The sequence below is a fragment of the Eschscholzia californica genome, unplaced genomic scaffold (genome assembly GCF_041429995.1).
Source record: "Eschscholzia californica isolate CP2 unplaced genomic scaffold, dmEscCali1.0.p SCAF_6, whole genome shotgun sequence".
Taxonomy (NCBI): domain Eukaryota; kingdom Viridiplantae; phylum Streptophyta; class Magnoliopsida; order Ranunculales; family Papaveraceae; genus Eschscholzia; species Eschscholzia californica.
This window is the reverse complement of record NW_028238483.1, coordinates 8,168,988-8,241,076: the sequence shown is the minus strand read 5'-3', so window position 1 is coordinate 8,241,076 and position 72,089 is coordinate 8,168,988. Positions and strand designations below refer to the sequence as shown.

The window sequence follows — 72,089 nt, the reverse complement described above, 5'->3', positions numbered from 1 at the left end:
ATAATTTATGGCTAAATTACATGGGATAAATCTTGATGGCAAACTCCTTCCACCGAAACTCGATCCCATAACTTCATTGGCTTAAGAGGGGTGTCCAACCGCTACACCAAAGAATGGTGGACTTGGCTGCTCCTATTGACTCAAGTATTTGTAAAAATTCAAGGTTCTAACTTTTAAGTGAGAGAGGGAGGTGTACTGGTAGTTGAAGTAGGGATAGAGGTAACAATTATGTAGTGGGTACAGAGAGGGTTGAGACTTGATAGTTGAGAGGTTGGGATAGTGAAAAGAATGTATAGGAAGGAATATGGTTAACTATTTTTCTCATATAAAAGAAGTCGTTCTCTTCTCCACGATATTTTGAGTACCTCATTGGTGGAGGTTCTATTTGAGAGAAAAAGAGAAGAAGATGAAGGTAAAAAGTTAAAAGGGAGAAGTATAAGGGACTGAAACTGAAATAAAGAAGGAAGAAGACAAAAGGGTAAAGTCGGAAAGTTTAAATATGATTTTGCAGTCACACTTTAAGGGGCCACGCGGGAATCCTGTCACACTTTTCAGGGCCAAACTAGAAATAACCCATATTTTTTTGCTGAGAAATCTGACATTACTAATTGATTAATACTCCTACATTAAAGGCTTGCATCATACAAATTCTTCACAAGCGGGGACAGGAAAATGGTCCGGAAACCTGCGACTTGGCCCTGACTGTCCAGACCGCGAAGGTCCGAGGATCGGAAAAGCCTAACTCGGGCTATCCCGACCCGTAGTTATAAGGTATAGCGGTCGGGACTCAGGTAGAAGGCCTTACCCGAGTCCCGACCCATTAAACCTGTCTAATAAGGACCCGCTACATTCCACGCCCGATCGACCCTCCATTTTAGTCCGCCCATTCGTACCCGAATAGGACCGCCCTAAAGTCTGCCCGATAACCCGGGAGATAATATTAAGATCTAATGGTTGAGGTATCATGTCTCTTCAAGAGAGACCTTAAGCGTTGGATCAGAAGGGGCGTCAAATTAAAACCCTAAGACGCCCCTTCATCCACTATATATACTCCCTCTTCAGACTTCCCAAATCTTTACGCCTTTCAGTCATCATCAGATTTCTCAAACCTTCTCAACTAGTCTAGTTCTCTCTCCATTTTCTCATCTATACCAGAATTCTAAACTCGCATATCTCTGATCACTTTGGTCTTCGAAAATGGTTAGTAACCAAAACCCTAACTCTTTTTCTAGTCTTCTCTATGATTCTCTAATAGTCGGATCTATTTGATCAAACAAATCTCAACCGCAGGATGTGTTTGATCAAATAGATCTATAGTCTGCTACAGAGATGTTCAACTCTGAGATTTAATGTATAACATCTCTATCAAACAGATCAATAGTCTGTTTCTCAAATAATATCAGCATGATGTATTTTTTTTAAATCTGAGACCTTAAACATTTTTGAAACAAATCAGAATAACTTGGCAACTGTTTGATCAAATAGATCTCAACTCGGATTACTTAGAACTCTTTATGGATGATTTGTTCTTCATCTTTGAAGGACTGGATCGATGAAGTACCATAGCCATGGACTACTCTATTATCTAATAGAAAAAACCGGTCATGTGGACTTACGATTAAGGACACTTCTCTAATGTTTGTGCTTTGTAACCTGGACTGTTTTATGTGGTTCATTGAATGTTGTCTGTTGTTTCGTTTATGCTTTGTGCTCTATTTCTTATATGATGTTGGTGTTTTGGAAATCTAAGTAATTAACTGAAACTTTCTCAATAACTGATTGTTAGAGTATGAGATGGTGGTGTATTCAAGGTGTTAACTTCTAAAGATTACAAAAGCTAAGTATGGTGGTATTGATAGAAGTGGTGGGTGCTGATAGAAGAATTCTGTTAAACAAATAGTTATGAACTAATAGTTTGTTAAGAAGTAGTTAAAGTTTGTTAATTTCTGTTTTAGTTTTCTCTTTCATAGGTTAAGAGATTATAAATACTCAAACACTTGTATCTTTTAAACCTAATGAGAAATTCTCTTTTCTTCATCTTTCATGGTATCAGAGCGGAAATCAAATTAGCTTTCTTCTTCATCTCTCTTCTCTCTCTACTGTAATTTTCTCTCTCTAAAACTCAATCATGGCTTCATCTTCTTCAACAACTCTTATTCCATCAAATTCAAGTTCATCGATCTCTCATCTATCAAATTATGTATCTGAAAAACTAGATAGCACGAATTATTTGATTTGGAAAGATCAATTTGTTTCGATTTTGATAGGAGCCGATCTATTTGGCTATGTTGATGGTTCTATTACTGCTCCATCTCCAACTATAGTTGAAGGAGGAAGAGAGATACCTAATCCTGAGTTTTTCTTATGGCGAAAGACTGATAGTTATGTCAAATCTTGTCTTAAATCTACTTTCAGTCGATCTATATCTGCTGATGTTCTTGGATTAAACACTGCTCATGAGATTTGGAATTTTCTTTCTTCATCCTTTGTTGAAGAGTATGAATCTAGGATTACAACTCTAAGATATCAAATTCAACATGTTAGAGTAGGAGATTCATCTATTACTGAATACCTTCGTCGAATCAAGTCTTTATCTGATGCCTTAATAGCAGTCAATGAGAAGATTTCAGATAAGGAATTATGCAGAATTACTCTCCAAGGTCTTGGCAAAGAGTATAATCAATTTGTCATTATTATGCACAATAAGGATTCAACACAATCCTTTGCTGATCTTCGAACAAGACTTCTCCATCATGAACAGTGGCTTTCTATTCAAGAAGGAGATGATATCAATTCTTCTTTTTATGCCAAGAAGGAACCAATTAGGTTTTCTAATCAACAAGCAAAACCACCTAATCGATCTCCTTCAATCAACAGAGGTAATTTTCCATCATCTCAAATCTCATATTCTAATAAACAGTCTTTTATCAATAATTCTACACCTAAATCTTATCAGCCTGGTTTTAAAGCAGCTGAATTTGATTTTTCAACCATTCCTTGTGGTATATGTCGAAAATGGGGTCATTCTGCCTCAAAATGTAGGTTTAGATACCTTCCAAATGATGATCTACCAAATAGCCATAACCAATACTATCAATCCAACAATAACCATAATCAATATCCAAAATATAGCAATAATTTTCATAATAGCAATAATCATAATAGCAATCATAATCATAATAGCAATAATTTTCATAATAGTAATGAGTTTCAAAATCAGTTTAAGAAACCTATAGCCTATAACAATTCTTACAATCAAACAAAACACAACTTTGCTGGTCTTCACATTTTTGAGGAAGGTGAGTGTTCAGATCAGAATCATTACAAAATTGATCTCAACCCCTTCTCAAATTCAGAAGAGGATATATATGAAGCTAATTTTGGTAGTATGGATCGACCTCCCTCACAAAGGAGATACGCTGGGGGACCATTATTCTTCAACTTCAAAGTAAGTTTTCCCTTTTTTTATGAGAAAGAATAATGTTTTATCCAGACAACAAGAAACTCATTACCTCTGGATCGGAAGCAAGATACTTCTTTGGTTAACAGGTCAGACTCGAAAAATCAGATGTCTCTCGAATCATTACACCAGTGGGGAGCCACCATATCTAACAATAGAAAGAACCTACAAAGAGAAGTTCACAAGTCAGTGTGAAACCAAGGAACATGGAAAACAAAAAGAATCACAAAAGAGGCAGAGTAATACTCACTTACCTGATCCCCCAGATTTGACAGTTTACGTTGAACGATATGCCTTTTCCGTCTGAAAGAGGTGGCCTTCTGAAGGAGTTCCCTTCGACCAAGATGAAAATGCCCTCATTTGTCGAATAGGATTACGATGACTTTATCTGGAAGATCATCTAGTCCAGTCGAATTAGAGATTGTGATGTTTAGCTAGAAGCCAACTACAATCGTCGGATCACTTCGGTGATTCGCGATTAATATCAATCGTATACTACAACAGGTTACACAAAAGAGTGGTGAATTGATCGAAGAGCATTAACTAGAGGAAACTAGGCAAATAGATGGATTAGATCCAGTTTGATAAGCCCAAAAGGTTCAGAAAAGGTCTGGAGAAAGATAGGAAAAACAGGGCCGAAAGAAGGCCCAGACAAGAAAGAGGATGGGCCAGCCATGTTATGGCCGACCATATGAAGTGGGCGGCCAGACCCATCACGGTAAAGAGGCTGCCCTGGCCGCCCACATTAAGGATTCCAGATGGGACAGAAATTCCATCTAGAGTCCTGCTCAAAAAAGGTTTCTGAGACTTATCTTTTCTGAAGATCGTATTTGAATCCTAATTGGAATAATATTCTTACTCTAGGGTTCTCTATATAAGGACTCATATTAGAATAGAAAAGGTGTGAATTTTCTAAAGAGAAAATTTATCTCTACAACATCAAGTAGAAAGAGATTGTAGAGAAAAACTCTCAACCTATCTATCTAGCTAGTCAAGAAAGAAGAGTTCTTCTTCTCAACCTTCAATAAGGTCCTAGTTGACGTTAAAGAATGGAGATCAAGTCAACCTACTTGGGTGTCTCAAGTAGAGGAGCTACAATTTGGAACTCTTATCTTCCGGAAAGTCGTTGGGGTTTAGTTTGTGGGATAGCGATTAAGGTAATCTTCTTTCTAATTCTAGTTCATCTTTAGTTATTGCATGTGATCTTAGAAACTAGTGTTAGCCGTATTAGACGTCTGAGATTCCTCTTAGAACACAAAGTGACACATAACCTATCAGTGGCATCAGAGTATCTTGCACAAGGTAACTTTGGCTAGACGAATTAAATTCGGACTTGTTCAGTTAGTGATGCAGGGAGATTTTCAGAAGATTTTCTGAAAATCTTAGATATCATCAAATAAGTTAATTTAGTAGTTTCCTATTTTTTTTGTAGAGGATTGTTAGTTTTAGCAGCTTTATGTTTTTAGGTAACCTTCCAGGTTTTAGATTCTAGTATTTTATTTATTTAGAAGTTGTTATTAGAATTTGATTAGGTTTAGGAAATTAGTATTTTATTTATTAGAAAGTGCTATTTGAGTTTGACTAAGATTAGGAAACCCTAGGCCTATATAAAGGGGGATCTAGGAGTTGTTCTATTCATTCAATCAATAAAATTCAGTATTTTAGTATTACTTGTTCTTTATTTTGGTTCTATAGTCTTTAGACGAACATCTAAGACTCTTTTCTAGGTTTTAAAGATTTAGACGGAGATCTAATTGTTTTCGGAATTTTCCGCTGCGTCAGTTAGATAGATAAGTACAAATAGACTTTCGGACATCAATTTGATTAGTTTGAATAAGATGATTAATCAAATAAGATGGCCTAGGACTGGATAGAGCCCGATCGCTTCTGGGCCATAGGACAACGTTCCAACCTAGGGATGGGTTGCGTCTTAGCTCCACGGGCCATAACATGTTCAGGCCCATACCAAGACACACTAAGCATGGGCCAGAACATGCTGTCGCGAGACCAAGTAATGGGTCTAGGCCGAGAGTGTCTCAGACCATTCCGAGTACGAACACGGATAACGAACTGAGATTTTCGGGTGTCGACTCGATTGGGAGTTTTTCCTAAACTTGATTTTAGAAATCATTAAGGATAAAACAGAAATGCGCCATTAGTCCAAGTTTTACGAAAATAGACTTAGGGCCCGTTTGGCTTATAAATGTCAATATTTTCTCCCGAATATCTATTTAGAGTATAACAAACCTAGATTCGACCTTTAGAGAAAGAATTTTAGATATCGTGCATGCTTTATTATATTATGAATGTCATATTATTGTAAATGTATGAATGTGAACGCGGAAACTAGTATGGCCATAGGCCAACAACCCTTGGTTGGAGTTGTAAGAGGTATAATCTTCCACCTTAGAGGTCAAGGGTTCGAGGCACATGTTGAACAATTAAAAAAACTAGTACGGCCATATAAGTTTTTATATTCTTGTTTTTAAGCACAAATGTGTGCCCTATGTAATTAATTAATTTTAATTTCAAGTTTTGTACGATCTGCGTATTGTTGATTCTAGTAATTAGAGTGTAGGGTCTATAGAGTCCATTGAAGAACTAAAGGATGAGATCATTGTTCGAGTGAGAGAAATCAATGGTGGTCCGAGGATGGAGATCCAAGCGAACTAAGGTGAAAGAAGAAGTTTCCTAAGAAGATTATACCTCTTAGGTTAGGGGCCATACTAGGATTCTTATGTGCTTGATTTATTTTCTCGCGCGTATTTACGTATTTATTTACGGTTTATGTCATGGATGATTATGGTAGAGTTCACCTGTTGCACCATCGTTCATTGATGGTGGGTCTGCCTCCGCTGGGAGCCATCTTTTACCTTGCGCAATAGGGTAGACCTATGGCAGAGGTTTGCATGTCTAAATAGTTATTCTCAACGAGTAAGCAAAAGAGTTTTGGTATTGAGGCAAAGGATGAGTGCACACATTAAAGTGTGATCATCAACCAAGAGTCATATCGTATGACCAGTAAAGAGTTTACTCACCCAAGACGACGGGGTTAAGGGAAAGGCCCTAGTCTGCTTGACTTCGAAGAAATGAGGTATTGGAATCATATAATTCAATCAGGGACGATTTTCTTGAATAATGTGGCAAAATTGGAATTTTGCTATAGTAACAAGTTTTAAAATTACTTTGCATTTCTTTCATGTAGTTTAATTATGACAAAAGAATGAGGCCTCGACCGACGTTCAATCCTTGAGAAGGAAAATTGAAGTTGAACAACTTTGTTCATTGGTAAAGAAATCTGAGAAAGGGTGTGGAGTGGTAGTAGATGTAGTAGACACTCCAATCTCGATATTAACAGATGCCTCGTCTAAAGAGGATTGTGAGCGTGGAAGAATAATCAAAGAAAGGTCTAATCCAACAACAAGCCTTATGCTAACATCCATGGAACCAAAATTTCAAGATTTTTTCATGGATATAGATGCCTATACTATCATTCGACGCCTAAGGAGCACATTCCGAAGGGAAGTATGAATGGAAAAATTAAGTACCACTAAGGCTATGCTAGAAAGTCGCTTAAAAGTAGGACAACCTGTCCGTCCTCATGTTTTGAAAATGACTGACCTCATAGAAAGCATGAGATGGATGAGAACTCCTATAGAGATTTGGATGAAAACCGACATTATTCTGCATTTTCTTTATGATGGTTTTGGAGGTGTCAGAACAAATCTTTTAAGAAAGATTTGAAATGTAACCATGGATGAATTGCTCTCAACCTTTGAGGAAGCTGAGAAGAATATCAAATTATCTGAAACTTAGAATGGGATTCTTAGTACATAATATGGTAAGGATTCAAAAAAGGGATGCATCCGGAAAAGAGGACGATCTGGCAAAGGAAGAGGCAAACGAGTTGCCAAAACCAAGTCTAGAGGTGTTCTTCCCAATCGCAAGTGTTTCCTGTGACGACAAAGACCATTGGAAGAGAAACTACTTAAAATTGCAAGAAGACAAGAAGAACGGAATTGAGAGTTCTAGTTAAGGTATAAAAATTAAGAGTTAATTCAATTAAATACATTCCCTTTAGGGTATCTGATACTTGATGCTCATAACATTTTGAATGACATGAGCAAATGGTAGCTGAGTATTATACTAAAGAAGAGATGAACCTGTCGAAAGCATACGTAGCAAGCATTGCTGAGATGACTCAAGAAGGATCGTAGTCTACTTAAGGCGCTATTTTAATAATTCTAGTTAAGCACATCATCTCTGTAATTGTTAGATTATGGAAAATTTTGATAAAGTATCTTAGTTCAATATTTTATGATGTTCTGATTATGCCCGAGTTAACTTGCAAAACAACATTAATGCCGAATGATTCAACTTAGTTATTCTAATCTGGCCACAAAATTAGAATTAACATGAAAAGTATTCAGAAATCCGAGAGGATAACACTAAAAGTTGTTTGATTTCGGATCAGTCAAACACTTGTAAATCATGTTTCAACTAACAATATGACAAGATCATCTTAGGTCAACTAATCATCAAATCTTATGTTTGACATAACAAAATGATCAACTAGACTACAATAAACTGAAAGATATTTGATACAGGAATCAAAAACCTGAATCAAGTATTGAATTAACTTGACTAAAGATCATTTAATAAGATCATAATCTAAGTCAAGATAGAAATGGCCATCTAACAACCTGTAAAACAGCATCTCCACATCGAGACATCGTACATTGTTAGACAAAGAACGACATAGACGAGACATAACACTGTCGTCCAAAACAAATGTGTCTAATAGTTCGTATACCCACTAAACCAAAATCCGCTACAGCAAAAGAGAAGCATATAATATGGTTCTTAGAAAAGTTCTAAGGTAGTATTTTATTTATGCCTGATAATGCAAAACTGTTTCTAGGAAATGAACAAACATTTCAGACAATAGTTTCTTTATGATCAATCAAAAGAAACAAATGGGGTGCGCCACAAACTATTAGAACACAATATGATTGTCGCTCTTGATGGTGTCTTCCTAGAAAATTGTTCTTTCAAGACAAGTGGGAGGAATATTTTGAATTTGATTCGAACTGAGCAAGAAATTGATAATCGTATACCAGTGGCAGTTAATGCGGCTTGAGTCTCCTAAAAGATACAAAAGGCAAACAAAAGAGTTTGGAACACAAGTTCTCTTCCGCACTATACAAATTAGATTCGCAAAAGAGAACTCTCAAAAGTTAAGAAAATCTTACCATAAATTTTTTAAAAGCTAAGGGAATCACACCATAAAATTCTTACAAGTTAGGAAGGTTCCAGAAATTGTTCAAAACCCCATGTGAGTCTTAGAGGACCCACACAAAAGCTATAACGGAACCAGATTATGAAATAAAATAGTTTATTTCGTCGTCTAGATTTCGATTTAGTGTTTAAACGACAGTCCAAAATAATGGAATGTTTCGAGTAGGATTATTTGATACGTGATCTAATAAATAAAACCCTGCTAAGTGAACGTGGAACCATTTCATTATGCTCTCCCTAATCTAGGTAATTAAAATGGACAATAATGACTTACAAAGACTAGCTTGAGAGATTGACTGATAGCGTCGTTTTGTGGGTTATAGGAATAATGAGAATTCAAGTCAACTTCACGGGTGGATAGTATGGTACACTGAAAACCCACAAATGAGAGTACTTCAAAAGTTGAACGTCAGAACACTCATTAGAAAATTGGAGAGATTCCTCAAAACATGAGTACTCCACTCATCTTATGTAAGGAATGACGAACTCTGGTCCCGGTAAATGCCGCACCGTAAAAGGACTTATAAATGCGGAAATCGGGTGAGGCATGATAGACATGAAGCTAAGTGAGAGTACAAGAATGGATTATGTCCTCCTAAGTAAATTAGGATTAGTATCTAAATGCCACTTGAAGAGTAACGACTGAAATGTATGGTCGTACTCAAATGGATTAAAATTTAATCATTTTTTTTACAGTTGTTCTCTAGATCAAGTAAGTCTGAATGATATGATGTATCAGATGAGATGCGAAGTGACATGGGAATCGAGCATTGAACTTGTTCTAAGTACAAGTGGGAGACTGAAGGATATGTCTTTTCGGTCTGAAGGAGATGCCCTTCTGAAGGAGTTTCTTTCGACCAAGATGACAACGCAATCAATTTGTCGAATATGATTACGATGAATTTATCCTGAAGATCATCTAGTCCAGTCGAATTAGGGATCGTAATGCTTAGCTAGAAGGCGACTACGATCGTCGGATCACTTCGGTGATTCGTGGCTAATATCGACCAGATATTACAACGGGTTACACCAAAGAGTAGTGACTTGATTGGAGAGAATTGACTAGAGGGAACTAGGGAACTAGGAAAATTGGTGGATTAGATCCAATTTGATAAGCCCAAAAGGTTCGGAAAAGATTTGGACAAAGATAAGAAGAACCGAGCCCGAAAGAAGGCCCAGACCAAAAAGAGAATGGGCCAGCCATGTTACGAGAAACCCATATGAAGTGGGTAGGCAGGCCTAGACTACTAAAGGGGCTGCCTTGGCCGACCACATTGACAGAAATCCCATCTAGAGTCCTGCTCAGAAAAGGTTTCTAAGATTTATCTTTTCTGGAGATCTTATTTGAATCCTAACTGGAATACGATTTCGACTCTAGGGTTCTCTATATAAGGACTCATATTAGAACAAAAAAGGTGTGGAATTTTCTCAAGAGAAAATCTATCTCTACAACATCAAGGAAGAAGAGTTCTTCTTATCAACCTTCAATAAGGTCCCAACTAACATTAAAGAAGGGAGATAAAGTCAACCTACTTGGGTGTCTCAAGTAAAGGAGCTACAATTTGGAGCTCTTATCTTCTGAAAAGGCGTTGGAATTTAGTTTGTGGGAAAGCGATTACGGAAATCTTCATAGAAACTAGTGTTAAACGTATTAGACATATGAAATTCTGCTTAAAACACTAGGTGACACTGTAACCCTACATACGTTTGCTTGGAAGAGGATTAAAATTGACATTATCCCATGATTGGTGACCCATGCCTTTACGACTTCAGAAAGCTCTATGTCAGAATCATCCATGTCGAAAATACTCTTCACAACTGAAGAAAGAAGACAATAAGTCAGCAGGAAGACCCAGGTGCATGTCGTGATTAAGAAGAAGAACAAAAAAGTATTTGCTTTTAAGATTCTTATTTAAAGAGGGAACAACTATCTTGAAGTTCCTACTCAGAAGCCGACAATGAGAAGAGTTTGGCTTCGACCAAGCGATGGAAAAAATGTTGCATTGGTGAAGGTCGACATCCTCCTTTGTAATGAAACTTTACAAAAGCAGAAAATGAAGATAATCAAGTTCGACAATCTCTGGGTCATGAGTCTGACAAGCCAACTTTTGCTCAGCATCATCCAATCCTCTAAAGTTCACTGAACCCTCGCGAGCCTCTAGATGATTGTTGACATCACATTGATAAGCATGAAATTAATCTTCGGTCATTTTCCCCAAGAAAAACCCTAAAGGAAAGTCTTGCACTGGATTGGCAGAATTAACTGGAGAAGCTAACTCCGGCTAAGAAGAAATAACAATCGGTGTCAGCCTTCCTTTGCCAGACGAACCACTTGCAAAGAGGGGATTTAGAAGACCAGTTCAAGAATGACCTGGTAGAGATTTCCTGTCTTTATAATCTCTTTCAATTGAGATTCAGATAAGTCGTTATCCCGGGCCATGGTTGAGTTTCAATATATCAGTCGAAATACCTGGACATACACAAGCTTAAAACCTCCTTTAGAAGACGCCGACGAGGAACAAGAACTTGGATAAAAAGATAAAGTTTTTCTAGAAAGAGAAGATTTGAAGAAAATAAGGGCGGAAGAAGGTTGAAAGAATATCCTTTTTAAAGCCTGATCGAACAGTTACCAAATGTGGAACGACAAGAACGAAAAAGTCGAGTTGCCCCATTAGTTCAACAAAATGACATTTCGGTACCCAGGTGCGAATCAATGTCCAATCTACAATCATTGCATGCATGTGCCGAATCAAACGATGGAGCACAAATGTACCAGCTTGAAAGCATCAGAATCCTAGATGCGTGGACCTTCTACTCCGACCACAAAGCTCACTAAAGGTACTTGAAGAAGAATAGGCGAAGCTGCAAAAAGCAACTTAGTTCAAGATTCCCTTCACCTTAAAAGGAACAATAATTTATTTAATTTTATATTAGCATGTGTAACTACCTTAGCAGGAAGACGAACGATAGTTCTTCTACTCCTTAGCCTCTCTTTTCTCGGCTAAGGATTGAGAGGATTTGTGCCGAACCAAATCTTGGCCAACTTTGACAAAGTCAAAATGTCAACAGATTGACGGAGCCGACCCTCACTGAAGCCATCAGAAAGGGTGGTCCCAATGAAACTTTGCCACTTGAGTCCTTGTACGGGAGGTCGACATGACGTCCCTAGGCACCCTAAGTCATGCGCTTCCTGTAGGGATTTGTGTGTATCTTATACACTATCTAGTGTTCTAACGGAATCTCAAACATCATATGTTAACACTAGATTGGCCGGAATCATATGCAACTAATCAATGAACTAGAAGAGGGATAAATACCTTAACGCGTTTTTCCCTCGAACCATTCCAATAGCGTGTGAAGATCGAGAGCTCCAAGTGTAGCTCCTCTACTTGAGACACCGAGTGAATAGACTTGATCTCCCTTCCTTTCAGACTGCTAGGACTTACTAGAAGGTTGAGAAAAACTCTTCTTCTTGACTAGATTGATAGAACGGGAGTTTTTTCTCTATATTCCTCTCTCTCCCCTAGTTGTATATTGAGAGAGAGAGCTGTATATTTTTCTTTCAGAGAAAAATCCACACCTTTTCTGTTCTCTACTGACCTTATATATAAAGAAACCCTAATTAGAATCTCATTCAGATTAGGTCTTTCTATTTTCAGGTCACAGTAAAGATAATTACCAAAATACCCTTTTGGGGTATTTTGGCTAATCCCTTAAGTGTGGCCGGCCAGGGCAGCCCACTATGGGCTTTCTATGGCCGGCCCACTTACCTTGGTCGGCCATCACATGGCCGGCCTAATAAGCCTTCCTCCGGGCACCCCTTTCAGGCCCGGTTCTTTCTATCTTGTTCCGAATCTCCATTCGAACCTTTTCGGCCTTTCTAGTTGGATCCAATCCATCTTTAGCCTGTTCCCGTCTAGTCAAGTCTCTTCGATCAAGTTACCACTCTTATGTGTAACCCGTTGTAGGATCCGGTCTATGTTAGCTGCGAATCAACGACTTGATCCGACGATCGTAGTTGGCTTCTAGCAAAGCATTACGACCCTTAATTGGACCGGACTGGATGATGTTCACCGTATGGTCATCGTTATCCTAACTGAAAAATTGATCGCATTGCCACCTTGGTCGAAGGACACTCCTTCGGAAAGACATCTCCTTCAGACCGAACGAATATATCCTTCACTTCCCAGAGGCAACCAGAGAGGGAGGTGAATCTGAGCTAACTCTAGTTAGAGCTCGGTTTGCAAAAGTTAGCTCATCACCTTGAGCCATACTCTGCCACAAGGCAAAAGGGATTGTCGATTCGAGTTGACTTCGTGACTTGAGCCTTACTCTGGTTGGAGATACAAAACACGGAGATCAACTAAAGTTGGTTCAGTCTTCTTTAACTTAGATATTCTTGAAGAAAATAACAATGATGTGAAAGGATAGACTAAGCTAAATATCCACTTTTCACTCACAAATCATTATCTGTTAGAGATTTTTTCAGTGTTAGAAGATAAATTCATCAGATATTATCCTGCAAACAACAATACTCACGTGACTACCATCGGAACCGGTGTCTTACCACCACCACCACCATCTCAGTCGTGCTCTGCTACGCTCATCCAAAATTATATAAGCATATAAGGTTTGCCCAAAAATGGGTCAAAGGTCATCTTCTACATTATACACTTTGAATCATTCCTTTAACCACAAAATACACACTGACCTTTGACCCATTTTTGCAAGTGATGAATCTGGTAAACACTAACTTCATTTTCCAAGGAATCAAAATACAATTTATTTGGTCACCTGAGTCCAGGATGTCACCATGTTTTCGCATGAAGATCTTGCAGCAGAAATCATACGAATCAAAGAAGAAAAGATAACAAGATGTAGATGTTATCCTTCTGATGTAATTACCCTTCTGAAATAATAAGAAGAAATGGATCAGATGAAGAAGTAGAAAGAGATTGTAGCCCCAAGACCCTGTTTGCCACACCAGCTACCTCATCTATTCCGTTCATAGCCAACGATAAGGATCTCGAACCCATAAAAAGGCTTCACCAGAAGGAAGAGGAGACTGGTAAGACAAAAAACAAGAAACAAAACAGAGGGAGATGGAAAGGCTCCAAAAAGAACATAATGAAGCTATTTCTATTACCGAAAAAGGACTGAGAACTCTATCAACCAATGTGTTAGAGCTTGAGAATGAAGAAGAAAAGCCCTCATAAGGATCGTTATTGGTTCAAAGTTTGGCCGGGATGAAGAAACAAATTTCAGAACAGTAATATTACTCCACCTGCTTATAGTTGGAGATCTTGAATGCGAAAATGGCAATTGATTTCAGGTACCAAATTCAAGATACAAATATTGCGTCGACAGATTGGGAGATATTCTTGCATAAGTACATTACACTTATGAGTCTTGAGACCACAAATGAGTCAACTATCTGCCGAGTTTTCACCTATCCTGAAGGAAGCGACTAGATCAGGCTACTCAACTTTACTGCCTAGGAACAATAAGTCATCCAAGGAGCTCGCAGATAGCAGCAAAATGCATGTAAATAGCTCAGAGGACTTGTTGGGTCTAGTCCAGAACAAAGTAGAATCACTAAAAAGCTTCTGGCTAAGGTTCATAGATGTGATGGTGCAAATCCTTGCTTAAATCAATATATAGCTAGAGCGACTCTGAAAAAAGGGACCAAGAATCGCCATCTGATCCACGACGTGGCAAGGAAGGGGCTGACCGTTTTGGCAAAGCTTATCAGTAAAGTACAAGATGTCATACAGGTTAAAGAAATACTACAAGAGTTAAATGAGGGACACAAACCTAAGCTGGAGCAAGATTAAAATAACCCAAAATAAGAAAAAGATAAAAAGATTGACACCTATTGGTTTAAGAGAACGAGACCAGATTGTACTGAATACCCCTCACCAGGATGAGGGAAGAAATTTAGGAACTCTTGATAAAATAAAATGTTGCACAACTCCTTCGATCGAACCCGAGCAAGAGTGACAGAAGGCCAAGGGACACAACTTGGTGTTTCTTCTATACAAAATGATCACAATACCGAAGACTGCAAGCATTTAAAAGATGTCGTCGAAACTCTAGTCCGAGGTGAAAAGTTGGATAAATTCATATAAAAAAGAGTTAGGCTCGAGCCAAATGAGTACTACAACAAAGCTCAGGTAGGCAAAGGAAGGGTTGGGTCCAGATTGGAGACAGAGACTCACCACACCTCGGCTTGAGCTCCTCGTGGATCAGAGAACCATGAGTCCATACCAGCGAAAGGCAGCACCGACCATATCCTTCGCACCATTCCAATAATGATCCTAACTAGAGTATGAGGTCTAACAATAGGAGGCAATACAAATAGTGATCGAAAAAATATGCTCAGGTGGTAATGAGATCCTCTTCCTCAGTTGGAAAGGCGAAAACAGAGACCCCACCTGTCATTTTCATTGATTACGATTTGTTTGACCGAATTACACTCATGATGATCCTCTAGTGATATCTGCATCTGTGGCAAACTGGACGATCCAACGAATACTAGTTGATGGTGGTTGTTTGACCGAGATCATATAAAATACATGCTTTGATAAGTTATAGATCAACTTGACATTCCTAAAGTGTTATTCTTTACCTTGGACGACATGAGGATAAATAACCACCATGAGGGACATAACCAAACCGAGATCTGAAAGCACAAAGGTTCAAGTAACAGAGACAATCGAGCTAGGTGTTGGGTTATGGTGTCCCCTAGTGGTCAAAGCGGAATCTCAGACGTCTAGTACGTCTAACACTAGTTTCCAGGATAGCATGTAAGAACTAACGATGAAATAGAATGGAATAGAAGACCACCTTAATCGCTTTCCTTCGAACTAAATTCGATGCCTTTATCCCGAATATGAGAGCTCCAAATTGTAGATTCTCTACCTGAGACACCCGAGAAAGTTGACTTGACCTCCCTTATTTAATGTCAGCTATGACCTTAATGAAAGTTTGAGAAGAAGAACTCTTCTTGTTTGACTAGATAGATAGGTTGGGAGCCTTTTTTCTAAAATCTCTCTCTCCACTTGATGTTGCAGAGATTGATTTTCTCTAGAGAAAATTCCACACCTTTTCTGTTCTATAACGGTCCTTATATAGAGAACCCTAAAGTTAGAATCATATTGCAATTAGGATTCAATAAAGTCCCCAGAAAAGATAAGACTCAGAATCAGGTTCTGAGTGGGATTCCAAGATGGGGTTTCTGTCCCATCTGGGACTCTCTTATGTGGTCGGCTAGGGCAGCCCCTTTAGTGGGCTTGGCATGACCGACCCATTACTCCAGCAGGCAATCATATGGCCGACCCCTTTAGCTTGATCTGGGCCTCCCTTTCGGGCCCGGTTCTTCATATCTTTGTTCGGATCCTATCTGAACCTTTTAGGCCTATTTAGTTGGATCTAATCCAACCTTTTGCCTTGTTCCCTCTAGTCAACCCGTTCTAGGATGCAGTCGATGTTAGCCGCGAATCGCCGAACTGATTTGACGATCGTAGTTGCCTTCTAGCTAAGCATTACGTCTGGACTAGATGATCTTCTAAATAAAGTGATCATAATCTTATTTAACAAATTGAGCGCATTGTCATCTTGGTCGAAGGACACTCTTTTAAAAGGACATCCCCTTCAGACCGAAAGGACATATCCTTCACTAGGTACATCGACAGACATGATGGTATTGGTCCAGATTGGAGCTTCAGATGCAGAGGTCAAACATATCAACAGTGCCTTGACAGAGGCCAAACAATAAAAGTTAACTGAGTGTTTACGGAGCTATAGGCATATTTTCGCTTTTAACACTGATGAGGTGCCAAGCATAGGCTTTCATGAATAATCAGAAAATCCCATTATCCAGAATGGCTAGCTAATGTGGCACTAGTCCCAAAAAAGAATAACACGTAAAGAATGTGAGTCGACTATACTGATTTGAACAAGGCTTACAGAAAGGACACCTTTTTTTGCCATTAGTAGATCAACTGTTCAACTTGATAGTTGGACATGCTCTGCTCAAATTCATCGATTCTTTCGCCGCTTATTACTAAATAACAATGCATCCCGGGGATAAAGAGAACACAACATTCCAAACCGATTTGCGTTGTATTGCTACAGACATATATTGTTTGACCTAAAGAATCCCCGAGTAACTTACAAGAACAAATTGGTGTGTACATGTAATATTACGTGACGTCATGATTGCCAGTAACAAGCTAAGGGAGGAGGTCATCCCAGACCTCAAAATAGCCTTTGACAGGCTCCACACCTATAATTTGAAGGTGAACCTAGAGAAATGTGCTTTGGAGTAATCTTTGGTAAGTTCTTGGGTTTTACGGTAAGCAATTGAGGCATTAAAGCCAGTCATTAAAAGTCGCAGCTTTGCTAGAAATGACCATCCCTTTATGTCTCGATTCCTAAGCAAGATATGAGACAAAGCTTTATCGTTCTTTTAGGCGCTAAGAAAAGTATCCAAGTTCGAAAGGACGACTAAAGTAGAATAGATATTCCAGGATTTTGAAAGCACTAGATGACTCTCATCCTGCTGACGAGTCGGGGTGAAGGAGACAAGTTGATAATATATTTGTCTACTTCGAAAGAAGCAGCATTGTAGGTCCTAATTAAGTCAGCCGAGGGAGTTATGTATCTCGTCTATTATGTAAGCAAAGTACTCTTCGAAGCCAAACTAAACATTCCAATAATAGAAAAACTTGTTTAGCTCGGATTCTGGCGGAAAGAGAGCTAAGGCCATACTTTCAGGCTCATTTCATGAAAGTAAATACCGATCAACCCTTAAGAAATACGGTAAACAAGCTAGACATAGCTGGGTGAATTCGTGCGAAGAGGGACCATCAAGAGTCAGACTCTAGTAGATTTCATTTTATGGTAGATCTTGGCCTAGAGGTGGTTTGGAAATTATATGTGGACGAAGCATCCAACGAAACCTAGAAAGGAGCAGGAGCCATGTTTATTTCCCAGAAGGAGATCGGACTTCCAAACCTTACAAATCAAATTCTCTAAGGCAAACAATCAAGCCGAGTACGAATCTCTGGTCGGTGGGTTTCAACTAGTCTTTAAGACAAATGCAACATTAGTTCAGGTCTTTGGTGACTCTTAATTTATTGTTAATCAAGTTCTGGGGGAGTATGAGGTCAGAGGGACTAACCTCGTGAAATATTTTGAAAGGTAAGAGCTCTTACCAAACACTTTCGAAAAGTTTTTCGTTATAGGATTCCTCGAGAGGAGAATGTGGTAGCCAATGACTTGTAAAAAAAGGTGAAGAATCAAAGAGTTCAGTTAAAAACTTTTCTTATGAAGGCATTGAGAAGTCAAAAGAAGTGTTGGTCACACACCTCAACAAAGAAAACATTAGAGTAACTCCTCCTATTAGATATTTGAAATTTGGGGAAATTTTGTTTTTTTGCTGAAAATTCTGGCAAAAAGTGAGGAAGAGGATTAGTGTTTGAGAATATCATGTTTGTGAATAAAAAAAATGTGTTTGGGTCTTGTGTGTGGATAACCTTGTGTACAATAATTTTCATGTGTGTATAAAATTTAGGCGAAACTCTCTATAACATTTTTGTTTTGGTGAAAATGATAACTCAATTTTTTCTAGTCTTCCACTCCCTCGGTATTGTCTTAATTAGCAATTGCTGGCAAGAGGTTTCCAACTGATTGCAAAAGGATTGCAACTGTTTGCAAAAAGGTTGCAACTAGTTGGAAAAAGGATTGTAATTGCTTGCAAAAGAGTTGCAACTGCATGCAAAAAGGTAAAAAATATGTTGGATTTTAAACCAAATTACAAAATACAAAATACAAAATACAAAATACAAATATTTAGATCTCTAACCAAACAACATATATATACAAATGTCGGGTTTTTAACCAAATAAAATATAACCTGTCTTTTGAACTTAAAATTGGTCGTTCGACCTAAGTTCCTGTAAAAATGTCCCGGAGGGAATCTAGCGTTTAGGTATGACCATCGGAAAAGTCAAAGACGTGTGCTTCTGAATTTTGTGAGTGGGTGGGAGCCAATAAGTATCACCTGTTTCCATGAAAATAAAAGAGTTGCCATGATAATAAGCATTTCCACCGTTTGATAGAATGTGTATTTCTATGGCTTCAATTGCACTAAGAACCTATTTCCGTGGAAGACATTACTTTTGATTCCTTGCCTTACCCTTGGAATTAGATTCCGTGGAAATCAAATAAATAGTGTTTCAATATATTTGGACACTTGAAATTTATTTGTATTTCTATATTTTCGTGAAAAAAAACTCTAACATTTATCTACATGTTTTTCGTCACTTTAATACCCTAATAAACTATGAAATTAACTTATAAATTGTTTTATACGTATTTCTGTCGAAGGATGTTAATTTTTTCTTTTACTTTACTATAGTAGTGCATATTTACTTTAAATAAGTCGTGACTTCGATAGTTGGAAATTTAATAGTATGAAAATAAGTTAGATTTTATTGATTTATATGCATTAAATTTTTCTAAAAAAAATTAACTAATGTTGTTCATTTCTTTGAAGAATATGACGCAGCGGAAAACTAATAAAAGAGTCTTAGATCTTTGTCTAAAGACTATAGAACCGAATTAAGAAGATGTAATACTAAAGACTGAATTTTATTGATTGATAAACTTCAATGAATGACTTGAAACAACTTCTAAGCCATCTTTATACAGGCCTAGGGTTTCCTAATCTTAGTCAAACTCAAATAGCAACTCCTAATAAAAAAAAATACTACACTAGTAGTAATCCTAAACTGAAAACAATTACCAAAAAATAGAAAAAAGTAGTAAAAGTCCGTTTTGAGGCCCTAAACGACGGAACTTACCCCTCAAACTGGGCCCATTGTGGCGAAGCGACAACGAATGACCGGAACGCTATTTCGCACCATCCCTCAAAATTTCGTTCGATTCCGACATCTGTAGCTTCAGTTTTGGTCGTTTTAGTCTTTCACCTTTATACTTGGCCGCTTCTATTTCTTCCATGTATTTCTCGGCCAATTCCTCTACATCAGAATATGAAGTATATTATAATCAATTCCGTTGTAAGTAGTTCTCAACCAAAAAATAAAATTGTAAAATTTTACGAAATAACAAATGAGAACCAAACAAAGGAATTTGTATTTCCTTAGAATATGTTCCACGGAAATATCTCCATCAAAATTCTTTTGTTTCCATGGAATTGTTTCCCTAGTAACAAACACAACCTTAGCCAATCGTGAGAAGTGTATGAGGCCAAGGGGTCGACAGTACTTAATGGCTTACCTTTCATCTGCGCTGGGGATTGTGCAGGAGAGGAAGGTTCCGCTTCACCGGCAGCTAGGGAGAAAGGAAAGAGATTCGGTCAGAAGCAGGTAGTTATTTGAAAGCTATACTATAAAGGGAGGGTTCAAGCAGTGAACAGTAAGATCATGCAACACTTTCTGACCCTGTAAGAGCATCTCTAATGCAAAACTCAAACAATCTCTCTTCGTCTTATGTGTCAAATTCTAATTAAGATTCTCATTTTTAGGTGACAAAAGAGGGATTTGCTGTTTGGACTCCCTTTATCATAATTGACTTGCTGTTTGGACCCTTTTTTTCAATGCTGCAATTTGGATTCCCTTTTGAGAAAAATATGTTAAATATAACCATTCTAAAATGTTTTGGACTATTTTACCCTTCTTCTTCTTCTTATTCGATCACGGTGGTAATACCCAACTCCTTCATTATCTTCAAGAGTAGAATTTGAATCTATTAATACCCATCACCTTCTCTTCTTCCTGAATTATATTTAACCATCACCACCATGGAAAACCACCCCACCGCCGTAATAAAACCCCGAACTTCGTATCTCAAGAGAAAGTACAAAATCTTGTTAGAGACAGAAAGTTAATGAGAGATTTAAGAGAGATTTTTAATTAAGAAGAATTTATACAAACATGGTCCAAAATCCCATATCCAAACTTTTCAATTTGAATTTAAGAATAAAGTGCCAAGCACCGTGAGTAGTATCCCATGATCTCCATAGCCCAAACTACGAAAAAAGTAATAGAGCTTATGTAGCTGCGCGAAGTACTATATCATGAAGACAAGCATAGAATCATAACCCTAGAGTTGTTAGGGTAGTTAGTTTCGGTTATAACAAACTCCAACTGTTTTCTAACAAACTATTTTCTTCTTTTGATTTCGTTTTTCCTTGATTAAACTTCTATATAAACTCATGTAATAAGTTTTGTTAGATTTAAGAGAAATAAAATCAATTATGGTATCAGAGCTCAGGTCTCTCCTTTTTTTTCTCTCTCTCTAAAAGATCACAACGAACTTTCTCTCTCTAAAATCATCATCTTCATCGACTGCTTCTTCTTCTTCTTCTTCTTCTTCTTCTTATTACTTCAAACCTGCAATTTCTGCTAATCAAAGATGGAAACACCTAAAATAACATCTCTTTCTATCAACTCCATGGGAAATGCGATCCCAATTAGGCTTCAAGCAGATAATTATTTGACTTGGAAAGCCATGTTTCTTCCAATTCTGCGAAAGTACAAAGTTCTGGATTTAATTGATAGCTCTAGGCCTTGTCCTCCAAAATTTGTTGATGAAAATCAACAAATCAATAATATAGTGAATCAAGACTGTATCGATTGGGTTGAGGAAGATCAAACCCTACTTATTTGGTTTAATTCGACGCTATCAGACTCGGTTATACCATATGTGATTGGTAATTCTACATCTAAAGATTTCTGGAATAATCTTGAAGAATCATTCTCTACTTCATCAACTGCTCATATAATTCAACTCCGAGATCAATTACGAGAGTGCGAAAAGGGTAATCTCTTTATTCTTGAATTTCTAGGTCAAATTAAGAAGATATGTGATAAATTAGAAGCTTCTGGTAGTCCTGCTAGTACAAATGAAATCATTGTTACTATTCTTAGAGGTTTACCACCTGAATTCGATTCCTTTGCTTCTGCTGTACGAATTCGTAATCCTCCTGTTACTATAGCTGAACTTCACAATCTCCTCATTAGTGAAGAAATCATGATTACTGAAAAACTCAAGAGGAACCAGGTCATTAACAATCAAGCTTTGTTGATTCAACATCAACCTAATTTTGGAAGAGGTCAAGGATATGGAAGAGGTTATAATTCTTCTTGAAGAGGTCAGTATTTTGGTCGTTCTTCTAATGGAAAAGGTCGATCATACTATAATAATGGAAGAAACAACTCATAGTATAATCAGAATAAGGCTTCTTCTTCTTCCTCCAATGAGAGACCAACATGTCAAATTTGTCACAAAATTGGGCATACAGCCATGGAGTGTTATCATCGTATCAATTTCTCATATCAAGGTCGTGCACCTCCCAATAATCTTGCAGCAATGCTAGCATCTGCTGATATATTTGGTCATAATCCTTGGTATGCTGATTCTGGAGCCATGAATCATATTACTCCAGACATTAATCAAATTACTAATCCTACTGATTTTCATGGCCAAAAGAAGATTGCTACTGCTAATGGCCAAGGTATGTCTATTACCCATATTAGCAACTCTTCATTTGTTAAGAATTATCACTCTTTTAAGCTTTTTAATATACTTTAAGTCCCTCATGCTTCTCACAACTTACTATCTGTTCATAAATTTACCACAGATAACCAATGTTCTTTAACCTTTGATCCTTTTGGTTATTGTGTGAAGGACCTATTCTCAACCCAGATACTTTTCAAAGGGCCATGTGAAGCTGGTCTATATCCCATTGACCTATCCTCGCAATTTCAAAATAAAGCTCTCAGTGCTCAAATATCTGATGAATCTCTTTGCCATCAAAGACTGGGACATCCCTCCTTTCAAACCCTTCAAAGGTTGAAAGATGTACTTTTATCTTCTAATAAGACCATGAAACCAATATTTTGTACTAACTGTCAATTAGGGAGAAGTAAGAAATTACCTTTTCAATCTTCTTGTACTTCATCACTTGTACCTCTTGAGCTATTACATATAGACCTATGGGGTCCTTCTCCTGTTTCATCTATAAGTGGTTTCAAATACTATGTGAATATTATTGATGATTGGTCCAAATTCTGCTGGGTGTTTCCTTTATTTGCAAAGTCTGATTTCACACATACATTTACTATGTGTAAAAACAACATTGAGAACAAACTTGGGTTGAAAATCAAAACCATTCGAACAGATGGAGGAGGTGAGTTTCTCCATCATTCCTTTCAAACTTTTCTTCAAGAGACTGGCATTAGTCATTAAATGACCTGTCCACATACTCCTGAGCAAAATGGTATGGCTGAAGCTAAACACAATCATTTACTTGATGTCACTAGAACTTTACTAATTCAATCCTCACTTCCTCAACAATACTGGTTAGAAGCTCTCTAAACTTCTAATTATTTGATCAATAGACTTCCAACTAAGTCTATTCAATTTTCTTCTCCTTATCAGAAGCTTTATAATGATTCTCCTGATTATCAATCTGTAAAGGTCTTTGGATGTGCATGTTTTCCTTGGCTTCGACCTTATTCATCACATAAACTTGCTCCAAGAAGCAAATAGTGCATCTTTCTTGGCTACTGTGATGCCCAAAAAGGATACAGGTGTCTTGATCCTAAGTCTGGTCGAGTTTTTGTTTCTAGACATGTGGTGTTCAATGAGTATTCCTATCCTTTCCCTATGCTAACATTTATTCTTCTCTTGTTTCTTCACCAACTGCACCTATTGCACCTAATGGATTTATTGAGCATCCCACACCTATCCAACTTAGTGTACCTAATGCACCTATCTAGCATATTGTACCTAGTGCACCTGCCACACCTATCGACCATATTGAGCATATTGCGCAAACAACACCTATTGAGCAAACAAGACCTATGGAGCATCCCACACCTATTGAGCATCCCACACCTATTGAGCATACCACACCTATTGAGCAAACAACACCTATTGAGCATATAACACCTATTGAGCATATAACACCTATTGACCATTCTCCATCTACTGAACCCACTGAGCATGCTTCTAAGTCCACCCATCCTATGCAAACAAGAGCCAAGTCAGGCATCTATAAACCTAAAGCGTTATCACCTATCGACACTTCATCTTATATCTCCTATTCTATTAGCCACTACTCTACCTCCTACTCTCACTTGTTTCACACAAGACAATAAGGATCCCAAGTGACGTGCTGCTATGTGTGATGAGTTTGCAGCTCTTCAAAAGTCAGGAACTTGGTCTCTTGTTCCTCATTCTTCTGATCAAAACTTAGTGGGTTGCAAATGGGTGTTTAAAATTAAACAAAACTCAGATGGTGCAATTGAAAGGTATAAAGCTCGACTAGTTGCTAAGGGTTTTCATCAAAGGGAAGGGGTAGATTTCACAGAAACCTTTAGTCCAGTAGCCAAACCTACAACTATTAGAGTTCTTCTCAATCTAGCTGTTCAAAATGATTGAGAAATCAGACAACTTGATGTAAGCAATGCTTCTCTTCATGGACATTTGAAAGAAACGGTGTTTATGACACAACCACCTGGCTTTCAAGACTCCACTAAACCAAACTATGTCTGTCAACTTCATAGATCCTTATATGGACTTAAACAAACCCCAAGAGCTTGGTATGAGGAATTAGTTGATAGTCTTCTCGAAATTGGGTTTATTAAATCAAGTTCTGACTCTTCCTCATTCATTTATAGTCATCAAGGTCATCTAGTCTATATTTTGGTATATGTTGATGACATTCTCATCACAGGAAGCTCAACAGAGATCTATCACAGTGTGATCAATCAACTTCACTCCAAATTTTCTATGAAAGATTTGGGTCCTTTACATTATTTCTTGGGATTAGAGGTTCTTAGAGATACATCTGGTATTACTCTCACTCAGTCCAAATATGTTATTGATCTTCTTCAGAAGACTAAGATGGATGGTGCAAAACCTTGTTCTTCCCCTATTGCTGTCTCTTCCAAACTGGTTCCAAGTGATAATTACATTCTAGTTGATCCTACTCCTTATAGAAGTCTTGTAGGAGCTTTACAATATCTAACATGGACAAGACCTGATATTAGTTTTGCTGTTAGCCAAGTGTGTCAATTCATGCACAAACCCACTAATGCTCATTACCAAGCAGCAAAGAGGATTTTAAGGTAACTTAAGGGTACAATTCAATTTGGCATTCGACTTTCTAAGTCTTCAACTTTCAACTGATGCTGACTGGGCTGGGAGCTCATTTGATAGTCGCAGCACAGGTGGGTGGGTCATTTATCTAGCAGGAAATCCCATTAGTTGGTCTGCCAAGAAGCAGCCAACCGTTTCTCGCTCTTCAACTAAGGCTGAGTATAGGGCATTAGCTTAATCTGCTGCTGAAGCTATTTGGATTTGCTCTCTTTTAAAGGATCTTCATATTGGTCTCACAACTCCACCTCAAATTTGGTGTGATAATGTCTCAGCCCTTTCCTTAGCCTCTAATCCAGTCTTTCATTCGAAAATCAAGCACTTGGCATTAGATTTTAACTTTATTAGAGAACTTGTTTCTTCCAAACAGTTGTCTCTCAGATACATCTCCACCCACCAATAGCCAGCTAATATTTTCACTAAAGCTTTGCCTGGCCCTCGATTTATTCTACTTAGAGACAAACTGCATGTTCTCTCCAAAGATACCTCCAGTTTGAATGGGGGTAATAGAGCTTATCTAGCTGCGCGAAGTACTGTATCATGAAGACAAGCATAGAATCATAACCCTAGAGTTGTTAGGGTAGTTAGTTTCGGTTATAACAAACTCGACCTATTTTCTAACAAACTATTTTCTTCTTTTGATTTCGTTTTTCCTTGATTAAACTTCTATATAAACTCATGTAATAAGTTTTGTTAGATTTAAGAGAAATAAAATCAATTAAAAAGCTGCAATTACCATCAACAGCTTCATCTATCTCTCTCTCTAGGTATTTCAAGAGAAGACAAAATCATCAACAGTGACCCTAAAACAAATCAACAGTTTTCAAAATAAAATAATTTGTAACCCTAACACAAATCATAAAAAAACAAAACTTTCCCACTAACTATTGAATTCCTTATAAGAAATCTAAGCTCAAACCAGTCATGAAATTTTAACATCAAGTGAGATTGATGACTGAAAATATGAATTGACCTACCATATACCCATGTGTGGTTTAGATCAGAGAAATAAAGCAATAAAATGAATAGAAACCAATTCTGATTGATTATGGAAAACAGTGGAGAATGAAAACAAGTAGACAAGTGGAAAGTGAATGTAAATCCACCATTTTGTTTCCCACTCTCAATTAGAGAGAGAGAGAAAAAAAGTTGATTACGGTATAGAGAGGGGGAGGTGAGCGTTCACGGGTGCTGGTTTAAGAGGAAGTGGCCGAAAGTGCAATATTGATGTAAGGATAAAGTGGGAATTTTTTAAAATATAAGTTTAGGGACGGAAAATTCCACAAATATGCCGTCAAAAGGAAGTCCAAAGTGCAACTCTGAAAAAAGGGAGTCCAAACAGCAAGTCAATTATATGAAAGGGAGTCCAAACAGCAAGTCAATTATATGAAAGGGAGTCCAAATAGCAAATCTCCCGTGACAAAATAGAGATCCTCAAATCTTTTGTGTTTCCCAGGCAAAACTCTAAACTTATTTTAGTTAATTATATGACGTGATTATTTTTGTAAAGAAATATTTAGTTAGTGTGCAAATATATGAAGACTTGATTTCTATTAGTTTAGGTAAAAGATTGATGAGTTGGACAATTAGAGATATCTCAAGAGGACACTTTAGAAATAGAGTCACCTCTTAAGATATCGATTTCTTTATTTAACTACCTCTAAATCATCTTAGAGATCCAAATTGAGTTTTGTACTGGAGAGTTTTTAAAAACCAATTCAAAAAATCGTATGCGGCACTCAAAGTTTTTTAGACTGACGGTTGCAATGGAGATGCTCTAAGCAAGAAAATGTATGCAGATGTTTTAAAGAATGTTATTTTAAGTAATAACTATGGAATCGCACACAAATCATGTTTAACAAAAAACATTTACAATAAACTCACTTTGGATTAGGTATACCATAACCAAAGAAAATGAAGATTACTAACTCTTTGATAAAGACATCAAAAATTCATGTTTAATTCACCCACCAAGCAGATTGAAGAATTGGTTTGTTTATCCAAGAAGTAGACAAATACCTATAGGGTCCACATATTGAAACGGATGATGAATCCCAAATATGTAGTAGTACAAAAACAAACAAATTATTGTTCCTTAAGGGTAATCTGAAAAGAATATCACATTATACATTGCCATCACAGAAGGTAATGTAAAAGTAAAGTAAGAAGCTCATATTGCTTTGATGGAGGACTAATTTGGTAAACCAGCTGCCAATTTTGCTCTCAAATCCTTCCTTAGGATCTTGCCTGATGGAGCTTTTGGAATGGTTTCATGGAAAAATACCTTATGTATTCTCTTATAAAATACAACCTGCACAACCACCCTAGCGTTAGAAATTACCCATTTTAATTTGTCAAGTCAACCCAATTTTGTTTTATACACTATGGATACATACACCCAATGCACATCTATGAATAGTGTTATAGTAGTTTAACCACCCAGCCCTACACCTAAAGAGGATAGGAAGTGTCCTGATTAAGATCATGAAACTATGTAAAGGTCATTAGCACTAAAGGCCACAAACATAACCTATTCTCTTTGTTCCAACTATGTAAAAACTTGGAAGTTCCTAACATTACTTAGAGTTTCACTTAGAATCTACTAAATGGATTGAAGGCACAATTTACATGTCCAATCCCAAGTCCATGATTATTTTAAAAACAAGTGATGATAGTTAATTAGTGGCAAATCATATGCAACTTCGACTTCTGAGTCAAACTCTCAACAAAGTTTTCGGAGACAAAAAATTATTTATCAACATTTTCTGAAGAATTACTTTGTCTTGAAGACCGAGACGCTATTGCCTTATCTATCTTACTATGTATTTCAGCACATGTTTTTTTTTTTTTGAAAATCTCAATTATCTAATATTAGAAGTACAAATTGTCTCCTCAATAGAGTTACTAAGATTGACTTGGTGATTATACTCTCCAATTTTTATCCTTTGAGATTTGAAAAGTGAAATTTTGCAACTAACCTGATCATGGATGTACTTCTTGATTTCATCTTCAGTGATTTCTGAGCCATTTGATCTAACAACAAATGCCACAGGAATTTCACCAGCAGCCTCATCCTTCATCCTAAACCAAAAAACACAAAAAAAAACGAAAAACAAAAAAAGAAATCAGATCTCAACTTGATAATCCAATAAAAATAAAAAAAAGTGTTTTGGTGCACGAGATTTACGATACGACGGCTGCGTCACTTATGTCAGGATGGGCTAAAAGCATCCCTTCGATCTCAGCTGGTGCCACTTGGAAACCCTTGTACTTGATCAATTCCTTTAAACGGTCAACAATGAAGAGTTCATCATCGTCGTCAATGTACCCAATGTCACCAGTGTGTAACCAACCATATTTGTCTATGGTGTTTTTCGTGGCCTCCGGGTCATTAAGATATCCTGCTCATTGAAAAAGGATAAGTAATTTAATAGAGTTGATATCATTATGTAATTTGACATCATCCTTCAAAATCAAATCACATGTTAGTTCACATTTATCCACAATCTACATTTAGGCAAGTGTAAATCTAGTGTAAGATAGATCAATTGCTTATTCCTCCCACATTCATTCACAATCTCATTTCTCTCTTCAAATTTGTATCCCTAATTTTTTTGTTTCTCATGTCCTTTTTTCCTTCTCTTCAACTTCTACTTGTCTCTTATTTGCCTTTCATAGTTTAGCTATTTGAAAAATGGTCTCTCACTTAGTCTCCAAAGCAAATTATAATATATGTCCTTCTCTTAATCCTCAATATCCAAATCATATAATATCATGTTGATAATACAATAGACATAAAGGAGAAAGTCATTTGCCTACTTTTACATAGTCAATAAAATGTTACATTGTGGTAGGGTCCCATTTATTAGTTGGGTTGGATTAGTAACCTTCATTTCAAGCTTCCCACTCATTATTTTAGGTCACCTACTTCTCTTTTTTCAACTTCCAAGTTTAATATAAGTACCTTTTCAACAACAAAAAAGAAAAAGAAAGGAAAGAAGTTAATGGGTTCCTTAACAAAAAAAAAAAAAAAAAAGTTAATGGGTACCTTTCATGATTTGATCTCCTCTTATGCAAATCTCACCCCTCTGGTTTCGAGGAAGAGATAAGCCTGTATCAGGGTCGACGATTTTCATTTCTGCATTTCTAACAACAGTCCCGCATGATCCCGATTTTACCTCGAATGGCTCTTTTGCAAACGCCAAACACATTGACAACACTGGTCCAGCTTCTGTCATCCCATATCCCTGTATTATTGTATTAGTATTTTTTTAGAAATTATTTCAGTTTGAAGGAATAAGAAATAATAAGAAAGATGTATTTATTATTGATTAAATATAAGCGAAACGTCAAACTAGGATTGTTTTGTTGGTTCCCACGATTGGTATAGTTGTTGTTTGGTGATGTTTTCTTATTAATTATTTACCACTCATTAAATCGTAACTAAACAAATAAAGTAGATCTGTATAGTGTCAAATAGAATATATCACTTAGAGATATTTAATAAAAACTCTGCGTATAGGTTTATAAGATCATTGAGATTTTATAAAGTTTCGTAGTAGAGGTTTCCCATTAAAACTCATCATGTATCTTTTATATGATATAATTGAGATTTTATTGAGTTTTGCATTAGAGAATTCTTATAGGATCAACGTGATCTTTTTTTTTGTTAAGAGAGGATCAACGTGATCTGATGAAGCCCACTTTGCTTGGATAGTAAAATTATAAAGATCACAATTCACGTCTTACTCTTTCTAAATAAATAAAAATATGAATGCGATCTTCTATTCTAGTCTCACATTTCATTTATAGTTAAAAATACAATTATATACCATATCAACCATTTTAATTTGTTCCTTTCTCTCATTTATTTCTTCTACATATGGAATTGCTTCCAAAAGATATATACAATGAAATATTGCATAATGTATGACAAAATTGTAAAATTGTTTAAAAAAAGATGCATTTCATGAGTGATCATATTTTGAGCTATGACAGTAACACTACATCTCTCTCCTGGTCCAAGTCTGTCTCTTGGTATACCAACCTAAGATTCTAAAATTATTAAACATCATTAATTTCCCAAATATATAAATATACTTAGTAAGGATTCAATATTTATCATCAAATTAATGGAAAAAAAATTAACAAGTCAAAAGGAAATATTTATATTCTAAAATTGAATTAATTAAATTAAAAAAAATAACCATTAACTTATTTGAAAAAAATAAATGGTTGATTTTCCATACCTGACCAAGCTTGGCATTGGGAAGCTTTGCCCTAACAGTATCTTCAAGCTCTTTACCCATTGGAGCTGCACCCGATTTAACAATCCGAATCGATGATAGATCGTAATTGTCCACGACAGGACTCTTAGCAATTGCTAAAACTATAGGAGGAACACATAAAGCTATAGTAATTTTATATTTTTGTATCAACTCCATTAATGATATAATCTCAAATTTCTGCATTATAAGAATCGCTGAGCCAACTCGTAACCCACAGAGTAAAACCGAGTTAAGTGAATAGATATGAAATAATGGTAAAACACATAATAAAACATCTTCACTTGTATAATTCAAATTAGGGTTTTCTCCATCAACTTGTTGAGCAACACTAGTAATCAAACTTTTGTGAGTTAACATAACCCCCTTTGGTAAACCAGTAGTTCCAGATGAATAAGGTAAAGCAACTACATCATCCGATTTGATATTAACATTAGGTAACTCAGTTTCATCACACTGAGTTAACTCAGAGAAATGTAAACAACCATCAACTATTGAATCGGTGCAAATGATTTTAACTCCCTTTTCACGAGTCAACTCACTGAGTTTCTCAACATAACAAGCTTGGGTTATAATAATTTTAGCATTTGATGCTTTAAATTGTTTTGAAATCTCATTGGGTGTATAAAAAGGATTAGCTGTTGTTGTTATAGCACCTAAGTACGAAGCGCCAAGAAAAGAGAAAACGAACTCGGGCGAGTTGGATAATAAAATCATGATGACGTCACCTTGTTGAATACCACCAATTCGATGAAGTCCTGATGCTATTTTACGCGAAGTGTGTTGAACATCTGAATAAGAGTGTATTTCACCTGTGGTACCATTTATCAGACACGGTTTATTACTGAACTCCGAAATGTTTTCGAAAATATAAGAATGTAATGGAAGATGATTTGGGATGTGAATATCAGGAAGTTTTGATTTGTATATGATTTCTTCTTTATGATTTGTGATTGGATTGCTCTCCATTTCTTGCAATTCTAGAGAAAAAGAAAGAGAGATGGGTGGGTTTTTTAGGGGATACTATGAGGAGGGATTTTGGAGGATTGAGGAAATTGGTCGAATTTATATACATATTTAAGATTGGGTGAGAGTAGGCAAGTTGGTGAAAATGGGGAGATGAAAGGAAATATTATGACTTTTTAGGGTAAAATGGTAAAAATAAATTATGGTGGAGAGGGTTGGTGAAGGGAGTTGGTGGTGGTGGGTTCAGGTTGACTTCTATTGTTCAGCAAATCCACGTAGGATTTATAATTTTGAATGACTGGTTTATCCGGTAAGCCAGTGACAGAAACGGCTTTACCTACTACACCTGCCGATTGTGAAACTCCAACTAGGATTTATTGCCTTCTTTGAAAGTTCTATTATACTGGCTTAAAACATCTCAGCTGCAAAATTCAAATTAAATCTCTAATATGATTTGATATATTATGGGACGAGAGTTAGATCTCTAATATGATTTGATATATTACGGGACGAGGGTGTAACCCGTGTTCCTAAGACATGGACAGTATTTCGAATGACATGCGAGAATGTGTATTTTTCTCTTTTGGATTAACAGTGTAAATTGACAACTTCTTTAATGGAATTTGTTTTTTTTTTGTTGACATGGAGTTTGTTACTATATACATTATAATCTATTGTAGTCAGCTAAGTTTCCTTGTTATTGACGCAGCGGAAAACTGATAAAAAGCCTTAGAACTCCGTCTAAAGACTATTGAACCGAAATTGATAACAAGAATACTAAAATACTGAATTTTATTGATTGAATGAATGACTGAAACAACTTCTAAGCCCCCATTATATAGACTTAGGGTTTCCTAATCTTGGTCAAACTCCAATAGAAACTCCTAAAAAATAAAATACTAGAATAGTAGAAATCCTAAACTGAAAACAATTACCAAAAAAAGAAAAAAACTAGTAAAAGTCCGTTTTGAAGCCCTAAATGATGGAATTTTCCCCTCAAAGTGGGCCCGTTGTGGCGAAGCGACAACGAATGACCGGAACGCTATTTCGCACCATCCCTCAAAATTTCGTCCAATTCCGACACCCGTAGCTTCGATTTTGGCCGTTTTAGTCTGTCACCCTTGTATTTGGCCGCTTCGATCTCATCCATGTATTTCTCAGCCAATTCCTCTACATCAGTTATACATCGAATATGTCTTCGAGCATTTACGTTTATAAACCATCCTAACATAACAACAAAACCATGACCTGCAAAATGTTCATTATGTTTGACAAAGTCTTACGTGTCAATGTTTATTAACTTGGAAATATAAATAATATTTTCCCTTATTTGTTGCTCTTCATTATTCTCTTCTAGACAACCAATGATTCATCATCTATACGATCCTATACCGATTGCTTCAAAATTAGTTACAGAAATTGTTCAGTCTCTTCAACTCAATAAAATAGCAACTCGAATAAAACAATTAAATATAAAGATCTAACAAAATACAAATTTCGAACGAAGTAACCCAATCTACACTGTAATACATAAAATCTATGTGAATGAGTAACTTCAATCAATTAACCCACACCGTAAAGCCATCACTGCAACAAAATTTTGGAAGGTCTTTGTTTGTACTTTTTACCTACAAACAAACATTTAGAGTCATCTAAACGATTAGAAAAGCCTTTAAAGGTACCAAACCATTTTTATTGTTGATAGTCGTTTCAGCCAAACAAATGTAAATAAACGAAGAACATTAGAATAAGATTTTTTTTTTCAATCATAATATGAGTAATCAATGTAAATTCTCCCTCAAATGAATTCCACAGGAAGAATGAAATCTTAATCAACTCATTCTCTATAAGACAATTCATCGAATACTAAAAATACAAAAATAAAAGTGTTTGAAGCTAACAAAATTATCCTATGTAAAAGTCGAAGATGTCATAAGGTTGTATATGATACTAAAGTAAAGAGCATCACAACCACAAAATTAGCAAATTGTAAGCTTATATTACACTAATTTCTTCAAAAAATAAAATTAGCAAGACACAAGCATCAATATATAAATTTCTCCAAAGTTTTACTTGATTCTAAGAGTCAAAATGATAGTAGAACAATGACTTAAATCGCACCGAAGCCCGAGAGGTCGAAAATTCAGTAAAAATGTAGAGAGAGAAGCAATAAAATCAGCAAATTGTAAAAAGTGACAAAATATTTACCTCAGAGAATTGTAATGAAGACGAAGTCACACTGATCATTAATAGACAAAAAATTTCACCAAAATATAAAGAGAAATAGGCAAAAACATTAGCAAAGCATATAGAGAGAGAATCGACAACATCAGGGAGTTAGACTAACTATTATAAAACAAACAAAGAAAAGAAGGAAAAAAGTGAAAATGTAGACAAATAGATCCTTCCACACCTCAAATAGTCATAAAAAGAAAAATAATTCAACTAATACCAATATTCCTTTAGCAAATAAACTTAACCATCAGAATAAGCCTAATGAGTTCGGATTGAGAGTTTTGGGACAAACCGTATAGAAACCCACTAAAAAGTAAAAGAAAACAACTGAAACTATCATAAACATAATAAACAAACACAGGTCAGATTAACATGTGCTTTAGATTGTTCAAAGTTCAAATTAACATGCAAGTAGTGACAGAATAGTCCTAAAAACTAATATGTTTGTCATTGATTTTCTCGAAACTCATATTTGTATATAGAAACTTCATTATGATTCATAGATCAAAATGGATCTCATCAAGACTTGAATGTATTGAAGTTATTTGGCTCCATTCTTTTCTCGATAAGAACATAAGGAGCGACAGAATATAAGGGGCGTGTAAGATGAGTTATTAACCTGTCCAGTAGAAGCACAATGAAGAACTAATTTTGTTTATCACAAACATATAAATAAACAAACATAGGCCAGACTAACATGTGTTTTTGATGGTTTGGAGTTTAGATTAACATAGTGAGATAAAGTAACTTCGAAATATGCACGAAATAACTTAATCAAATTTCTTTCTTTGTTGTTCTGAGGATCTCTAATTAACTCACCTCTTTTGAAACAATAAGAATTCAAAGACTAACCCCTCACCAAGAAAAGGAGAGATTTTATAAAAAAGAAATTACGCAAATCCTTTTTTTTTTTCTAAAAGAATTTTGGAGAAAATTAAGGAGATCCAATATCCCAAATAGTTAAATCAGAATGTTTCTTCCAAGTTGTCTCACATATTAGGTTGATGGTGAAAGGGATGGTAGCTGATTCATAGGTAGGGACCTTCACTCCTTAAGCTAGTTTTAGGGTAATAGAGCTAGGTCAAAAACTACTCATCACTGATATTAAAGTTCGAGAAACTATATTTTTAAGCTCAGCACTGAGTGTCCTCTATCAAAGTTAAAAATCGATGTGATCGAGAAGCAAATCGTTGGATGCTCACCCATCGGTTGTCGAAGGGGAAGAGCCAAGCTGTTTATACACAAGTACAACTATAAACGAAAGCATAGGGTTAGGATTTTAAGTTAGATTAGGCTAATCTTTAACTTCACAATAACCAAATTTCTTTTAACAAAAGTCACTACAAATAAGTATCTAGCTATGATGCATGTAATACATGTCATGTAGCACTGTTATTCAAAGGTGAATTTTAGTGATAACAATATATTCTTAATGATTCATTTCACATTTACGTATATTTTTTATTAAATTATTTTTTAAATGATTAAGATCATGAAACTATGTAAAGGTCATTAGCACTAAAGGCCACAAACATAACCTATTCTCTTTGTTCCAACTATGTAAAAACTTGGAAGTTCCTAACATTACTTAGAGTTTCACTTAGAATCTACTAAATGGATTGAAGGCACAATTTACATGTCCAATCCCAAGTCCATGATTATTTTAAAAACAAGTGATGATAGTTAATTAGTGGCAAATCATATGCAACTTCGACTTCTGAGTCAAACTCTCAACAAAGTTTTCGGAGACAAAAAATTATTTATCAACATTTTCTGAAGAATTACTTTGTCTTGAAGACCGAGACGCTATTGCCTTATCTATCTTACTATGTATTTCAGCACATGTTTTTTTTTTTTTGAAAATCTCAATTATCTAATATTAGAAGTACAAATTGTCTCCTCAATAGAGTTACTAAGATTGACTTGGTGATTATACTCTCCAATTTTTATCCTTTGAGATTTGAAAAGTGAAATTTTGCAACTAACCTGATCATGGATGTACTTCTTGATTTCATCTTCAGTGATTTCTGAGCCATTTGATCTAACAACAAATGCCACAGGAATTTCACCAGCAGCCTCATCCTTCATCCTAAACCAAAAAACACAAAAAAAAACGAAAAACAAAAAAAGAAATCAGATCTCAACTTGATAATCCAATAAAAATAAAAAAAAGTGTTTTGGTGCACGAGATTTACGATACGACGGCTGCGTCACTTATGTCAGGATGGGCTAAAAGCATCCCTTCGATCTCAGCTGGTGCCACTTGGAAACCCTTGTACTTGATCAATTCCTTTAAACGGTCAACAATGAAGAGTTCATCATCGTCGTCAATGTACCCAATGTCACCAGTGTGTAACCAACCATATTTGTCTATGGTGTTTTTCGTGGCCTCCGGGTCATTAAGATATCCTGCTCATTGAAAAAGGATAAGTAATTTAATAGAGTTGATATCATTATGTAATTTGACATCATCCTTCAAAATCAAATCACATGTTAGTTCACATTTATCCACAATCTACATTTAGGCAAGTGTAAATCTAGTGTAAGATAGATCAATTGCTTATTCCTCCCACATTCATTCACAATCTCATTTCTCTCTTCAAATTTGTATCCCTAATTTTTTTGTTTCTCATGTCCTTTTTTCCTTCTCTTCAACTTCTACTTGTCTCTTATTTGCCTTTCATAGTTTAGCTATTTGAAAAATGGTCTCTCACTTAGTCTCCAAAGCAAATTATAATATATGTCCTTCTCTTAATCCTCAATATCCAAATCATATAATATCATGTTGATAATACAATAGACATAAAGGAGAAAGTCATTTGCCTACTTTTACATAGTCAATAAAATGTTACATTGTGGTAGGGTCCCATTTATTAGTTGGGTTGGATTAGTAACCTTCATTTCAAGCTTCCCACTCATTATTTTAGGTCACCTACTTCTCTTTTTTCAACTTCCAAGTTTAATATAAGTACCTTTTCAACAACAAAAAAGAAAAAGAAAGGAAAGAAGTTAATGGGTTCCTTAACAAAAAAAAAAAAAAAAAAGTTAATGGGTACCTTTCATGATTTGATCTCCTCTTATGCAAATCTCACCCCTCTGGTTTCGAGGAAGAGATAAGCCTGTATCAGGGTCGACGATTTTCATTTCTGCATTTCTAACAACAGTCCCGCATGATCCCGATTTTACCTCGAATGGCTCTTTTGCAAACGCCAAACACATTGACAACACTGGTCCAGCTTCTGTCATCCCATATCCCTGTATTATTGTATTAGTATTTTTTTAGAAATTATTTCAGTTTGAAGGAATAAGAAATAATAAGAAAGATGTATTTATTATTGATTAAATATAAGCGAAACGTCAAACTAGGATTGTTTTGTTGGTTCCCACGATTGGTATAGTTGTTGTTTGGTGATGTTTTCTTATTAATTATTTACCACTCATTAAATCGTAACTAAACAAATAAAGTAGATCTGTATAGTGTCAAATAGAATATATCACTTAGAGATATTTAATAAAAACTCTGCGTATAGGTTTATAAGATCATTGAGATTTTATAAAGTTTCGTAGTAGAGGTTTCCCATTAAAACTCATCATGTATCTTTTATATGATATAATTGAGATTTTATTGAGTTTTGCATTAGAGAATTCTTATAGGATCAACGTGATCTTTTTTTTTGTTAAGAGAGGATCAACGTGATCTGATGAAGCCCACTTTGCTTGGATAGTAAAATTATAAAGATCACAATTCACGTCTTACTCTTTCTAAATAAATAAAAATATGAATGCGATCTTCTATTCTAGTCTCACATTTCATTTATAGTTAAAAATACAATTATATACCATATCAACCATTTTAATTTGTTCCTTTCTCTCATTTATTTCTTCTACATATGGAATTGCTTCCAAAAGATATATACAATGAAATATTGCATAATGTATGACAAAATTGTAAAATTGTTTAAAAAAAGATGCATTTCATGAGTGATCATATTTTGAGCTATGACAGTAACACTACATCTCTCTCCTGGTCCAAGTCTGTCTCTTGGTATACCAACCTAAGATTCTAAAATTATTAAACATCATTAATTTCCCAAATATATAAATATACTTAGTAAGGATTCAATATTTATCATCAAATTAATGGAAAAAAAATTAACAAGTCAAAAGGAAATATTTATATTCTAAAATTGAATTAATTAAATTAAAAAAAATAACCATTAACTTATTTGAAAAAAATAAATGGTTGATTTTCCATACCTGACCAAGCTTGGCATTGGGAAGCTTTGCCCTAACAGTATCTTCAAGCTCTTTACCCATTGGAGCTGCACCCGATTTAACAATCCGAATCGATGATAGATCGTAATTGTCCACGACAGGACTCTTAGCAATTGCTAAAACTATAGGAGGAACACATAAAGCTATAGTAATTTTATATTTTTGTATCAACTCCATTAATGATATAATCTCAAATTTCTGCATTATAAGAATCGCTGAGCCAACTCGTAACCCACAGAGTAAAACCGAGTTAAGTGAATAGATATGAAATAATGGTAAAACACATAATAAAACATCTTCACTTGTATAATTCAAATTAGGGTTTTCTCCATCAACTTGTTGAGCAACACTAGTAATCAAACTTTTGTGAGTTAACATAACCCCCTTTGGTAAACCAGTAGTTCCAGATGAATAAGGTAAAGCAACTACATCATCCGATTTGATATTAACATTAGGTAACTCAGTTTCATCACACTGAGTTAACTCAGAGAAATGTAAACAACCATCAACTATTGAATCGGTGCAAATGATTTTAACTCCCTTTTCACGAGTCAACTCACTGAGTTTCTCAACATAACAAGCTTGGGTTATAATAATTTTAGCATTTGATGCTTTAAATTGTTTTGAAATCTCATTGGGTGTATAAAAAGGATTAGCTGTTGTTGTTATAGCACCTAAGTACGAAGCGCCAAGAAAAGAGAAAACGAACTCGGGCGAGTTGGATAATAAAATCATGATGACGTCACCTTGTTGAATACCACCAATTCGATGAAGTCCTGATGCTATTTTACGCGAAGTGTGTTGAACATCTGAATAAGAGTGTATTTCACCTGTGGTACCATTTATCAGACACGGTTTATTACTGAACTCCGAAATGTTTTCGAAAATATAAGAATGTAATGGAAGATGATTTGGGATGTGAATATCAGGAAGTTTTGATTTGTATATGATTTCTTCTTTATGATTTGTGATTGGATTGCTCTCCATTTCTTGCAATTCTAGAGAAAAAGAAAGAGAGATGGGTGGGTTTTTTAGGGGATACTATGAGGAGGGATTTTGGAGGATTGAGGAAATTGGTCGAATTTATATACATATTTAAGATTGGGTGAGAGTAGGCAAGTTGGTGAAAATGGGGAGATGAAAGGAAATATTATGACTTTTTAGGGTAAAATGGTAAAAATAAATTATGGTGGAGAGGGTTGGTGAAGGGAGTTGGTGGTGGTGGGTTCAGGTTGACTTCTATTGTTCAGCAAATCCACGTAGGATTTATAATTTTGAATGACTGGTTTATCCGGTAAGCCAGTGACAGAAACGGCTTTACCTACTACACCTGCCGATTGTGAAACTCCAACTAGGATTTATTGCCTTCTTTGAAAGTTCTATTATACTGGCTTAAAACATCTCAGCTGCAAAATTCAAATTAAATCTCTAATATGATTTGATATATTATGGGACGAGAGTTAGATCTCTAATATGATTTGATATATTACGGGACGAGGGTGTAACCCGTGTTCCTAAGACATGGACAGTATTTCGAATGACATGCGAGAATGTGTATTTTTCTCTTTTGGATTAACAGTGTAAATTGACAACTTCTTTAATGGAATTTGTTTTTTTTTTGTTGACATGGAGTTTGTTACTATATACATTATAATCTATTGTAGTCAGCTAAGTTTCCTTGTTATTGACGCAGCGGAAAACTGATAAAAAGCCTTAGAACTCCGTCTAAAGACTATTGAACCGAAATTGATAACAAGAATACTAAAATACTGAATTTTATTGATTGAATGAATGACTGAAACAACTTCTAAGCCCCCATTATATAGACTTAGGGTTTCCTAATCTTGGTCAAACTCCAATAGAAACTCCTAAAAAATAAAATACTAGAATAGTAGAAATCCTAAACTGAAAACAATTACCAAAAAAAGAAAAAAACTAGTAAAAGTCCGTTTTGAAGCCCTAAATGATGGAATTTTCCCCTCAAAGTGGGCCCGTTGTGGCGAAGCGACAACGAATGACCGGAACGCTATTTCGCACCATCCCTCAAAATTTCGTCCAATTCCGACACCCGTAGCTTCGATTTTGGCCGTTTTAGTCTGTCACCCTTGTATTTGGCCGCTTCGATCTCATCCATGTATTTCTCAGCCAATTCCTCTACATCAGTTATACATCGAATATGTCTTCGAGCATTTACGTTTATAAACCATCCTAACATAACAACAAAACCATGACCTGCAAAATGTTCATTATGTTTGACAAAGTCTTACGTGTCAATGTTTATTAACTTGGAAATATAAATAATATTTTCCCTTATTTGTTGCTCTTCATTATTCTCTTCTAGACAACCAATGATTCATCATCTATACGATCCTATACCGATTGCTTCAAAATTAGTTACAGAAATTGTTCAGTCTCTTCAACTCAATAAAATAGCAACTCGAATAAAACAATTAAATATAAAGATCTAACAAAATACAAATTTCGAACGAAGTAACCCAATCTACACTGTAATACATAAAATCTATGTGAATGAGTAACTTCAATCAATTAACCCACACCGTAAAGCCATCACTGCAACAAAATTTTGGAAGGTCTTTGTTTGTACTTTTTACCTACAAACAAACATTTAGAGTCATCTAAACGATTAGAAAAGCCTTTAAAGGTACCAAACCATTTTTATTGTTGATAGTCGTTTCAGCCAAACAAATGTAAATAAACGAAGAACATTAGAATAAGATTTTTTTTTTCAATCATAATATGAGTAATCAATGTAAATTCTCCCTCAAATGAATTCCACAGGAAGAATGAAATCTTAATCAACTCATTCTCTATAAGACAATTCATCGAATACTAAAAATACAAAAATAAAAGTGTTTGAAGCTAACAAAATTATCCTATGTAAAAGTCGAAGATGTCATAAGGTTGTATATGATACTAAAGTAAAGAGCATCACAACCACAAAATTAGCAAATTGTAAGCTTATATTACACTAATTTCTTCAAAAAATAAAATTAGCAAGACACAAGCATCAATATATAAATTTCTCCAAAGTTTTACTTGATTCTAAGAGTCAAAATGATAGTAGAACAATGACTTAAATCGCACCGAAGCCCGAGAGGTCGAAAATTCAGTAAAAATGTAGAGAGAGAAGCAATAAAATCAGCAAATTGTAAAAAGTGACAAAATATTTACCTCAGAGAATTGTAATGAAGACGAAGTCACACTGATCATTAATAGACAAAAAATTTCACCAAAATATAAAGAGAAATAGGCAAAAACATTAGCAAAGCATATAGAGAGAGAATCGACAACATCAGGGAGTTAGACTAACTATTATAAAACAAACAAAGAAAAGAAGGAAAAAAGTGAAAATGTAGACAAATAGATCCTTCCACACCTCAAATAGTCATAAAAAGAAAAATAATTCAACTAATACCAATATTCCTTTAGCAAATAAACTTAACCATCAGAATAAGCCTAATGAGTTCGGATTGAGAGTTTTGGGACAAACCGTATAGAAACCCACTAAAAAGTAAAAGAAAACAACTGAAACTATCATAAACATAATAAACAAACACAGGTCAGATTAACATGTGCTTTAGATTGTTCAAAGTTCAAATTAACATGCAAGTAGTGACAGAATAGTCCTAAAAACTAATATGTTTGTCATTGATTTTCTCGAAACTCATATTTGTATATAGAAACTTCATTATGATTCATAGATCAAAATGGATCTCATCAAGACTTGAATGTATTGAAGTTATTTGGCTCCATTCTTTTCTCGATAAGAACATAAGGAGCGACAGAATATAAGGGGCGTGTAAGATGAGTTATTAACCTGTCCAGTAGAAGCACAATGAAGAACTAATTTTGTTTATCACAAACATATAAATAAACAAACATAGGCCAGACTAACATGTGTTTTTGATGGTTTGGAGTTTAGATTAACATAGTGAGATAAAGTAACTTCGAAATATGCACGAAATAACTTAATCAAATTTCTTTCTTTGTTGTTCTGAGGATCTCTAATTAACTCACCTCTTTTGAAACAATAAGAATTCAAAGACTAACCCCTCACCAAGAAAAGGAGAGATTTTATAAAAAAGAAATTACGCAAATCCTTTTTTTTTTTCTAAAAGAATTTTGGAGAAAATTAAGGAGATCCAATATCCCAAATAGTTAAATCAATTATAGTGTAGGTATCTATTTCGAGTGTAGCTTTACAGCAGTTGGTTCATGCTGGACTGTTGGAAAATGGAGAAGAAATTGATTAAGAGAAACATATTGTCAAGATAGGCTTAGGAATTTGTAAGAAAATTAAAAACAAGACCTGAATACGCATTTACTTTACATTTCATGTACCTAAGGTTGTGTTTGATATGACATTTCTTGGAGAAAATAGAAATACTTTCTCAAAATTTTATCTTTTTCTTATGTTTGGTAACCAATTTAGGGAAAGAGAAAATGGGTATAACGTGACCCATTTTTCTCCATTTTCCCCAAAATAAGGGGAATTTGTTGCCCTCCACCTAGAGGAGTAAGACTTTCTCCCTCCCGTAAAAAAAAGAAAAGACTCTCTCTACTCTTGCTCCCCTCTACCTTCAGTGTTTCTGCCAATCTCCCTCACTCCTTTTCTTGTTCACTCAGACCACTGTAGAGAGATGATGTGACATGAAAATGTCACATTTGGAGAGCCTAGCTAAGCCTAGTTAGTTCGCTTTGAGTATTATAAATAATATTTTATGTGTTTTTAATGTTAGGTACCTATTTTGGAGTTAAACATGTAAATCGGAATAAAGGGAACGAATTGTCACTGTCATTTCATGTGCCGAAAACGAGAGAAAAAAGACTTCAAACAAATCAAATGACAAGAAGAGTTAATGACGAGTCCGAAGGTGAAAACGGAATTCAATTCAGAGTTCGGACGGGGAAGATGTGAAAGATAAAAGCCAAGGTCTTTTCTTGAAGGCACCCCCCCCCCTTTGGTTCTAAATGTAGAGACAAGATGAAGGCACTCCCTTGGTTTTTAATTAAAGCCCAAAGCCAAGTCCAAGCCCACAAAAGAAAAGAAGAAGAACAAGACAAGGAAGAATCTTGGAGGCACTCTCTTTATGGATCCAAGTCTGAGTCAAAGTCAAAGTCTTAGGCTACTATTCATCATCTTCTTCATTCATCAAGCAACCAAGAGAGAGAGAGAGGGAAAGAGGAGGCTAAGAGTTTAGGGTTGTTGTACTTGAGAGCTAGAAAGAGAGCTTGAGAAGAGGCAAAGAGAGAAGAAGGTGAAGGGGGGGTCGGCCAAGCTTAGGCCGACCAGCACTAAGGTCGGCCAAAGCTTGGCCGGAACAGCAGCTCGGGCTGCTCGGGACTGCTTGAGCACGGGACGGACAACAACAAGTGGCGTGCACGGGAGGCTGCATCAGCACAGCCGGAACAGCAGCTGTCCGGGTAGCAGCAGCTTCTCGGTTTTCACGGATGCAATCAAGGGCAGCTCAGGACGGCATTTGCTGTGCACAGGAGACGCGACTTTCAGCTCGGACCTTGCATGGGATGTGCGACTGCGGCTCGGATTAGCTATTTTGGCGGGGAACTCCATGATTTTGGTCGGATCTTGAAACTTCTTTGGCCAGATTTTGCTAGGTGTTCCAGCCACTTTCTTGGCCGGAAACCTTAGGGCTTTTAGTCCCCATGTTGTTGGCTAGCTACCCATGTGGTTTGATTTGGTTTTGGACTACAATTTCTAGAGAGAGAAAGCTAGGGTTTAGCTTTAATGGAGGTTGTGCTCTAAATGGAGAAGATGATGGTGGTCGCTATGGGGAACCCAGAATTTTGCTCAGAGGAGATCGGCTGCACCTTAAAGACTCATATTTTCCGACGATCTTAGCCTCGAACCATCATCGAAAAGGGGGGATTTTCTCATCATTTTCTTTCCATTTCTTATTCAATCACCATGTTTAGCTAACTTTAGTGTGTCGATTATATGAGATGAAATGTGATGAATTCGTGATTATGTTTAATATGATTTGATGTTTTTATTATGAATTGATGTTCATTTAATTCGATTATCATTTTGATCGTATTTTCATGTGTCTTGTCAAGCACTTCGCATAGTTAATAGACGAAACGAAGTATTCGATATCGATCGTAGTCTAAGTCATATTTTCATGTGTCTTGTCATGCACTTCACATAGTTAGGCGACTAGACAACACTTTCGTTGACTCGGGATTAACCGATTATGATGTTTGTTTGACTGAGTATGATCTCCGGATATACGTAGTGCTTATAGACATCACCTTAGGAGTCGAACATCGGTTATACTTTGAACATTAGGTCGGACCATACATAGTTGTAGGTTTATCATTATCGGATTCTCGGTTCGATACCTCTCTCACTTATTTATCTCCCGACTCTTGTTGCCTCCCGACTCTTGTTCCTCTGACACTTCTCTCGAATCTCTCTCGCCCATTTTACTTCGATTGTTTAGTGTCGTTTTGCTTGTTTTCTTCTTTATTGCTTATTCATCAAAACCCCTCATTTATCTTTGTTTCCCTTCCTTTTTAGTCTAAGTTAGCATTTGATATCTAGACCGGAGGATAAGGCCCTTCGACATCCAAACTACCTTCCTATCCTTGGATCGACTCCGGTTTTACCGCTGCCGGAGAGATTCGAGAAGAAATGGGCGAGAGAGATTCGAGAGAAGTGTCGGAGGAACAAAAGTCGGGAGGCAACAAGAGTCGGGTGCATCAAGTTTTTGACGCCGCTGCCAGGGATAGGTTTAGTAGTTTGGATAACGTTAGTTGTTTTGTTCATTAGTTTAGTGTTATTTGCTTCTTAGACGTCTTTATTTTATTTTGTACTTTCTTAATTTCATTTTCTTTTAGGTACCATTACAAGAAAAGAGTCAAAAGTGACATAAAGGCGAAGGAAAAGGAAGGATTCGCGAAGCTTAAGAAGAAAGACAAACGAAACGAGAGGAGCACTCGATAGTATCGCATTCTATCTCATCCTTTTTACTTATGTGTGATTGTTTAGTTCTGTAAGTGTTTGTTCCCATTTTTGCGATTGTGTGTTAGTATCCTTGAATATTGTGTGATCATGGCAAGTTGGTCATTTGATGAGAATGACCTTATGCGAACTCTTTCCAACACTAGTCGACCATCTACAAGTCATCAGGACTACTCAAACTTATATAGGAATGGTCCGACTAGTGATAGGAATAGGCGAGTTGAGCCTGACCGACCTAGGATGACCATGGGTGAATATCGACGGATGTATGGAGTCGGTGAGACTCATCATGAATATGGTTTTATGGATTATGAGCATGAGGGTAATCAACCCCGTAAGAGTCTTCGAGACTATCGACAAGAATTTGGGATGACAACACCTTCATGTATGGATTTGTCATTTGATGATAACCGTAGTTCTATTAGTATTGATCGACCACGTCGAAGTCTTCGTGACTACCGACAAGCATATATGAACGGTTCACTTAGTGATGATGATTCCCGACTCGATGATTCCACTCAAAGAGTCGAGTCTAGGTATCTACATGAAGGTAGTGAAGAAAGGACCATGGAGACCATTAGCCTGGTTTGTGCTATTTGTGCGAGCTTAGACCATTTGACCGAGTATTATCCCATGATCCATGTTCCACGAGAGTCTTCTTCTAGTTATACTCATGTGTCTTATTACGAGGAGATGTCTGAAGACACTCTCCAAGCAATTTTAGAGTACCAAACTAGATTCAATCGAGATATAAAAGAGATCACGGAATGGATTCTCAATATTGTTGATAGAATTGAGTCGGAGCCTATCATCGACGAGGAAGGGGTTTGCGCTCCCCAAACTCAAGAGGAGACTATGAATGATGGTGAGGGTAATACACCTAACTCTAGTCTTAAGTTAAATGTTGAAGAAGCTCCTGATAGACCCTTTGAACATGAATTGACCGATGACCCTCATTGCCCACTCCCTCGACCATTGTCATCTCACCATGAGTCGACTACATTAGATTTTGAGGTTGAGGATGATAGCTCTACGAGCAAACTTGGGAATCACACAATGTTGAACTTTCCAACTTTTACCACTTGCGATTATTTGGATGGATTATGTAGAATGGAAGGTGTTATGACTGACTTTGAGGCTCCCGATGCCTTCAAGGATGTCGATAACATAGTAGTTGAAGAGATAGCGGATAGCTTGTTGGATTATTTACCTAAGGAAATTATGGACCTTGACTTGATCCCCGAGCCTATTGCCTTACCCTTAGAGTCTAGTTCGACCCTCCGCATGATCTCAGACTCAGTTGTTGACCCCTTTTGGGACACTTCAAACGTCTTTCCTATCATGTCTAGGGATTTAGTGGATGTTTTATCCACTAAGCTTGAGTTTGACTTTTTACCTTCGACCGACTTCCTGACCCTTCAATTGTATCTCGATCCTTTTGACGACTTCTTAGTCGTCGCCCCTAGCATTCATGCTAACTTAGTGGACCGTGCATTCACTAATTTTGGGGATGCCTCTTTTCGGTTTTCGTCTCACGTGCACTTCTTTGGTTAAACATAGTTGTGAGACTTCTACCCATTTGTGTATAGCTTTCTTTGGGTTGACCCCTAAATCTTCCGACTTTTACTATATGATTGTTGGCCGACTAAGGTGGCCTTTGATGTTTGGGGGTAGCATCTCTGGAAACCCTCCACGAGAGATATCTCGTGCTCTTGTGTGACAACAAGAGAATCAAAGGCTAATTGCATAGCTCAATGCAATCGTGTATACCCACGTTAGTGGTAGACTTTTACATGGTCATGTCTTTTATGTGCTTCATTCTCATTATATTTTTGGATATTTTAGGAGCATTTCTTACTTGTTTTATTTCTAAGGAGTGGTTTGTTCCAAGTTTGGGGATGGCGTGAGCTAGGCATCAACTTGGAACCTCGTTATACATGAGTCTTGGTAGTATCATCTTTTATCTCCTTCGGTTATGGTAATATCTCTCCACTCTTCTCTTTAAATTGATGTGTCTCTTTATCATTTGGTGAGTGTATGCTTAGAACATTGAGGACAATGTTAGTTTTAAGTTTGGAGATGCGGGATACGACCATAACCAATGCATGACCATGGGTTTCAAAGACAAAAGGGTTCAAATGAGCCAAAATTTGATAGTTTTAAGAATGTTGATGCATATGTGTCGAGTTGATGAGTTTTGTGATTGCTATGGTCTTTGCATGAAAGTCGAGTCTTTGAGTTTTTGTGTTATACTATGGGAGTAACATCTTAGTGAAGAAGAAACATCTCTAAGAGACCTATAGTAGTCATTAGTGGAGACTTAACCCATATGAGAGCTCAAAGCCTAAATTGCCTTTCGAGTGTACTCTTCCGCGCTAACTCCGAGTAGAATGAAGAGCTACTCAACCTCGTAACTTATAAAAGAGCTCATTTGATCTCGTGTGCTCAACTTCCTTAGCCACTAGGAGTGACATTAGGATAGCGAATAAACCTTGCCCTTGTAGTCCATGAAACCCAATGAGATTGCCAACTAGAGGAAGGCGGATACTCCATCACCATCCATCATCTTATACTCCGAGAATGAAGACATGAGAAGAAAAGAATGATGAATGTCAAAAGCAAGTATGAAATGGAAAAAGTTGATTGCAAGAATATAGTATTGTATGAGTTATGTTTGTTTTATGTGATTTTGTGTTATGAAAAAAAAGAAAAAAAATGAATGAAAAAAAAAGAAAGACAAAAAGAAAAAAAATGAATGATGAATGAAGTTGTTTATGTTATGTTTGAGCATGTTAGCTCTTTTGTGTGAGTGATGTGATTGTATATATGTGTGTTTGTGTGTATGTTCATGAATAAGTATTCGAAGCAAGAAACGAATGTGGAAATGCTTAAGAGGTACTATCATGAAGAGTTCGACATTCTCGGGAATCCACCATCATCATCCATTTCTAGTATCCGTTAACCTTTAGAAGGCATTCTTAGAGGGTAGAATGGGTGAGAAGGGCGAGTGAGCTTCCCCACTCTATTTAGTGGCTAATTCCTTTTCGAAGATCATTCGTTCCAAAATGTTGTCCTCACCCCTTTTTATGTGTTGAGTCCATGTTAGTGATCACACTCACACATACGAGCGAACCATTCTTGAGTGATTTCATATTTGGAGTGTATGTCCGTGAGGCCGAAGTCGAGGCGAAATGTACTAACTTAGAAATCAAGGTTTTGTGACTTCGAACATAGATGTTGCTCATTATGGTATGACACTATCACTTTAGGGTAAGATCATTAGTGAAGGGGCCTTTAGCTTTTACAAGAGCTTATTTACTTGATTCATTATGAATTGACATGCTTAAACCCTTTACTATATGAACCATGTTCATCTATGATTTGGATTTTGGACCCTTGTGTATTTGAAACCACGATGTTTGTGGGTGTCATCTATGGAAACCCTCACGAGACGACACTTGTCCTTTAGGGGCAACCTAGGGGTTTAAAGGCTTGTTGCATACGCTAAATGCAATCGGGATGCCTCCGAAAGTGAGTTAGGCTTTTATTTTGTTTTATTTGCTCGAGGACTAGAAAAGTTTAAGCTTGGGGATCCTGATGTGACACGAAAATGTCACATTTGGAGAGCCTAACTAAGCCTAGTTAGTTCGTTTTGAGTATTATAAATAATATTTTATGTGTTTTTAATGTTAGGTACCTATTTTGGAGTTAAACATGTAAATCGGAATAAAGGAAACGAATTGTCACTATCATTTCATGTGCCAAAAACGAGAGAAAAAGACTTCAAACAAATCAAATGACAAGAAGTGTTAATGACGAGTCCAAGGGTGAAAACGGAATTCAATTCGGAGTTCGGACGGGGAAGATGTGAAAGATAAAAGCCAAGGTATTTTCTTGAAGGCACCCCCCCTTTGGTTCTAAATGTAGAGACAAGATGAAGGAACTCCCTTGGTTTTTAATTAAAGCCAAGTCCAAGCCCACAAAAGAAAAGAAGAAGAACAAGACAAGGAAGAATCTTGGAGGCACTCTCTTTATGGATCCAAGTCTGAGTCAAAGTCAAAGTCTTGACCTAGGGTTTTAGTAGTTTAGGCTACTATTCATCATCTTCTTCATTCATCAAGCAACAAAGAGAGAGAGAGAGAGGGAAAGAGGAGGCTAAGAGTTTAGGGTTGTTGTTCTTGAGAGCTAAAAAGAGAGATTGAGGAGAGGCAAAGAAAGAAGATGGTGAAGGGGGCCGGCCAAGCTTAGGCCGGCCAGTGATGCACCCGAAAAGGTTGCACACCCAAGCGGAGGTATCAAGTAGTAATCCGGCAAAGCCGGGATCGATCCAAGGATAGGAAGGTAGTTTGGATATCGAAGGGTCTTATCCCTCGGTCTAGATATTAAAAGCTAACTTAGACTAAAAAGGAAAGCAACAAAGATAAATGGGGGGTTTTGATATGAATAAGGAATAAGAGAAGAAAACAAGTAAAGACTAGATAATCTAATGAAAATAGGCGAGAGAGATTCGAGAGAAGTGTCGGAGGAACAAGAGTCGGAAGGCAACAAGAGTCGAGCGACAGATAAGTGAGAGAGGTGTCGAACCGAGAATCCGATAATGATAAACTCACAACTATGTACGGTCCAATCTAATGTTCCAATGTATAATCGATGTTCGACTCCTAAGGTGATGTCTATAAGCACTACGTATATCCGGAGATCATACTTAGTCAAACAAACGTCATAATCGGTTAATCCCGAGTCAACGAAAGTGTTGTCTAGTCGCCTAACTATGTGAAGTGCATGACAAGACACATGAAATTATGACTTAGACTACAATCGATATCGAATACCTCGTTTCGTCTATTAACTATGCGAAGTGCTTGACAAGATACATGAAAATACGATCAAAACGATGATCGAAATTTATGAACATCAATTTATAATCAAAACATCAAATCATATTCAACATAATCACGAATTCATCACATTTCATCTCATTTCATCTCATATAATCGACATACTAAAGTTAGCTAAACATGGTGATTGAATATGAAATGGAAAGAAAATGATGAGAGAATCCCCCTTTTTCGATGTGGTTCGAGGCTAAGTTCGTCGGAAATATTAGTCTTTAGTTGCAGCCGATCTCCCCTTAGCAAATTTCTGGGTTCCCCATAGCGACCACCATCATCTTCTCCATTTAGAACACAACCTCCATTAAAGCTAAACCCTAGCTTTCTCTCTCTAGCAATCTTCAACCAAAATCAAATCAAACCACATGGGAAGCTAAATCAAGACATGGGGAGTAAAAGCCCTAAGATTTCCGGCCAAGAAAGTGGCCGGAAGACCATGAAAATTCCGGCCAAAGAATGATGAAATCCGGCCAAAACATGGAATCCGGCCAAACCAACTTAGATCCGGGCCAAAGGGTGCTGCAGCCGCGTCCCGAGCTTGCTCCCGTGTTGCAGCCGCGTCCCGGAGTTGCTGGCCCGAGCTGCAGACGCGTCCCGGAGTTGGAGCGTGCTGTCCCGAGCAGATCTTCCCGTGGAAGCTGCTGTGCACGTTGAAGAACCAGCAGCTGTTGCTCCTGTGCGTGCTGGGTTGCTGCTGTTCCGTGCCGTCTGGTCCGTGCTGCACATCCCGTGCTCCGGTAGCTGCTCGAGCAGCAGCCCGAGCTGCTGCTCGGCCGGCCAAAGCTAGGCCGGCCTAGTGTGCTGGCCGGCCTATGCTTGGGCCGGCTCCTCCTTCCTCTTGCTCTCTTTTTCCCTCTTTCTTCAAGCTCTTCTTTTGGTGATGAAGAACCCTAGCCCCTTGCCTCCTTTTCTCTCTCTCTCCTCTTGGTTGTTGATTCTTGATGTTGTATCATGAATGAGGAAGAAGATGAATAGTGTATTTGACTCAAACCCTAGACTTAGTCAACCTTGACTTTGACTCAAACTTGGGTCCATTGGGTGCCTCCAAAATCTCTTCCTTCTTTCATCTTCTTTGGGCTTGGGTTTTATTCCTTCATATCTAGGCTCTTGGGTTTTAGACTTAGGCTTTAATCTACACTTGGAAATCAAGGGGGGTGCCTTCATAGAATCTTTGTTTTAAGACCGAACCTCGACTTCTTTCTTTCACAACTTCCCCGTCCGAACTCGGAATGGACTTCCGTTTTCACCGTTGGACTCGTCTTTGACTCCTCTTCTCATTTGATTTGTTTGAAGTCTTTTTCTCTCGTTTTGGGTACATGAAATGATAGTGATAATTCGCTCCCTTTATTCCGAATTAAGTTCTTTATTCCAAATATGGTACCTAACATGAAAAACACATAAAATATTATTGATAACACTCGAAAAGGAATAATTAGTCTAAGTTAGGCTCTCCAAATGTGACATTTTCATGTCACATCAAGATCCCCAAACTTAAACATTGCTAGTCCTCGAGCAAATAAAACAAAATAAAAGCCTAACTCACTTTCGGAGGCATCCCGGTTGCATTTAGCGTATGCAACAAGCCTTTAAACCTCTAGGTTACCCCTAGAGGACGAGTGTCGTCTCGTGAGGGTTTCCATAGATGACACCCACAAACATCGTGGTTTCAAATACACAAGGGTCCAACATCCAAATCATAGATAAGCATAGTTCACATAGTAAAGGGTTTAAGCATGTCCACATATAATGAATCAAGTAAATAAGTTCTTGTAAAAGCTAAAGGCCCCTTCACTAATGATCTTACCCTAAAGTGCTAGTGTCATACCATAATGAGCAACATCTATGTTCCGAAGTCACAACGCCTTGATTCCTAGTATAGTACATTTCGCCTCGACTTCGGCCTCACGGACATACACTCCAAATATGAAATCACTCAAGAATGGTTCGCTCGTATGTGTGAGTGTGATCACTAACATGGACTCAACACATAAAAAGGGGTGAGGACAACATTTTGGAACGAATGATCTTCGAAAAGGAATTAGCCACTATATAGAGTGGGGAAGCTCACTCGCCCTTCTCACCCATTCTACCCTCTAAAGATGCCTTCTAAAGTTTAGCGGATACTAGAGATGGATGACGATGGAAGATTCCCGAGAATGTCGAACTCTTCATGATAGAACCTCTTAAGCATTTCCACATTCGTTTCTTGCTCGAATACTTATTCATGAACATTAACACAAACACATATATACAATCACTCACACAAAAGAGTTAACATGCTCAAACATAACATAAACTACTTTATTCTTAATACTTCTTTCTTTTCTTCCTTTTTTTTTCCTTTTCACATCATTTTTTTTCATTTTTTTCATTTTTTTTTTTTTTTTTTCATTTTTTTCTTTTCATAACACAAATACAATCAACCAAAACAAAATACAACACACACAACTCTATTCTTGCAATCAACTTTTTCCATTCATACTTGTTTTTGACATTCTTCATTCTTTTCTTCTCATGTCTTCATTCTCGGTATATAAGATGATGGATGATGATGGAGTATCCGCTTTCCTCTAGTTGACACTCTTATTGGGTTTCATGGACTACAAGGGCAAGGTTAATTCGCTATCCTAATGTCACTCTTAGTGGCTAAGGAAGTTGAGCACACGAGATCAAATGAGCTCTTTTAATAGTTACGAGGTTGAGTAGCTCTTCATTCTACTCGGAGTTAGCGCGGAAGAGTACACTCGAAGGACAATTTAGGCTTTGAGCTCTCACATGGGTTAAGTCTCCACTAATGACTACTCTAGGTCTCTTAGAGATGTTTTTTCTTCACTAAGATGTTACTCCCATAGTATAACACAAACACTCAAAGACTCGACTTTCATGCAAAGACCATTAGCAATCACAAAACTCATTAACTCGACACATATGCATCAACATTCTTAAAATTATCACTACAATCACATGCAAATCTACTCAAAATGTTCAAAAATTTTTAAATTTTGGCTAATTTGAACCCTTTTGTCTTTGAAACCCATGGTCATGCATTGGTTATGGTCATATCCCGCATCCCCAAACTTAAAACTAACATTGTCCTCAATGTTCTAAGCATATACTCACCAAAAGATAAAGAGACACATCAATCTAAAGAGAAGAGTGGAGAGATATTACCATAACCGAAGGAGATAAAAGATGATACTACCAAGGCTCATGTATAAAGAGGTTCCAAGTTGATGCCAAGCTCGCGCCATCCCCAAACTTGGAACAAACCACGCCTCGGAAGTAAAACATATAAGAAATGCTCCTAAAATATCAACAAATATCATGAGAATGAAGCACATAAAACATATGACCATATAAAACCTACCACTAACGCGGGTATACACGATTGCATTGAGCTATGCAATTAGCCTTTAGTTCTTTTGATTTCACACAAGAACACGAGTTATGTCTCGTGGAGGGTTTCCAGAGATGATACCCACAAACATCAAGACCCATTAATCGGCCTAACGATCATAAAGCAAAAGACGAAAAATTTGGGGGTCAACCCAAAGAAAGCTATATGCAGGTGCTAATCGTCTCAAAAAAAGATAAAGAATACGAAGTGCACATGAGACGATAAAAGACAACAAGCCATCCCCAAACTTAGTGGGTGCACAGTCCACTAAGTAGGTATAGATAGAAGGAACGACAACAAAGAAATCATCAAAAGGATCGACATACATGTGAAGAGTCAAAATATCAATCGAAGGCAAAAAATCATCTGGAAGCTTAGTGGACAGAATATCCACTATGTCCATAGACGTCTTTGGAAAGACGTCTGAAATGTCCCAAAAGGGATCAACAACCGAGTTTGAGATCATGTGGAAAGTCGAACTAGACTCTATGGGTAAGGCAGTATGCTCGGGGACCAAGTCAAGGTCCATGGTTTCCTTAGGTAAATAGTCTGACAAACTATCCAACATGTCTTTAACTACTACGTCATCAATATCCTCAAAGACATCTGGGGCCTCGCAGTCAGTTATAATATTAGGCCTTCCTAGCATTGCATCTAAGACTGACTCCTCACAAGTGTCAAAAATTGGATAGTTCGGAATCGTGTCATCCTCAAACTTGCTTGTAGTGCCATCATCCTGAATCTCAAAGTCTAATGTAGTCCTATCATGATGAGACGACACATGGTGAGGAAACGAGACAACAAGGTTATCAGTTTGTTCAAGCTCTTGGGTCCTCTCAGTTGATTCGTCGACATTTAACTTAGTACTAGGGTTAGACGTATTACCCTCGCCATCGGACCTAGTACCCTCTTGAGTTTGGGGTGGTAAAACCCCTTCCTCGTCGGCTAATAACTGTGACATCATCATCTCTAATGGACGATTTAGAGATTCTAATTGATGATTTAGAGACTCAAACCTCTGATGTAACTCTTGTTGCATTTGAATCTGCGTCTGTTCAAATCGATCTTGTGTCTCTTCAAGTTGTAACATCATTTCAGTCAGACGACTCACAGACTCTAATTGAGATTTATCTTCAAGAGTCTCTTCGTGATAAGGCTCACAAGTGTAATTAAATGAAGACTCTTGATAATAACTCCCACCGTACATACTAGGATCATACCTGCCTCTAAAATCATTGGTCTCAGAATAATGTGGACTATAAGGTCTCTCATACATATTTAGTGTCGGACCATATCCATCACTAATTCGACCATCTCTATATATATGTCGGTATTCTCCTAGGGTCATACGAGATCGGTCAGACTCAAATGGTCTATTCCCCTCACTAATCGAAACATCTTTACACATCCTTTGGTATTCACCTAAGGTCATATCAGGTCGGTTAGTGCGGGGAATCCTCGAAATAAGCTCATCATCATCAACATCGAATGGCCAACCGTTAGAATAACGTGCCATGATCTCACAATGCTCAAGGAACTAACAAACAAGCTATCAATGCAAATCAAAACTTATCCAACCAATCACACACAAGTAAGAAAGAAAGAGATAGAATACGATACTAGCGGATGCTCCTCTCGTTTCATTCTTCCTTCCGATTCCTTTCTGATTCTTTTGTTCCCCTTCGCTCTTATGTTCCTGTTTTTTGGCTTTTCTCTTAAAGTGGTACCTGAAAAAAAAGAAAAGATAAGAAACTACGAAAATAAAGAAAGAAAAACGTCTAAGTTAACAAATAACACTAAACTAATGAACAAAACAAGCAAACAATATCCTAACTACTAAACCTATCCCCGGCAGCGGCGCCAAAAACTTGATAGGCCTAAAATAGGTCTATTCCCGCAAGTATACGGGGTCAAGTTATAGTATTTATAATAAGATCGAGTATCGTCCCAAGGGATAAGTAGGCAATTTCGGATATTGACGGTAAGTTTAGCCCAATAATCAAAATGTCAATAGCTAACTTAGACTAACACACACACACCCCACTTTATAAATTTGATAATTGATTTGTAAGAAATAAGAAAACGAATAAAACTAACTAAACTATCTAAGTGAGGGGAGAAGATATCTAAGGTTATAAGATCCACCGCATAATTTCACTTTATAAACAAGCACTTAATTACTTAAATCTCTTTTGTATTTACTCGGGATCCAATATAATGAACTATTTGGATTCCGGATGATGTTCTAGATAAAACAATTTTATAATTACTAATTCTAATTGTCTTCCTTATAGAGATTCGGATCACTTAACTATTATTCATCATCTAAAAAGCATACTCCATCTAACAACTTAACGAAAGTATGAAATATCTAATTATGAGGCATGAGTAATGGAAAGAAAATCCAATCCATATAGATAAACAATCAATAGACATTAAAGCACATCAAAGGATTTAATTAATCAAGAACAAGTATTATAAAGATCCAAAATGGGTTTCATTCACAACCTTAGATTGCTAAATTAACTATACATGGAATCTAGAATAACATTCATTGACATTGTAAAATAAATGAAAATACTAAGAAATTAATGGAAAGAAATCACCAAGAATGCTCAAATTCCATATCCCCATGTATCTCCAATTTGTCCAAGATTTGCTCCATTTATGCTCAAGAATGTTACTCCAAGAAATCCAAGTAATAGCTATTTTATTGCCACCCAAATAAGAAAAAGAAAGAAAATAAGGAAATTAGATCTAGAAAGAAGTTAGAAAGAAGAGATGAAAGGGGATAAAGATGATGGAAGAATATGGAAGAAAGAAGGAGATGACTATTAATGGTAGAAAGAATAGTGGTAGAGAAGAAAGTAGTAGTATTAGTAGAGAAGATAGAAAAAGAATGGGAAAAATGGATTAGGTAGTAGAGAAGAAAGATTAGGTAAGAGGAAGTAGAAGAAAAGAATGGGGGATTAGGGTTAGAAGATAGAAAGAGAAGTGGCTTAGAAATTAGATAAGGAAGCCATTTGAGAGGGTTGTTGAAGTCTAGGTTCCAATGGAGGAGAAAGTGTTGTTTAAATAGAGTTAGTGTTTGTGTAGGGTTAAAATGGTAGAAAATGATAAATTGGTGGTTATTTCCGGAATTTTGGTGAAAAGGAAACTTCCAAGCAGCTTAGCAAGTGCCATGTGTGGGCTATGAACTGGGGGAGAGAGCCTGGCCGTTTGGGTGTGAGAACACGCGGCTACAGTGCTTCGCGGCGCATGAAAATGTGCTCGGCAGCAGCAGCATCCGTCGGATCAGAAGAAACGCGGGATCTTGAGGGACAGCAGAGCGACATGCGTCCTGGACTACTCCAATATGCTGCTTCGGGCGACATGGGATAATTAATAAAGGACGGGACGGTCATCAGCCGTCAGATCTTGGATACGCGGCAACGGACGTACAAGATTAAAACGTTGCTTCTGGGACTACGGGATTAAATTGCTTCGGGTACACTGGATCAAGCTCTTTGGGCCACTTCGCTGCTTGGCGGAAACACGGGAATCGCGTATACCAGCCTCCGCTCGTCGACACGTGTCTGATGGTGTACTGCGCGCCAAATGTGTGCCCGCTATTGTCCCGCAAGTCAACCCTCTATGACAAAACTTTGACCTTGATTTATTCCTTCGTCCGGACTCCGATTTGACTTCCGTTTTCTCCTACGGACTCGTCTCGACCTCTACTTTTCAACCACACACTGACCTTGGCCAAATTACCAGAATGTCCTCAACTCCAAATGACCAAAATACCCTTTATGCATATTTGTCTCGTTTTTTAACCATTTTCACACCTAACTCCACAAAACACACCTAATCAAGAAAACCAACCATTTTATTATAATAAAGACTCGAAACGGACTAACTTGGCTAAATTATACGACTCAGATGGGACATTTTCATGACCCATCAAAACCAAATTTAGAAACCAATTGAACCGCCTATAGCCATGAATTGGAAACCAGGGAAATCGCCAATTCTAAAACCGCCATAAGCCATAGCCATTTAAACCGCTTCTCACTTTGGATTTGCACCTATTGAAAACTGCCTCTTACAATTCTCCACCTCGTACACAATTTGATATACTTCAAATTTTTGACGAACACCAGGATACTCCTTGTAAGATATATCTGCTTCTTGTAGCTTCATCCGACTGCACCATATGACCATGGTTGACTACGTACCCTTTTACAGGATCAAGCCTACCGTAGTTCTACCAACCCTTCACATAAAGTTTATCTTGTCGCCATTACGCCCTTTCGGGCAACTTAACACGAGCCGATATGTAGCAATTCCAGGCAATGCTGAAACTTGCTACACGTCACCACTTTAGTTGACATGTCCGCAAGATTCTCATCCGTGTGAACCTTCATGAGAGAAACATCACCTTCCTCCATGACATCTCGTACAAAGTGATACCTGACATCGATATGCTTAGTACGAGCATGATGGACCTGAAGGAGTTGAAGGAGATGTCCTTCGACCAAGGTGACAATGCGAACAATTTGTCGGATAGGACAATTGATGTGGAAGATCATCAAGTCCGATTGATTTAGGGATCGTAGAGTTGTAGCTAGAGACCAACTACGATCGTCGAATTACGAAGTAATTCGCGGCTAACTTCGATCGGATCCTACAACGGGTTACACATAAGAGTGACAAATTGATCTAGGATATGACTAGTGGGAGTGAGATATAATCATGGGAGTGTCCCATAAACATATCTCATAGGCCTAAAAAGGAATTAGGCAAAGATAGTACTAAAAATCGCGGAAGCTATCGAACCTATCCTAGAAATTGATCCGATTATGAAGATTAATCGAAAAGCTAAGCCAAAATCTAAATATGCAAACAGAAATAACGAGGTTCGGCTTTAAAGCCTACATCCTCGGGCGAACAAGAAATCTTTATTGAAGGATAGATGAAGACGACTCACACAACCCGCAAGTTCGTCCCAAGATGGTACCGTATAGAAATTAACCTTCTATACTAAATCTTCCTCGACCGAGAAATTAAACACCACAAAAAAGTTATGAACAAAATTTCTCTCACTTGCTCCCTCTCTAGCTCTATCTAAAGAAGAGTTGTTGTGTTTGTTGTTGATGTGAATTATAAAACACTCAAGACCCCCTATATATAATATACTATATAAGCCGACTTCAATTGGGAATCCAATTTAGAAAACCAAATTTAGAAACCAATTGAACCGCCTATAGCCATGAATTGGAAACCAGGGAAACCGACAATTCCAAAACCGCCATAAGCCATAGCCATCTAAACCGCCTCTCACTTTGGATTTGCACCTATTGAAAACTGCCTCTTACAACTACTTTCAACAACGTTTCAGTAACCAATATTGTTTCAGTGACCTGATGAGCCATGAAAATGTCTCATCTGAATCTCTTAACTCGGGTTAGTTAGTCCATTTCAGGCAGTTACTCTGATGAATTACTTGTTTCTCATTCTCAGGCATCTTTTAAGGAGTTCAGCGCGAAAATCGGATAAAATCGGGAGAAAGACACACTTGAGGGCATTTCGGTCATTTGGAGATTAGGGTGTTCGGGAAATTTTTAGTACTCAATTAAAATATAGGGTCCAAGACGAGCCCACCGGCAAAATCAGAGGTTAAATCGGAGTTCTGACGAGAAAGATAGAGCGAGTCAAAGATTGGGTCAAAGATGGAGGACCAAATATCAACATATAGTGAGAGACACGTGGCGCAAGGGGAATTAGATTGCACGGTTGCAAAGTCATGCGGGTTATTTTCGGGTATATATTGACGGCACAAGGGGTTTTCTTTAAACTATGATTTGGTGCTTCGAGGGAACTGGCTTTAATACTCCCCGCGCGAAGGAGGAGGTCAGGACGACTTGGATTTTTCACTGAACACGTGGTTACATCAGAAACTGTGTTGCCAATTCCTCTACTACTCTGCGTCACACTGAATCGTTCCAACCTTTAGCCAACAACCAAACGTTGACTGGTTTATTTCCATAATTTGTGGGAATGAAACTTTCCCTACCCATCTCTGTCTCTCTTTCTACTAGTTACAAAGACAAATTCAAAACAGAGAAGGAAAGAGGAACCGAGTATAGAAGGAGAGGATGGGAGATTTCTTTACCTTTGATGGAAAGTTTGGGTGAAGAAAGAGTGCAAGGATTAAAGAGAATTATTGCAAATATTCTAGAGAGAGAGAGTCTTAGGGGATTTAGGTTATTTCTGGATTGGAGAAGAAAGAGATTTGATTGGGATTGGTATTTTATTTCTGAGATCAATGAAGAGAGGAAGATATGAAAATTTTACAGAGATGGAAATAAAGAGATAATATGGATGGAACTTCATCAGATATGGAAAGAACAGAGAGAGATTAATGGAAGATATTTCTCTAACCTAAAGTGGATTCGATTGAGGAATACTTGGCTGGAGTTTTATGCCTCTGTTTTCTATAAAACAGAGAGTGGTAGAGGATTTTGATCATCTCGGTTTTGGGGGTCGTTCTTCTTATTCTCTGGGCTTTAATGAAATTATTTTAGAGAGAGAAGGGAAGAACAAGATTTTAACAGTAGTGTTTAGAGAACAGAGATCATTTTTGATTTTTATCATCTATTATCATTTTCTCCTGTAATTTCTTTTAGTGAGAGAAAGAAAAAAAAAGGGAGAGAAAGAGAGAGATTAGTAGAGAAACAGAGAATCAATCTTTAATCTTTTGTATCTTTGTGAGAGAGATCAGAAGTTGTAAAGAGAGAGAGAGAGAGAGAAAGTCAGAAAGAAAACCAATTGTAAAGTAATTATTTCTTCTTCATTTTTGTGTCTCTGAACTTTTCTTTGTTCATATTTGTATGGAGAGAGAAGGACTAGGAGAAGTTTAAATCAGAGAAGAGAGAGGAGTATTGGAGAAGATGAGAAAATTGAATGGAAAATAGTTTTCCCACAGAGAAAATATTTCCGAGAAGATGAGAAAATCGTGTTCCTTTAGGGTCTGTTTGGTTTGTCTATAAAATTATTTTCCCATCTGCTGGAAAATACTTCCCTAAGGCCCTGTTTGGTTGTAAATTAGCAAGAAAGTTAATTCTCTTCCCACTTTGCTCTCGTACTTTAAATTGTTTAAATATTTATCTCTCCCACCATGATTAGCTAACTCTCTTTGACTTAGGGTTCTTGATGAAGTCTGAAAATATTTTGATAATCCTTTTCATGGCTTAATATCTTAAATGCCTTAATCGTTATAATATTAAATTCTTAGTATTGACATAGGGAGATTTCTTCATTAGCTATGCTTTTCATTTGATGGCTCATGTTTAGGTTAAGTCCTTTAATGAGTCATGCTTATAAATTGATAGTTAATAGTTGCGACTTTTTATTTTAAAACTTCGAGTTTAGACTTTAGTGTTATTCGGCTTTAACTAGAACATTTTCCGGGGTTTGGTACATTCGGTTACCAAAACTTGAGTGATAAAGAAGATATGCTTGATTAGATCATCATTAATACATGTTAAGATGGATTCCAAAAACCCTAGGTCATCTTCCCCCCATTTGAGTTCATACATTTGTTTTAGCATTTTATTATTTTATACCAAAAACTAAATTTTCAAAAACAAAAACCGTCTTACTTCCAAGTCTTAGAATAGGTTTCACTTAGTCTCTGAGGAACGAACCGGTCTTACCGGAATTATCACTTGACACCCGTATACTTGCGGGTGGTGACCTATTTAGGTTAACCTTCTAGGCCCATCAGGACCAATATTATATCTTGTGGTCTACGGTTTGGAGTTTAGATTAGAAGCATCCACTTGAAGTTTTATATTAGAAGCATTATGAACATCAATTCATTAGCTCTCCAGAAGAAAAAGTTGAAACTAACTTAGCAATGTAGAGGGAGTGGTTTCTATAGTTCTCCTAGTAAATAATAAGTATGCTATAAAGAAGAAAGGTTGAACATAACTTAGCTAAATCTCATGTTCCTTCTTCAACAAAAAAAAATTCCATGTTCCTACTTATAATATTTACATTTGTTATTATGCAGATTTTATTCCCGAAATCAAAAATTAGAAAAACACGTAAACTAATTCTTTTCCCCTTTACGAATCAAACAGTGGAAAATATGAAAATATTTATAGAGCAAATATTTCTCGGGGTAAATTTTTCTTGGGGTAAATATTTCTCTATTATTTTTCTTTTTCCCAAGTTGCTATCAAACACAACCTAATAAGAAGGGTAAATAAACTCAGTCTCACATTACAATTGCAAGAATTGTAAGACAACCTGAAACAAAGAGGTTAGAATTCATGAGTTAAATACCATTAGTTCGCGTTGCGACTGCAGTAGCCCGCAACGTATACGTCCTTAACTGAAGCGTATTAGAGCGGATGTAGCTTGCAATTTACTGCAAACAAACAGAAAATAGAGGACAACCGTGAGAGAATAAAAATGATTCATTCCTCATTACAGACGCGACCAACTATCCTTGTTTCACACAGTTCACATTCTCTGTGTTTATAGTCGTTCCAACTTTCAAAACGAAAGAATGATACTTTATACAGATGAAATAAGTCAAAACTGAAACTGAAATGGAGTAATCTAAGGAAAAAACTAAGAATAGAAGTTTGATGAATAAAATCCATTGACCTCCAAAAGGTGCAAACTTTATTGGGGTTTCCCTCAATATATGAAGTCATATGAAAATTATCTCTTAATAGGATTTTCCCATAAGAACCTAATCTTTACAGACGCAAGAGCTTCTCTGTCGAAGGTGTAAAAAGAAAAAAAATTGAACCTAAAATGATCAAGCCTAACATAACTTTCATCCAAACCTAAACAGGAAAAGTAAATATGAAGAAGATACTTACAATGAAGTTTGCCTCTCATTCGACGCCAAGTTATTTTAAACACTTCAAAACTACTACCACTGAACATTGAATTTTTAGATTGGGCATCAATTTAGCTAAGTGGAGACTTCAAACAAATGAGGATGATCATATATGGTTCAACTTTTTCAGAAACATAAAAGATAGATGATGGGTCATGAAAATGTCTCATCTAGGTCGTTTAATTTAGCCAAGATCGTCCGTTTTGAGTCCTTATTATAATAAAATGGTTGATTTTCTTGATTAGGTGTGTTTTGCAGAGTTAGGTGTGAAAATGGTTAAAAATAAGAAAAAAGATGCATGTAGGGTATTTTGGTCATTTGGAGTCAAGGACATTTTGGTAATTTGGCCAAGGTCAGTGCATGGGTTAAAAGTACAGTCCAAGATGAGCCCGTGGGAGAAAACATAAGTCAATTCAGAGTCCGGACGAGGGAATTATGTAAAGTCAAAGTTAGGTCAACGTTTGGTCAACACTCGGGGATAATGTCGGGCACGGTTCTGCCGCGCGGTATCCCAACAGACACATGTCGCATCCTAGAGGTTGTTGCATCCAAGTTCCGTACTCCCGCTTAGCAGCGAAATGGACCCATCAACACGCTTCAGTGTAGCGCGTTACATCATAGTTCGGTAGCCCCACTCTCACTTTTTAATCTTCACTATAGGCTTCCGTGTTTTATAGATCCAATGGTTGCTGAACATTATCCAGTTCTTATACTTCCGTGTTGCCCGAAGTAACATAGAACCTGTGCTTCCAAACACGTGGCGCTATCCCAACCCTCAAGATCCGTGAAACCTTTCATCCAACGGCTTCTGTACGTCCCGCAAGTTAGCTCTATGGATCCGGCTATACCTTAGCTTCCGAATTAAAACCTAACGGACAGAAGACGTGTGGTCCCCTATTTTCTACTTTTAAGTCTCTGGAAATTACCACTTTAGCCCTCAACTTTATCCTACCTCATTTTCAACCAATAAGAATCCTTCTCTTGAGTAGAAAGTGACTATAACTTCCTCTCATTTTTTCCCAATTAACTCCTAAAATCCTAGCCATCAACCCATCTATAACTAAATCTCTACCTCTCTCATTTCTCTCTAGACTTGAAAACCCTCTCAATCCATCTTTCTCTACTCCTTTCTATTTCTTTCCCATACCTTCTTCTTCCCTCTTATTAGTATTAGTAGTAGTAGCTAGTCTTCTTCTTACTACTCCTTCCTCTTCTTTTTAATACTACTACTACTTCTTCTCTACCACTATTATTCTTCCAATAATAGTCTTCTCCTTCTTCCTTCCATATTCTTCTATCATCTTCATCCCCTTTCATATCTTCTTTCCAACTTCTTTCTACATCTAATTTCTTCCTTCTCTTTCATTTTCTTATTTGGGTGCCAATAAAATAGTTATTACTTGGAATTTTTGGAGTAAAATTCTTGAGCACAAATGGAGCAAATTTTGGACAAAATGAAGATACATGAGTATAGGGATTTTGAACATTCTTGGTGATTTCTTTCCATTAATTTCTTAGTATTTTCATTTATTTTACAATGTCAATGAATGTTACTCTAGATTCCATGTATAGTTAACTTAGAAATCTAAGGTTGTAGATGAACCCATTTTGGATCTTTGTAATACTTGTTCTTGATTAATTAATTCCCTTGATGTGCTTTAATGTCTATTGATTGTTTATCTATATGGATTGGATTTTTTTCCCATCACTCATGCCTCATAATTAGATATTTCATACTTTCATTAAGTTGTTAGATGGAGTATGATATTTAGATGATGAATGATAGTTAAGCGATCTGAATCTCTATAAGGAAGACAATTAGAATTAGTAATTATAAAATTGTTTTATCTAGAACATCATTCGAAATCCAAATAGTTCATTATATTGAATCTCGAGTAAATACAAAAGAGATTTAAGTAATTAAGTGCTTGTTTTATTAAAGTGAAATTATGAGTTGGATTTTCTAACCTTAGATATCTTCTTACCTCTCTCTTAGATAGTTTAGTTAGTTTTATTTGTTTTCGTAATTATTAAAAATCAATCATCAACTGTATGAAAGTGGTGTGTGTGTGTGTGTTTTAGTCTAAGTAGCTATTGACATCTTGATTATTGGGTTAAACTCGCCTTCAATATCCGAAATTTGCTACCTATCCCTTGGGACGATTCACGAATTTACTAACTTACTATAACTTGATCCCTACACTTGGGGAAAAGACCTTTTTTTGGCCAATAGAGCTGAAAAAAACTCAATAATTGCATACAAATCTACGATAAAATCTTCTATCTTTCATAGCTTTAACTAAAATCCCGAAACCAGAAACTCGACTACAACAACAAATGTGAAGTATTAGACACATCCTATTCTGCTCGATCATCTTTGGAGAACTCAACAATTCAAATAGGGTCAGCCATTATCTTTTTCGATGCTCCAAAACTGATAAAAACAACAATTTCACTTCCATGTCTCAGAGTTGATAATCGCTTTGTTAAGCCAAGTGATTGTGAAGGTATTTATGTTGGGTTTTTGGCCAAAATTCGACATAATCCGCTAATAAATGAATTATATGTTACAATATAGTAAGCAACTTCTTCGTCAAACATTTCATCAAACAGGATGAAGGCTTTACTCATATCACCATCTTTACAATACTGATTAAGAGAATAGAATTATAAGTACAATGATTCTAACATTGCCTTTAAGTTTCATCTCCTAGTAAAGCTTGAACCCATCATTTTCAAATCCAATATTGAAATACCCATTAATCAAAGCTGTATAAGTGAAATCATTAGCCACTAAATTCAACTTCCCCATCTCCGTGGCGGATGGTCCTGATCATCATTGTGGATGGTCTTGACCATCACCTCCGCGACGAGGTATTTGTAGTGACTTTGCCTTCTGATTTCTCTGCTAAAACTGCTTTGCCTCTACAAACTTTATTTTTCTGTAAAGTTCCCGGATTTGTCAGGATGCTGCCACTTACGTGAACCAAATCGAATGTCTAGAGAGGGAGAAAAAGCATTTCGCGTTGGACGCCCAATCTTCCACATCTGATACTGGAGTCCTGAGCTATGACCTAAAGATCGTACGTGCTGAGAGGGATTCTTGGAAAGTTCAAGCGGAACAACTAATCTCTCATCTGTTCGATTTTGAGATGCAACTCGAAGCTGTTAAGGAGGAGAGCGGTCGGTCTCCATACTAAGATAAAAAAGATAAGCTTTCCCTCGAGACCTCCAAACGTAATTTCTTCGAGATGACCCACGCTTAATTATTGGGAGAAGACGATTGCAGATTTCAAGCGTGGAGACGAATTCCCTCGTCTTATGAGGACGCAACGTAAACAAGGCTTTAAGGCCGCGTTGGAGTGTGCTCGTCGCTTCTATGCCTCTGACAAATCTCTTTCCCTTTGCTAGATCAACAAGGATAGAGTGGGCTAGATTGTCTGTTTTTTTGCCCTTTAAAGGGGAATAAAATAGATTCAGCGACAATGAGTGGGACGATGAGGTTTCCAACTCGATGATTAGGGTGGACGAGGGTTCTACCTTCTCTGGTCATCATCATCATTCTGGTGGTTCTCCTAATCCTTCTCCCCCCTGAAGAGGGACTGAAGTTTCTTGATGATTCGGATGACCTGTTTCCTTTTTCAGCTTCTTTCCCATTTTGTTTGTACTATTCCTCGGTTATTGAATGAACTCTCCTTGTTTTTGTCTTATTCATGCATACACATTCGAAAAACAAACAGAAAACTTGTTACCCTGTTAGCATAATCCTAGGCTTACTAATGTTGTTGACCTAACTTACTATATCTGGTGTGAATGTCTCCTTCTGTAAAAGAAAATTCTAATTAGACCTATTCTTTCTAATGTTGATAACCTAACTTACTATCATCGGAGATGGTTGTTTCTGCAAAACAAAATCTTAGTTAGATTTGTATATCAGTTTGTTGCGATTCCTGTATCGTTTACCGATGGTGTGGCCAGAGTCGTTTGTGAGGTTTGGCTAGGGCTCCCCCTTTATTTTTTAATTTGAGTTTGGACTAGAGCTCCCCCTTGATCTGAGTTTTACCTAGGGCTCCCCTTGATTTTAGTTTGTACTAGGCCCCCCTTGATTTATTAAACGATAACATAGGTAATTTTATCTCATATATCAATTCTAATATTTAAATTTTTTTTAATCGTTTTTTAGTACCTTATTACCCAATGACCTTAGTTAGTTTTATCTCATGAACCAATTCTAGAAGATAAATGAAAAATTCAAATAAAGACACAAATTTTTCATATTTCAATTATGTGGTTTAAAGTAAAAATTCAAACTCAAAAATTTTCTTTCTTTAAGTTTTTTGAAAGGACACTTTAAATGAAACAAAATAGTTATATATTTTAGTCTATTATAACGATCAGACTTCTTAGCTCGACAAGTTGTAAATACAAATTAAAATGTACTTTAAAATTTTAATCGTCAGTTTTGTTATATAGCTCCATAAATATTAAAAGATATTATTTAATGTCGGCCCCCCTCGTTTTCTAGTCCTGGTTCCGTCCCTGTTGTCAGGTTTATCCCCGATCTGCACGTGTACCGTGATATCGACGGTTTTCTCTGCTTCTTCGTCTTCTAGTACTTTCTCCTCTTTGGTTTATTCGACCTCAGTCATTATCTCATCGAGGGAGGGTGGTTTGACTTCGGTTGCCTCAGTGGCGTCACGAATTGATGACATGATTACCTGAAGGACTAAGAAAAATGGTTAGTTTTGAGATTGAGAGAGAATTCGAGTTACCGAATTGATGATGTTTGCTGGAGAGATCCCCTCCTTCTAGAGCCAAATTTCTGATGTCAAAAAATGGCCTTCCGTTATCAGCATAAAAAATAAGGGACTTGAATACTTGACAGCGTTCGTTAAGGTTAAAAGTTCTGTTAGATTGATTGTGGTTCTAGATTCCCGCTTTGGCTCATTGCTCATGCTCTGGTTCCTTGCTCTTGCTCTGGTTCCTTATCCCTGCTCCTTGATCCTGTTCCTCGATTCCTAGGAGGAACCTGCCAAGGGTTCGAAAATCGCTCCGATGCTCAAGACAGTGAGGTTGCTCTTTGCAGTAAAAGAATGAATATTGATTGATCCTTTTGGGGGCGAGTTATGGGAACTCTGTAGTAATGGGGAGATCTCTCTGGTTGGAGAGATCATATGAGAAGCTTATGTTTCTAGTAAGAAGCCTGTGTAGCCAGGAGAAAGCTCGTCCTCTGTGGAGGATGATGGGTGGCCCTTTTATATGCTTAGTTAGACCGTCTGTGATTAGACGGACGTGATTAGGCGGCGATGATCCACCGTCTAGGGAAGTTTCCCCTGTTCGTAGCTAGGGGTTCTCTTGTAGTTATCTCGTATCTAAGATAAATAGAAGTTCCTAAGTTTAAGGATCCATCGTAGATATCCTGCCGATGATCTTTGGGGAGATGTTTCCTTCCGAGGGATTCTTGAAGCCCCAACTTGCTTAAAAACTTAAGATCTGTAGCCAGCTAAGATCTTTAAAGAGATTCCGGTATTGAGTCAGTAAGTTCAGCGCACTTCTGCTTCCTCAGTTTAGGGCGTGAGGCGTCGATCTCACTTACGCGGACCCCCCTCATTCCTTCAGAGATCTCAGGGTAGACCTCTCTGTGCCGAGGGCGAAACAGGGTTGTTACTTTCAACTGACCTCCAAGTTAGGGGTGTAGGTAGTGAGGCTTAGTCGTTCTGTTTACCTTAAGCCGGGTTGGCCCGTTGGACTTCAGGTTCGTTCTTGACCTTTTTATGTTAGTCAACGTCTGGATAATTTATGCATCATCACACCTAATCTTCCACGGATTCCCAATGAGACCCCTGTTCGAGTTTCGGATTGAAACTTCTTCGAGTATCTTTTGTCGGTGATGGTAATGGCGAGGGATTGAAGAACCCGCAGTGGGAATGGCGACCTAGGATGCCATTGGGGGTCTTTCCACCGAAGGGAGATGGTTTCTGACGCCGCTTGGAGTTTGGCTACTAGAAGGAAAGTGATGCGAAGTGGTGGGGAATTTCTTCCTTAGTTTGACCTGTTCTTGGAGTTCAATCGATGGATTGTTTTCTCAGGGCCAAATGAAGTAGGTAGTCCTCTAGAGTCATTTCCCTAAGTTTGGGTTCCTCCCCCTCTCCTTTTTGTTCTTGTTTCTTCTCTTTCCTGTTGTCTTTCTCTATTTTCTTCTGTTTAGTTGCTTTCTAGGGGGATGATATATTCTCTTCCCTTCTGCAATTTCTTTTGTAATAGACCTAAGCGGTCGTACTTGTTTTGGTGTCTTTGATTGTAATTTTGTTTGTAAGAGATTTTCTTGAGGATGTATAAAAGAAATAGTAGTTGTTCTTGATTAATGTTTTCACTGCTTTGTTTACTAACGACTCTTCGTTTATCCACGCAGAGGTTCATCGATTCTAATTTCTATGCATTATTTCGTTAAAGTCGTTCGGTGGCAGCGTCGATTCACTCCGACTTCCCACTGTCTGGCTTTATAAATAGTTCCTGAAACAAAGGGAAATAATTCCACCTTTCTTCATGGCTTATCTAATGGTTCGAGAAAATCTCCCTAGAGGCGACATTGGAGTTGATTTTTATGTCACCTTCGTCGGTCCTGATCTCTTCATCTGGCATGTCTGTATAGACGTCGAGGATGAAGGCTTATCAAGGTTTCTCGCTTTTGTAGTCTAATGGTTTTTTAGAACTTGAACATGGTGCTTTTTGCCGATCCTTTCTTCCCATTGGTTTTCACTCTGAGGGGTACTCCTAGTGACCTTTGGCCGGTGATTTTTTAGGTGACAGGGTATCTGGTTCGCTAGAGAGGGGGTGGATGACTCTTTCTTTGATACTTGTTGTTGAATACTTTTGTAATCTCGGTGAACAATTTTGATCATTGTTTGCTCTTTGTTTATCGAACGAAACTGTTTTTTGTCTTATATATTCCTGCATGTACATTCAAAACATAGAAAGAAAGCTTATTACCCTGTTAGTATAATCCAGGGCTTACTAATGTTATTTCCCCAACTTGTTATGTCTGATACGAATGTCTCTGCCTGCAAAAGAAAATTTTAATCAGAGTTACTTTTGTTAATGCACATGACTTAACTTACTATCCTTCGAGATGAATATTGACGGTTTTGTGCCAAACAAAAACTCAATCGGGCATGAGTATGAGTTCGTTGTGATTTTTGTGTCATTCTGTTCATGGTGTGGGCGGAGCCATCTGTGAGGTTTGGCTAGGGTCCCCCTTGATTTTTATTTTGAGGTTGTACTAGGGCTCCCCTTTGAGCTCTGGTTGTAGCTTAGGCTACCAAGGCTGGTCGTTGTCTTGAGCATAACTAGTTTTGACTAGGACTTCTCCTTGGCCCCTAGTCGTAGCTTGGGCTACCACGACTGGTCGTTCGCTTGAGCACAACTAGTGTTGACTAGGACTTCTCCTTGACCCCTGGTCATAGCTTAAGTTATTAAGGCTGGTCGTTGGTTTGAGCACAATTAGTTTTGACTAGGACTTCTCCTTGACCCCTAGTCGTAGCTTGGGCTATTAGGGCTGGTCGTTGGCTTGAGCATAACTAGTTTTGCCTAGGACTTCTCATGGACCCCTGGTCGTGGCTTCGGCGCAGGGCTGGTCGTTCTCTTGAGCACAACTAGTGTTGACTAGGACATCTCCTTGACCCATGGTCGTAGCTTAGCCTACCAGGGCTGGTCGTTGGTTTGAGCACAACTAGTTTTGACTAGGACTTCTCCTTGACCCCTAGTCGTAGCTTGGGCTACTAGGGCTGGTCGTTGGCTTGAGCACAACTAGTTTTGACTAGGACTTTTCATTGACCCCTGGCCGTGGCTTGGGCTACCAGGACTGGTCGTTTGCTTGAGCACAACTAGTTTTGACTAAGACTTTTCCTTAACCTGGGGGGAAAACCTGCAAAGGGTTCGGAAACCTCTCCGACCCTCAAGACAATTGGATTTCCCTTTGCAGTTAAAAGATTAATTATTGAGTAATCCTTGTGGAACGTATTGAGCTTACCTTGGTGAAGGTTATGCGGTGACCTTTTATAGGCCGACTTTGATAGATGGTGCAGATGAGGCGGTTGCGGTCCACCGTTCTGGATTAAAATTTTTGTTCGTAGTTAGGGTTCCCCTTTTGAGTTTATCTCGTATCTAGGATAACTAGAACTTCATATGTTCAAGGATACTTCGTAGATATCCCGCCGAGTTGATAGATCTTCGAGGAGATGTTTCCTCCTTTGAGACTCTTGAAGCCCAAGTTAGTTAAACACTTAGGATCTTTAACCGACCGAGATCTTTAGGAAGATTCAGGATTAAGTCGAAAAGCGTGCGGCGCGCTTCTGCCTTCCCAGTTTAGGGCGTAAGGCATCGACCTTGCCTACGTGGACCCCTACACTTCTTGAGAATCCCAAGCATACCTAGTTGTGTTTTAGGCGGAATAGTGTTGTAGCTCCTTAGATGATCTTGCCGACCTCCCAGTTCTGGGCTTAGGTGGCAGATCTTTTTCGAGCCCAGCGGGCTTATTGCCTTGAAACGGGTTGACCCGTGGAGCTTCTGGTCTATTCTTGACTTCTTGACGTCAGTCAACGTTTGACCATTTTATGTATTATCAGGAACCATTCCAAAACCATATTCTCCGAAAGTGTTCGGAAGACTTGGCCTAGACCCATCATTCATTGAACTATGTCTGACAATGTTCAATTACTCCCACTTGACTCATCATCCACATGATGTGTTCGTTGGAGCAAGGTGAAAAACTATTTCTCAACTCCTTTGATGGTCATCAAATTCTTGACTCAAATAATTACCATTACGATCTAACGGGATGACTTATATTTCTTGTAAAGTGATTTTTAACTTCATTTCGTGCTTGTTTGAACTTTTCAAAGAATTCTAACTTGTACTTCATGACTAGTATGTTTCCATACTTTCTGAAGTTGTCAGTGCACGTGGCGAAGTACTTTAGGTTAACTTTAGCGAGTGTATTAATAGTTCTATATATATATATCGTATGTATGAGTTCTATTTGTTCACTAGTCATTTCTCCCTTCTTCACAAAGGTAGCTTTGTCATTTTCTCCTTACGACAATATTTACATGTGTCTTATGATTTTAAATCATCTGTACATAGAAATCCATACATTCAGACCTTCACATGTCTTATGTATCATTGTTAACGATTTTAGTTCTCATAGAACCTATTTTGTTAATTTGGTACTGATTGAGAACGCAATAACGATTATTCAGTTCTAATCTATATCAGTCTCTAAAGAAGATTACAAGAACTCACAACAATTGCAACATTTGCTTTATTTGTTATTAAGAGCCTTTTCTTCCCTTTAGTCAAGCACCAAATTCTCTTTTGAATTATAAATAACTTTTCTTATATTCCTTTAGTTTCTGAATCTCAAGAACTTACTTCTTAGATTCGGTGTTCCTCAATGTTCTTTTCAGTTGTTTACAATAAATTAAGTGACTTATCCAACGTTTTATCCATCTATGTGCAATCTTTATTGAATTGATGAAGGATAATATATGTTGTCATTTCTTGAAGAAGAAAAAATCCAATTTCTCTATGTTTTCGAACAAAGGGATCACATTGAAAATATAAGAACCTTTCGGTTTTTCTTTTCAAGATGACGTCCAGAATTTGTCTACGATGAACCACACCTCTCCATTCACGACATCTGTAGGAACTCTTCCTTTAGTCGTTGAATGGTCGTGTATGCATCCATGTTATTAATCTCTTCGAAAGAGAAAATTTTATGGATGCTCAGAAAAGACTTTACATATGCTGCTTTTATTCTCAAAAGTTGAGGTGTCAGTGAACATTTGGAATGGGATGTTCTCAGACATTTTCTTTATTTCGAATCTGAGAATTTTCTTTGATTCCTTTCCAATCAAGGAAATCATTTTTGTTCAGTTCCTTCTAAAGGAATCAGCGAAGGTTGGAAAACAATTTTCTAACAATCATATATAAAATACATTAAAAAAAAGCAAAATTCTAAAACTTGTGATCATTGCAAAAACAATTTTCGCCACATTATCTAATGAAAACCATACGTGACTGAATAATGCGATTCCAAGACCCCATTTCTTCGAGATTAAGCAGACAAGCCCCTGCCCTTAACCCCGTGGTCTTGGGTGAGTAGTTCTTTACTGGTCATACTCTTATGAC

General features: G+C 37.2%; 2 protein-coding genes and 1 long non-coding RNA gene across 3 annotated transcripts; 1 reads left to right on the top strand and 2 right to left on the bottom strand.

The window, feature by feature from the left end:
• Window positions 1–21,056: 21,056 nt before the first annotated feature.
• Window positions 21,057–22,844, top strand: LOC147531564 (uncharacterized). The gene is made up of 2 exons (XR_015228085.1): window positions 21,057–22,301; window positions 22,475–22,844. It is a non-coding gene; the product is annotated as an uncharacterized LOC147531564 (long non-coding RNA).
• A 3,907-nt stretch (window positions 22,845–26,751) lies between these two features.
• On the bottom strand, window positions 26,752–31,302 carry LOC147531563 (4-coumarate--CoA ligase 2-like). Its single transcript, XM_086649164.1, has 5 exons — window positions 30,199–31,302; window positions 28,998–29,196; window positions 28,137–28,350; window positions 27,928–28,030; window positions 26,752–27,260 (listed from the first exon to the last, which is right to left on the bottom strand). Exons 1-5 carry the CDS (start codon window positions 31,201–31,203, stop codon window positions 27,141–27,143), a joined length of 1,641 nt encoding a protein of 546 aa, XP_086505290.1. The 5' UTR covers window positions 31,204–31,302; the 3' UTR covers window positions 26,752–27,140.
• Window positions 31,303–32,646: 1,344 nt separating this feature from the next.
• LOC147531562 (4-coumarate--CoA ligase 2-like) lies at window positions 32,647–38,780 on the bottom strand. Its single transcript, XM_086648692.1, has 5 exons — window positions 37,693–38,780; window positions 36,492–36,690; window positions 35,631–35,844; window positions 35,422–35,524; window positions 32,647–32,828 (listed from the first exon to the last, which is right to left on the bottom strand). Exons 1-5 carry the CDS (start codon window positions 38,695–38,697, stop codon window positions 32,760–32,762), a joined length of 1,590 nt encoding a protein of 529 aa, XP_086504818.1. The 5' UTR covers window positions 38,698–38,780; the 3' UTR covers window positions 32,647–32,759.
• Window positions 38,781–72,089: the final 33,309 nt, after the last annotated feature.

What these genes read in the sequence shown, in the direction of transcription:
- LOC147531563 (XM_086649164.1), bottom strand. Translation starts at nt 31,203, where the DNA reads ATGGAGAGCAATCCAATCACAAATCATAAAGAAGAAATCATATACAAA. An exon ending in CCAATGCCAAGCTTGGTCAG is followed by an intron (nt 29,197 to 30,198) that starts GTATGGAAAATC and finishes ACAATAATACAG; the next exon opens with GGATATGGGATGACAGAAGC. An exon ending in AGAAGTACATCCATGATCAG is followed by an intron (nt 27,261 to 27,927) that starts GTTAGTTGCAAA and finishes GTGGTTGTGCAG; the next exon opens with GTTGTATTTTATAAGAGAAT.
- LOC147531562 (XM_086648692.1), bottom strand. Translation starts at nt 38,697, where the DNA reads ATGGAGAGCAATCCAATCACAAATCATAAAGAAGAAATCATATACAAA. An exon ending in AGTGACGCAGCCGTCGTATC is followed by an intron (nt 35,525 to 35,630) that starts GTAAATCTCGTG and finishes TTTTTGGTTTAG; the next exon opens with GATGAAGGATGAGGCTGCTG. An exon ending in AGAAGTACATCCATGATCAG is followed by an intron (nt 32,829 to 35,421) that starts GTTAGTTGCAAA and finishes GTTTGTTTGTAG; the next exon opens with GTAAAAAGTACAAACAAAGA.